At 34.8% G+C, this 72,089-nt stretch overlaps 2 protein-coding genes, 1 long non-coding RNA gene and 1 pseudogene across 3 annotated transcripts; 1 reads left to right on the forward strand and 3 right to left on the reverse strand.

Moving 5' to 3' along the window:
• Positions 1-4,784: 4,784 nt before the first annotated feature.
• Positions 4,785-6,022, reverse strand: LOC120163695 (transcription factor MYB14-like). The gene is made up of 3 exons (XM_039173557.1): positions 5,820-6,022; positions 5,453-5,707; positions 4,785-5,185 (listed from the first exon to the last, which is right to left on the reverse strand). Exons 1-3 carry the CDS (start codon positions 5,950-5,952, stop codon positions 4,839-4,841), a joined length of 735 nt encoding a protein of 244 aa, XP_039029488.1. The 5' UTR covers positions 5,953-6,022; the 3' UTR covers positions 4,785-4,838.
• A 3,989-nt stretch (positions 6,023-10,011) lies between these two features.
• Positions 10,012-28,970, reverse strand: LOC120163698. Its single transcript, XR_005519674.1, has 3 exons — positions 28,843-28,970; positions 15,944-15,955; positions 10,012-10,022 (listed from the first exon to the last, which is right to left on the reverse strand). It is a non-coding gene; the product is annotated as an uncharacterized LOC120163698 (long non-coding RNA).
• LOC120163697 (equilibrative nucleotide transporter 3-like) lies at positions 27,308-30,381 on the forward strand. Its single transcript, XM_039173558.1, has 10 exons — positions 27,308-27,348; positions 27,668-27,744; positions 27,830-27,934; positions 28,575-28,730; positions 28,876-29,019; positions 29,125-29,230; positions 29,393-29,565; positions 29,652-29,812; positions 29,901-30,159; positions 30,243-30,381. The coding sequence occupies exons 2-10, from the start codon at positions 27,709-27,711 to the stop codon at positions 30,348-30,350; spliced, it is 1,248 nt and encodes a 415-aa protein (XP_039029489.1). The 5' UTR covers positions 27,308-27,348; positions 27,668-27,708; the 3' UTR covers positions 30,351-30,381.
• A 1,485-nt stretch (positions 30,382-31,866) lies between these two features.
• LOC120163694 lies at positions 31,867-33,002 on the reverse strand (annotated as a pseudogene).
• Between the last annotated feature and the right edge of the window lie 39,087 nt (positions 33,003-72,089).

The following is a 72,089-nucleotide window of genomic DNA, read 5'->3' on the forward strand; positions in this document are numbered from 1 at the left end:
AAACTCGTCCTGATATAGCTTTCGCAATTCACAAGGTTTCTCAATATAGGCAACAATTGTGTCAGATACATTGGTTTGCGGTCAAAAGGATACTTTGGTACCTTAAGGGAACGTTAAATTTTGGGTTATGGATTAAGCCACAAGCTGATTCGTTGATACTTTCTGGTTTTAAACATACTGAATGGGGAAGCGATCCTAACGATTGACGTTCTGTTTTAGGATTTTGTGTTTATCTTGGGAACCACTTGGTTACTTGAAGTTTGAAGAAGCAAAAGGCTATCTCTCACTCTACAGCCGAGGCCGAATATCGAAGCCTTGCAGATACTACCTCTGAGCTGCTCTGGGTGAGAGGAGTTCTAGTTGATAAGAACATCAAGCTTCCTCATACACCCACGATCTGGTGTGACAATACTAGTACTGTGGCTATGGCAGCCAATCCAATTCCACATGTGAAAGTGAAACATGTAGATCTGGATGTTCACTTTGTGCGTGAAAAGTTATGAGTCAGCTTCTGAAAGTTAACTATGTTCTAGAACAATTTCATGTTACAGATGTTCTTACCAAGGCTTTACCTTTATTGCGGTTTCAGACGTTGAGGGAGAAACTTAATGTTGTGGTTGTTCAATAGCTTGGGTTTCTTGTCTGGGTTATGTTGGTTGTATTGTTTGGTTGTTGGGTGTGTTGTATTGAAATTGTAAAAGGGAAAAGAAAACAGGGTGAATGTTAAGATGTTAGTTGCAGGTTGGTCGTTGGGTATGCTGGTTGTTTAAGGTTGTTAGCTTCAGGTTGTTTCCATTCTATTTGGGTAACTAATTTCTATTTGGGTTAATCCCGTTGCTTCAAGATGGGTCGAACTTATAGCGTTGACTCAGTGAAGTAAATGGGCAATTTATTGAAGAAGAGTAAGGGGCTTAGGGCAAGCACCTTGTCGCCTACAATTCTTTCTCTTTTTTCTTGAAACCGTATGGTTTCCATTCACCTGTTTTATCCTTTCTTTGTGCTTTACAGCTATAAAACCAATAGTTAATGAGTCTGATTGTGATTGGACTAGTCTTCTTTTTCTGTGTTTTATCTCTCAAGTTTATTCGTTTATTCATCTTCATTTCCTTTAGTTTGTTCATTTATTTCAATCATACCTTATGAGATCTAGCTCTTGTGGTGAGTTTTTTTTTACAATTGTTTCAACAGAATCAAATAGTTTATTTGTCTGTAGTCATGAAATCAAATAATACGAATCAAATAATTTTCTTCAGATATATTCGGCTGCTCATATGATGCTCGAGAACAATGATAAACTGTCTCCCATAATACAATAACGAGATAAAGACTGCAGTATCACAATTGTAACGATCAACAAACTGGAACATTGTATTTTTTAACACCGAAAAGGTTTGAAAATAGAGAAGATATTTGGTGTGTATGTTAATCTTGTAGGTTTACACAATTTAAATAGGAGATTCACACTAAAAAATATTAAAAAAATTTGAATAATAAAGTAACTAATATCCTAGAATCAAGAACCATTAATGCATAATATTCTTATTAATTTACAAATGTATATTATTCTCGTCTTGCGAATTAATGTAACAATTACTTAATATAATGTAACCACTACTTAAAATAATGTTTGAATTAAGGAGCTATTAAATTAAATTTAAACAAAACTTCAAGACAGTCTTTATTGTCAAAAGAAACTTGGTGGTGAGAAGAGATGGAACCATTATTCTGCGTAACCATTACAAAATATGTCCATTAAGAAAAACTAAGGACATAAAACAAAGTTTCTTGGGAGCGAAAAATAGAAGATAAAGAGAATTGCAAATCGGGAGTACGATTCAGAACTTTTAAGAAAAGAGATTACTTGTATGATTGCCTTCCATGAATACCCATTGACCATGGTGGAGCATTATTGGTTTCGTAGAGTTTTGAAAATAGCTTGTCCGAAGTTCAAGGAATATACTCGGAATACAACTAAAAGTGATGTCTTCAAGGTTTATGAGAATGAAAAGAAAAGGATGACCAGTACTCTTCAAAACAATGATAGCAAAATTGCTATCACCACTGATCTGTGGAAGTCAACGCACCAAAAGAAGGGATTTATGACGATAACATCACATTTCATTGACGATTCATGGATTTTACGAAGCCGAATTATCAAGTAACCTTGTAACACCTAACCTGTTCTTGTTGCTTAAATTGGGTAGTTAAATTGTCAAGTGTATTATTTAATAACTAAATTTATTACTTCAATTTTATTTTATTTTTTTATTTGATTTGATTAGATTCATGTATGCTCCATGTCCATCTACAGCTGAAGTCATTTGTGATGTTCTTTCTGAAATCTTGATGGACTGGAATATTAATAATAAGATATCTGCATTGGCTTTGGATAATTGCTCAACAAATGATAAAATGATGACACCTAACAATCTCTGGTTGGTTGGACGAAAAATTGTAGCATATACGTTGTTCTGCACATACTTTGAATTTGATAGTTAAGGGTGATTTGGAAATTATTAAAAGCTTTATTGAAGATGTTCGTGATAATGTTACTTTTTGGATTACTACCCCTAAGGGAATTGAAAAGTTTCAAGAAACTGCTTGTCAGTTGATCATTCCTGTGACCACAAGGATAGTATGTTGCTCTTTCATATAAATAAGTTTTCAAGTATTTGAAGAAAAGAGAATCTTTTTTTATCATGTCCATTTGATGAAGAATGGGAAACAGCTCAAATTATTTGTGATAAATTGAAAATAGATAAATTGAAGTTGAGATTTTTTTTCTCATTTAATATACATTGATTTGTTGATATTGAAAATGGTTAAGATTGTTCATATACATTGGGTGTTAGATTAATATTGACGTTTGAAACTTTCATATTATAGATAGAGAACAATTTGAGACAATCTTACAAGTTTTAGGTGTTGCATTGATTTAAAAAATGTTTATTTATTTTTTTGAATGAGAATTAACCGAAACCCACAGGGATCCGTAAGGGATGGGTATGTGGACAAAAACAAAACTCCGAAACATATAATGAGGATTCCCTAAAATCGTACCCACAAGTGTTGGGAATGGAATGGGTAATGCAAGTCCCCGTCCCGTCTCGTTGCCACCCCTACAAACGATATTGTTACCACTACATAACGGTCGTTGTTATGGTTACATACCGTTATTTAAATAATTGTTTTTAATAAAAAAAATATTAAAAAAATTTAAGGGGATCTCCATAATAACAATTATTGAAAAAATGGGTCCCTAATAACAAATATTAAAAAAAAGAGAAAATTTTAAGAGTACGATCATAATAACAATATTGAAAAAATAGACCTTTAATAAAAAAATATTGAAAAAATTGGACTTGTAATAATAAATAAATATTAAAAAAGAAATTGAATTTTAAAAGTATGTCATTAACAACAAATATTGAAAAAAAATGGCTCCTAATAATTATTTAAAAAATTAGGACTTTAATAACAAATGTTAGAAAAATTATCGGAAAAAATTGAAAAAATTATATAAATATTAGAAAAATAGTTTGTAAGAGTAGGTCCCTAATAATAAATATTAAAAAATTGAATTCATAATAATAAATATTGAGAAAAATTAAATACTTAATAAAAAATATTAAAAATCCCTATAACTAATATAAAATCAGTTTTTATAAATATAGTATTTATAAAAATTTGGGACCTGGACAGGTGCCCTCCTATCGAGGCCAGATACAACCTGCAAATCTACTAGTAAGTAGTAATAAATAAGTGATTAGTGCTTTAAACATCCTATCCACACCAAGGGCAATTGATTTGAGTTTCCAACAAAACCACCCACCATTTTTAACAAAATCTTTAATAGCCATCCTGTTTAATTTCAACATTCATAAGAAGTTTTTAACCTTTGGTGGTACCATTAAGCTCCAAATATTATCAAAGTTAAACGCTGAATCTTCTGCCCAAAATTAAATAATAAATCGAATAGACATGAAAAATTCCTACAGTCTCATGAACCCATATGATTTGATCAGGCACCCGTTTTAATCCTTTCTCAGTTGATTTGAACTTATATCCTTGAAAATTTGCTTCTTCAGTCTCCAAGAGATGTCTTTCAAAAATTTCCTCCCAACCAATGCTCTGCCAATATCCTGTGCCATTTTATTTCGGCTAAGTTTGCAACTCAGAACTATAAATGAGTTGAATTCATCTACCCTAATTGTCTTCCTCTGCAGCCACTTTGAGATGATTTTGAAATTGCTATACAAACCAAAGCGTCGAGAAAATATTGTAATCCGTCCACTAACAAGAATATTGAGATGAAATTATAATCCCTTCGTTCACTAAAGCAACGAGATGACGTTGTAATCCCTCTATTAATTAAAGCATCTAGATTTTTTTAGCACAGAAAATACATTATTTGTTAAAATGAAAATTCATATAGAGTGGATATAGAACAATCCCAAAAAGGATACATGCAATATCCACACCTGAATCAAACACTCCAATAATTCTCCTAACAAGATCCGCTATAATCCCAGATCATGTTGAGCTTAAAAATCTCTGTGATAATCAGAGTGCCGAGATGACCTTATGATCCCTCCGCTGATCGCAGCATTGAGATGCCTTCAGGCGGTTTGCACGGAGATGCCCCTGTTGAAGAAGCCATCCTCATGAAAACCTTCGACTCGCACAATGGAGGTAGATAATGGCCACAAATTATGTTAAATACTTTATAAGAGAGTTGACCGAAAGCACAATCACAACTACAATTTGAAATCCCAAGTCCCCGACTAATACACTCAAGGCGCGAGCATCAGCAAAAAATTGAAAAGCAATTTTATGCCCTATACTTGCATCATGTCATAGAGGAAATCATCATAATACACGTCGTCAAAAGGCAATGGCAGCTCAAATCCATAATGTTCAATGGATGATGGATAACCCTCCTGGTTGAAGATATTGTCTGCAACAAAGGGATTATTCCAGAAATCTCCACTGCTTTGAGCTTGGTATGTTTCCGCCGGAGGAAGACAAGTATCTTCAACAAAGGAGGAAAACTCTGTAGTTGAAGATGTCGCTGGAGACAAAGTTGAACTCTCCAAGATCATGTTAGCCGGAGTATCAACAAGGATGCTTTCAACTCCAATTTCACCTTCAGAATTCTGGGTGGCTTCACTTGGACAACTAGAGTCTTCTTTGACGTGATCAGATATTGTCGGATTTCGCTTTCCACGCTTCTTTAGATCGGAGTGATTATTCCAAAAATCTCCACTGCTTTGAGCTTGGTATGTTTCCGCAGGAGGACAAGTATCTTCAACAAAGGAGGACGACTCAGTAGTTAAAGATGTTGCTGGAGACAAAGTTGAACTCTCCAATATCATGTAGGCCGCAGTATCAACAAGGATGCTTTCAGCTCCTCTTTCACCTTCAGATTTCTGGGTGGCTTCACTTGGACAACTAGAGTCATCTTTGACATCAGATGTTGTAGGATTTCGCTTTTCACGCTTCTTTAGATCGGAGTGCCAGTGATTTTTTATTTCGTTGTCCGATCTTCCAGGTAAACATTTAGCCATGGCGGACCAACAGTTTCCAAATTGTTTATGTAATTTGATGATCAGTGCATCTTCTTCTTCAGTGAAGTTACCGTGTTTTATTTCCGACCGTAAGTAATTCATCCATCTTAACCTACAACTCTTTCCGCACCTTTTAAGACCTAAACAAACCACCAAAAAAAGAAAGAAGATCACTCCATGAACATGATCAATAGATTTTTTACATGAATCAGTTAACAATTTCTTAATTTCCATAAAAGAATGAGACTATACCAGCAACTTTAGGAAGTTGACGCCACTTCCTTTGGCCATATATCTCGACAGAAGTCCTTAGTTTATCATCTTCTTCGGGACTCCATTCACCTTTCTTTAACCCATTTTTATCATAGAAGGGAGCTCTCACCATCTTCCTTTCTTTCTATTATAGTAATCTCCTGTCTTCAAAATCAAATACCCTATCGCAGTTATCCAGATCTGATGTGTTACAGATTAAACGCGATGCAAGTAGCCCTTCATTATATACCCATAGCCCTGACTAGAAAATAAAGTGTGTTCAGATTAGTGATATAGACTTGCAGGTTTTAAAATTAATGCTACCAGTAAAATGTATACATATCTATTTATGTCCTAGTGGATATTCTGAGAAGTGTGATCACATGAAATGACAAAGAAGATACATATATTATATTATAACATTATATTGCATTGGCAAAAATATATAAATTATTGAAGGAGAGGGAAGTTTCTACCATGCTAAAATGAATCCTCCAATGACCTTCGCAGCATCCACTCATATGCATTTAAAAATACTTCTGGGATGAGTGCATTTTGTTTCAAGTCTTCGTATTCCTACCTTCTTTGTCACCCTGCAATTTATTGTTCCTATTAATTTGTCACCAAGTTCAAATAATGAGAAGAAATCCGTCTTTGAAGTTGATTCAAAACTTAAAGCTTTATATTATGCTAAAGATGAACTCATTTAACGGCATTAGTAGTAAAAAGAAGTGTTATTATCTTTAGAGACACCCGATTCAAGTAGTTACGTTTTTGGAGTACATTATAATCATCCCAAACTATTTTAAATAAATAAACAACCTTATAAAAAAGATTATAAACAAATACTAACTTATTGAAGATAAGTTTGGCTAGAAATAAAGTTAATTATTTTATTTTTGATACATAGAAATAAAATTAATTATTAAATTTATACTTTCTATATATTTAAATTTGAATTCGAGCTTAAGCTCATTCCATTGTAAAAAATGACCTAATATAAAATGACTTGGCACGTCTTCTTCATCAAATGATAATAATAATAATAATAATCTGATGACTTGTTTAAGAGTAATGACAAACAAACAGAAGATGGCAGACAGATCTGCACGATACTCGTCTAAGGGGCAAGTTCATCTAATCCTATGGGGACGAACTAAGTTAATTCCATTTAGTATTTATTAAGTCAATAATAATTTTTCATTTGACTAATATTGCTAGTTTAATTCTATTATTTTTTTTTTATTTTGATGATGTAACAATATTATATTTTATTGAACAATTTGGAGCGAAGACTGATATACTAAACTAGTTGATTTTTTTTACATTAGTTGTGGAGTAAACTGTGTGGAATGGGTGTACGATAAACAAAGACTGATATACTGTTCCACCAATCAGAAAATAGCGTTTTTCCCGAAAATTATCTTTTTAATTTAATATTCTCGATCAGACACCGATCAAACTATATTTTTTGATCTAACACCATTTGCAGTAAGGCGTACCCCTTGCATCGCGCTATATAGTGATTTGGTACCACGTGGGTTAAGGCGCCCCCCCTAAGGCACGCCTTATGCTGACATATATACACATATGTATGATGCGCGACAGGCCTGTGATTCTGACATGCGTCAGAAAGGCGCGACCCCTGCCCCGCGCTATACCCTTAATTACCAACCTACCCCCTTAATTACCAACCTACCCCCGTCCGTTCACACCCATCCCTCTCTATAAGTACTCTCATTCTCAATCACTTTCATCACATCAAATCCTCTCAAATTCTCTCAAATATTCTTATATTCTCTTATTAAGGTATATTTTATTATATTTATTATTTTTTAGTAATTTATTTAATTATTTTAATTGTTTAATATTTTATTTAATTAATTTTTTTTGCAAATTGTACACATACTGCAATTGTATAGCTGAAATCAACACTGCAACAGCTATATGAAAGCTTGCTTTTACCATGGGCATAATGACTTGACATATCACTTCAGAGTCCAAGTTGGGATGATCTTGGTTGACTCCTCCATCACAACATGTGTGAGGACCGTTGTATATTGTTAGTTCCCATATGTTGTTTTTCCTCTTCCTCTTCAATACGCGAACCATCCAATTGCATCCGTTTTCACGTCGGGCACAATATCATACATATTTTTTGGTCGTATAGCGGTCGACTCTAGACTGAACAGAATTAAGAATATTGTAATTTTTTATAGCCATCATCGCTTCTCCCTTGCTTGAAAACTCCATGCCTAAAGATAACTCACCATTATTTATTGATGAGTAATATCCATAGTCACCGAGATGAGGCATATCCGCAAATTCTAGCCCGTACATTGCATCATAATCAGCTTCATATATGTGTGTTGGAGGGTCAGTTTGTGCCACATTTGCTGGAACTTCTTCTACATCATCATCACCATCAAAGTTGAATTGCGGTGATTCTGGGTGAATGAATAGTCCAGTCTCAGCATCATCCGCACCAGACTCACGAAGCGGTTCTTCTGGTGGAGATGATAGTTCTTCCATGCTCTCCACATTTAGGTCGAAGAACCTACTACTGACACGCCTTCCCCTTGAAATAGAAGGCATATATGGATTGAGATCGAAAAAGCTCGCAGTCGAATGCCTCCCCCTGGAGCTTGAAGCCATCGTGTCAAATGGAAACTGCACAGATTGTTGCGTCGATGGCATCTCCATATTAAGGTCAAAGAAATTTGCAGATGAATGTCTTCCCCTTGAACTGGACACGATGTTGCTATACAGATTGTTCGTAGACCCACCTAGGTACATATCATAAGGAGTTGCAGATGAATGTCTTCCCATTGAAGTTGATGTGTCGGCACCATGATGTGGATTTCCCATTATGTCATTAAAATCATTACACATTACTGTAGTCAGGATGTCAACTTGATCAACTTGTTCAGCCAGCCCATAGTGTGAGCTTAATGGCTGACCTCGAACAGCACGCACTTGAACAAACTTTGCATACATCTCAATATCGCCGTCTGAATAATTACTTTGAGAATCAGTCATCATTTCAACATCATCATTGTTCGATAGTTCGAACGCTGTATAAATTAATGGCAACAATGATGTTGGAAATCTGTACTGCAACGACGACATTCTTCTACTACTTCCAACATGAACCTTCCTCGAAATCTTCGTTATCAGCTCCTCAAGAGTTATGTTTCTCTTGAATGATATTTTAACACGCTCATTTGATACGAAAACAACGACGGTTTCATCTTCTCGAATTTCTTCATCATAATAAACAATAGCTGAAAGTCGCGTCATTCTTAGAGTTTAAAAGTGCAACAATATTATATTTGCAAAAAAACAACTGAAACAAACCTGATTAAATAAATAATATATGACCAAAAATATAACAGAATAAATTTTTTACACATAAACGTAAATAATTTAAATAATATAATTTTATATTATTACATGCACCACAAAAATATTTCGTCGTATGCTCCCACTTTCTAATTCTACAAACACAGAAATTAATTAAAAACAATTAGTATAATAGTTTTTCAAATAATCATATATAACTATAAAATAAATATTATAACAAAATTACCTTATAACGAAAGATCGAGCAAACTTCTGAATCAAATATAAGATGATTGTCGAATGTTATTTACTGATTCAAAGGATTGTTGGTTAGAGAATTTACGGGAGACGGCTATTTATAGCCGAGAGAGGATGCCTTAAAGCCGAGAAGTTTGGGAAAATAATGCAAGGCGCGGTCCTTGCACCGCGCCTTGCATTATGCATGTTTGATAATTGAGATAATTGAATAGCGCGACCCCTGTCCCGCACTATATCTTACGTGGCGTATGGCGCGGCCCCTGTCCCGCGCCATACACACGTATATCCATGTCAGCATAAGGCGCGCCTTAGGGGGCGCGCCTTACCCCACGTGGTGTCAAATCAGCGTATAGCGCGCTGCAGGGGGCGCGACTTACTGCAAAGGGTGTTAGATCGGGAAATATAATCTGACCGATGCCTGATCGAGAATATTAAATTAAAAAGATGATTTTTCGAGAAAAACTCCCCAGAAAAGAAGCCATATCTAGCTAAAATTTGGCAAATGTGACGCCATGAATCAATATCACAAATGCACCCAGAAAGAAATAATCACCGTCACATACACACAAAAGTTTGATAAATACAATCATAGCAAAGTCATATCTTAGATGTTATCTATCTTTCTTATTCACTAATATGTGTTAATTTAGTTGATTGATAAATATCAAATTTTGAATTTTACTGTCGGTGATTACAGTATGTATAAATAATGACTAGATGCAACATTAAATAGAAACCAATATTTTGATTTGAGGGGGAGAAATATAATTAATAATAGAAAAATGAGAGGGACAAAATAAAAAAAACCAAAACTTGAAGTTCAAGGAGTAAAGTATAATTAACAATAAGAAATAAGAGGGTCAAATTAAAATAAACCAAAACTTGAATGAACAAATAGGTAGTTATCCCTATATATTTTTAATGTCCCTGTTTTCGGGGATGAACAATGGTCACCAGTTGTTGGTTCTTGATGGTTATTATTGGCGGTGAATCTAAAAACTTGTAACATAAATTAAGTGTTTAAATCTTAAAAAAATAAATTTCTAAATTAATTATAATTTTTAATAAAAGTATATGATTTAATTATATTTTTAATAGAATTAAAATTAAACTTTAATAAAAAATAATTATCAATAAATCATTAAAAAATTTAGTATTTCTTTAATTAAAATAAATTTTTTGGATAACAAATTATTTGTTTAAACAAATTATTATTTAAATTAATTGTAAACTATTTTTTGAATTAAAAATATTCAATTTTTATATAAATTAGAAAATTTTTTAAAAAAATTGATTAATTCGAACCAAAAATTATTTGAAAATTATTAATTAACCGATTTTTTTCCTTTAACCATTAAGCGAACCAAAATTTATTGAAAATTATTAACCAAACCGAACAAATTTTGGTTAATTTGGTCAATTTTCAAATTAACCAAAAAAAATTAAAATTTTCTAATTTATATAACAATTGAATATTTTTAATTCAAAAAAATAGATTACAATTAATTTAAATAATAATTTGTTTAAACAAATAATTTGTTTAATTTTTTATCATTAACAAACTTTTACAAGTTAAATACAATTTTTTGTAATTTTAAATCATTGGGGACCTTTGGCCCAATTGTTGCTTTACCCCTTGACATTGGTTCGATTTCCCTTAAAAGCAGGTTTGTCCTTTAATTTTCATTTTTATTGGTGGTAACACATGTTACAACCTGATTGGATAGAAAAAGTATTTGACTAAATAATTTAAAATTCATAAATAAAACATTCCAATCATAAATTAACACGTGTCACGTTCTAATTGGATAGTTAAGTTTATTTAATTGAATTAAAATAGTTACTAAATTGATAGAATATGTAAATATTAAGGACCAAATATATAATTATGTCAATTTTATTAACGGACACGTCACCACATCTGTTAAAAATTAACGACTGGTAGTTTGATTGAATCAATTAAATAGTTGAGTGATCTGATTGATTCAATTGAAAGTTCAGTGGTCCCATTGATTTTTGACCATAGTTTAGTGGTCTCTCGTGTAGTTTACCCTTTCATTTATCCAAAGAGCAGTAGAAACTGCTAAAAAAAGTAAGGAGCAAGGCCCCTACCAACAAACTAAAATATCAACAAAGCAAAACTTCCCTACAATTACACCTAGATCTCCCAATAAGGGGCAGATGCACTTAACCCTTATTTTGAGAAAATAATTTAATTTAATTTAATGTGTTAAGAAAAAATAAAAAAATAAAAGTTTTGCATACTCGTTATTTTAAAGAAAGAATTAAAATTTTAGAATCTTAAATTCTTGGATCCGCTGCTACGCCCAACTAGCACAAAGCCTATCATTTATGGAATCATCTCCGTCGATAAGCTTGCCCTACAGACTAATGCCAACCACCCCCTTTAAGAAAGATAATATGCATTAATATATTTCGTTAATAATGTATTTCAGTATGAATAATACATTCTAAACTTTCCCATCTAAACTGACGCAAGGAAAGGCAACGTGTATGACCTAAGCACCTGACATCAGATCTAAGCCTCTTAACACGATAAACATTTTATTTTTTTCTACTATAAGTATGGTTAGATTTAATATTATATTTTAACCAACAACCAATTTATTAAGCGGGATGAGGTACTAGATTCATTAAACAAGAGTAAGATATTCGAATTCTGGTATTTATGAATAATGCAAACTGGATTGGGAGGGTCGCCCTCGCCACTACAATACCCGATCTGAATTAATCGGTCAATAGAACGAATACTAATAATTAATTAAAAAAAATATTATATTCTAATTTCCATATGTACCCAAGGAAAACATTTAATTTGACTGGTCAACTTGATTGGTTTTGTATTTATTTATGTCAGATCAATTACATTATTTTATGCTCGAGTAGAAGTTTTATTTTTCTAGTTTTATGTTATTTTTATGTTGTATTTTGCGTTTTCTTTTATCTTTTATATATTTTAAGTGTCTTATCCAATTTAAAAAATAAAACTTTTATTAATTTATATTAAAAAGCCATCATTTATTATATATATATATATATATAATTAATCTCTAATATTAATTTTGTTACAAATTAATCCCTAAATCATAAAGTAAACTAAACGACTTTCTGATAATCCAGTTAGGGTTAATAAGATCATTGGTATTGTACCGAACAATTAATGTGACATCGCTAATCCAATTAACAATCAAACTAAATTGAGGATGTTTTTCTGAAATGAGAAGTTTTGTATATTATTAATTGGATCACATACAAAACACGACTAAAACAAGGGTCTCATAAAAAATCTCTCTATACTTAAACGGAATAAAAAGAGTGCACCGAGTCAAAGTCACAAGTACATTAACCCTTGCTCATAGCAATTTCAAACCGAACTACCAACCTTTTCTAACAAGGAGCTTTCAAAGCTTAACCACAACCCTTCAAACGAAGTACACACCAGACAGAGGAACCAAATTTATGAATCAAAGCAATCCACAAACTCACTAGACTCATCGCCCCTCATTGAACACCAAACCTGCAACAATAATTATCAATCTAACAACAGCTAACCATGTAAAGCTAACCACTGCTTCAGTTCATCAATCCAACACCGGTAGATTAACAAGGGCGCTAGAAGTACAGCAGCGACACACCAACAAATGAAGTAGGACTAGAAGCAAGGATCGCACTACATTAGACTAGTGTGCAAAATCGAAACACTATTCTAAAATACAATCCCGATTCCATGCTTTGGGGCCCTTCTCTCTTCCACTACTTGAACCTAGAACAAAGCTACAACTATGATCTACACTTGCAACAGCAAATACCTTTAAGGGCTTGGATGTTATATAGCAATCCACGATCATTGATATAAATTGAAACGATAGGCAGCTACAACAGCACATCATCCTCGATCCATATTTAGCAAACACCAAATTAGAGATAATAGAGCTGGAAAAAAAAATAAGACCTATATACTCCCACTCCCTGCATACAACGCATAAACATTTCATACTCCATTCCAAATAAATGAACTGGGATTTTTTATAAACTCTTGCACAAAGGGAACTTCCAAGGGCCATTTGCAGTTTGCTGAACAACCAATCCTTACAAGTTCCTTATCATATATTCTATTAACTGTACTTAGAATCCCATTATATAGAGCATTGTTCCTGCAAATCCACACAGTCCACACGAAACCAAAAAAACTTAAAGACCATAATAGTGTTACCTTCCTCTTAACCTTCTAGTTATTCCATAGTAGCATCAATGCTTTGACATCTTCCAGGAACACAATAGCTACCTTCCAAAGCTTGCACTATCGTTGCCATGCTCTCCAAGTATTCTCACAATGACAGTTTGTGATTTATTGATTCAGCTACTTTCTTGCAAACTACACACAGATTAGAATCTAAACCATGATGTCACGTTTTGATAATTCTACAAGAGACGAGGTTCTCCGAAGGACGGCATTCCAAACAAATGCTTCCACTTTAGGTGGAGCTAAGTTCGCCACACCAATTTCCACACTCTATCCTTGTTCATTACCACAACAGCTTCCATCAGGCAGAATTTTTTTGGAGTAAAAACACCATGATTCGACCCTGACCATAACAAGCGATCCTCCCCTACCATGCTATGTTGAACTCTGTTTAGGACATTTAAAAATTTGTTTCAAATGCTAACTTCCCATTGAAAGAGCGACCTTCTAATCTCAATTTTCTAATAGCATCTTCCGTTTACCAAAGAACCGAAATCTTTTACTTTACCCATTTTACGAGTGGTAATCCTGAAAATTCTTAGAAAAGTTATTCTTAGGGAGGGGGCTTCCGTCCAATGATCGTCCCAGAAGTTAATTCTTCTTCCGTCGCCCAACACACATTTGCATTTTAAGGTGAAATTATCCTCGTCATTAGATAGCAGACGCACGATGGATGTTTCTCCATAAACAAGAATTCTTCTTCCTTCGGTCATTTTTGGGGGTTAACGCTTCTCTATTAAGCTTGTATGTTTCAGTAATCACCTTTTTCCACGAACTTTTGGTTTGTTCCCAAAATGTCATAACCATTTATTGAGGAGCGATCTATTTTTTGTCCTAACATCAACAATCCCCCATGAAACCTTGGTCTGTAGATGTTCTTCCAACTACCCCAATGAATTGCTTTTACCTTCCATTGCACCCCATATGAATTTTGCGATACTTCTCTTGATCTTTTCAGCCACTGCAGTAGGCATAGCAAATGTAGAAAGATAATACACCATAAGATTTAATAGCACCGACTTAACTAATGTTATTCGTCCGCCAATAGATAGATATTTACCTTTTCAGCCTTCTAGACAACCTTGAACTTTCTTAGCAATAGGCTGCCATATCTCCTTCGAATTCCTCTTTTGGCCCAACGAAAGGCCGAGATATAGCGTGGGAAACAAATCCCAACTACATTGTATGTTCTCTGCCAATGTCTGGATGCGATTGATGTCAACATTGACCCCATAAATTTTTGTCTTCTTCGAGTTGAGTTGAAGACAAATAGCTACTTCAAAAATTATAAGAATTATTTTAACGTTTCACACCGACTCTAGCCTAGCCTCAGAGAAGATAAATAGGTCATCCGTAAATTGAATATGCGATACTTGCCAACCACTATTGCCCACTGAAACAACTTTAAAAACATCCAAATTTGAAGCTTTGCTCAACAGGTCACTTAGAGCTTCCCCCACTAGGATAAAAACAGTGGAGAGAGCAGACAACCTTGCCTTAAACCGTTTTTGATATTAAACCCATGGGATGGTGAGCCGTTTACAAGTACCGCAATTAACGAGGTAGAGATACAAAGCTTAATCCAATTCCTCTATTTCCTCCCAAATCTCATGTTTCTTATTACAAAGCTTAAGAACCAATCGAAGAAGTCATATGCCTTTTTTGAAGTCAGCCTTAACGACTATGGCTTTCCTTCTATGTTGCTTCAGGTCATCAATAATTTCATTTGCGTTTAGTGAGCAGTTTGCAATCTGCTTTTCTGCAATAAACGCAAACTGACTCTCCCCCACAACTTTTTTTAATACATCATACTAACCTTTTTGACAGAACTATGGCCAATATTTTGTACAAACTACCCACGAGTGAGATCGGTCTAAAATCCTTAATGACTTCAGCTCTAGCCCTCTTCGAAATAAGTGCGATGAATGACTCGTTGGAAGAAGTATCTCTTATCTTTTCACTAAAAAAATCAGTGAAGAAGGCCATAACCTCCACCTTTATACATGGCCAAAATTTCTTACAAAACTCCATATTAAAACCATCAGGGCCTGGTGCACGCTTCAAGGGGATTTCAAAATAATTGATTGGAACTGTGTTCACTTCATTATATTCGATACGAAAATGCTCTTCGAAGACCTTTAGTAGCTTCTTTTGGCCCTTATCTCTAAGTTATCGGATTCGATCGAAGAGATATGATTAACCTTTTCTCTTGTGGCTGCTGTAATGTGGAAAAATTTAGTGTTTTTCCCCTTCTTTAAACCATTTGAGTCAACTTTTTTGTAACCATTCCCTTTCTTCGCGTCTGTACACACTCCAAAGTTTCGCTTTTAAGGTTTGAATTTTCAACACCACTGCATTGTTATTTCCGCTCGAGATAGCTAATGATTCTAGGGCTTTAATTTTATCCTCTAGGACCTCAACTGATTCTTGATCCTTCTCGCGCATTTCTTTTGCACACTTCTTGGTTGTTAAACGAACCTGCTTTAGCGTATGCATAGCGCCTAATCCCTAGCTAGTTTCACATATTGCTTTTACCATCTTTGCATTGTCCTTACCATCTGCCTAGAGGTTAAACCATTTGAACGGCCTGCACCCCTGTCTCACATTCTCTTCTTTTAATAACACAAGTTTGTGATCCCACAAACTTCTCCGCATGGAGGATTGAACTAAATGAGGGAATTTTTTAAACACCTCCGCTGATATAATAAACATGTCCAATCAACTTGTGGACACGGATGTTCCTCCTCTATACTACGTGAATGGACTCCTCCTCATCAGCACGTCAATAAAATTATCATTCTCGACGAACTCCACAACACTCTTCGTTGAACTTGGTTGCGAGCTGTCACTAATCCTTTCCGATCCAGACTTGAGGGTGTTGAAATCCCCGCCAATAATAACCAAAACCTCTAGCTCAGCAACTAAAACTTCTAGGCTTCTGAAAAACTCTTCCCTATCCCTGGGATCATTTGGGGAATATATATTAATCAAGCCTATTTGTAAGTTAATATGTGAAAAACATCCCACTACAGCCACCACTCTATTATGAATAATCCTCATGTTTACTATACATAGATTGGTGTACCATATCGTAATTAGACCACATGTCGACCCTACTGATGGAGAGTAGACTAAATCACCCAAGTACCTCCCTAGAAGCCTTCTGGATAAACATTGACTCACTCTTCAACTTGGTTTCTTGAATGAGTATTATTCGTGCTTTGCTTGTGCAATGGCCCGACAGATAGCACGGATTTTTTCCCCCTCTACCCATACCTCTTATATTCCATGCCAAAGCTACTAAATTCGTAGTAAGATCAACAACGACACACATGGAGGAGCACGTTAACCTTCACTATCACAACCTCTCAACAACCATAGTTTTTTCGAATCTTTCAATTATTTCACTTTTAGAAGCCTTGAACTTCACCCCAAGAGCAAGAGTAGTCTCTGCTTCGCTAATGATCTCTTTAGCGACTCCACTTTTTAGAAACAACTGCTCTTTAGCAAGTACTGTAGAATTTCTCTCTTTTCTCAGTTCTTTTAACTGACTTTTGCTTCTTTTTCTTATTCCCATTGCCACTCATTCTTGATTTTTTAATCCACTCCTCTCTACCTCGAGGTGATGCTGTAGGCCCCACGAGTTCTTCTACATTGTTACCACTGTAATAGGAACGTTAAGAAGAAAAGACCCTTGCAAAATAGGTTAATGCTTAATATTCGAATCCACCAGTCCAAAACCATCAACGGTTATCCACAAGCGATGGGCTGGACGGCCCAAACCCAGATATAGTTGGGACCTCAAAAAGGTTCACGCCGCTAGATGCTGATTCGATGAGATGGGAAGGATTTTCCAAAATACTTGGGGATTCAAGTGCCTCTTCAAAACCCTTCCATCTAACATCCTAAACCTACTAAACCATCAATCATTATATTTTCCTCGATTCTTTCATAATAGATAAAAGGAATCGAACACGTGTGGGTCCCATCGACCTCAACTAACCTGTCATCTTCCTCGTATTCTTCAACATGTAATTAATCACATAATCGTTGCCTTTAAGAAAGACTATCAATCTCTCATGGATTATAGATTCTTTCCAAACTGCGATCGGAACCCTAGTCTCATCAAATCTATCATGGTTTGATGTTTCTTTGTCAACATTTACCACCCTACCCAACGGTTCAAGAAAAAATTATCGTTCCAAATCTGAAGTGGCACATCCTTAAGGACCACCCATTGTTTGATAGACTTTTTTCCTTCAAAACCTTCTAACATTTCAAGCTCCCCAAACCAGAGATTCATCATTTCAACTCTGCTATTTCAATAATTTATATTATCCTCTTGACTTTTGAATTGTATAATAACTAAAAGTCCAAACCAAGGACTAACATTTGCATCAAAGCTATCAGACTTTAGAGTTGCTTCAACAAGTTACAGATTGTGCAAAACTTTTATTTTTTCGATGAAACACAAATGCCTCCACTCCATCTCCGATGTTGAGATGGATATTCTGGATTGATTCGACCTTTCCGTCTCACTAAGGGATGTTGATATGTCATCCATGATATTCACACCAACTTCCTGATCAATTCTACACCAGCTTGACTATGCATCTCCACTGGTACTTTTCTACAGGGCCATCTCACCTCTCTTCATACCTAACAGAACCTATTTGAATGATCTTGAATCCCTGACAGCTTCAGTTCTTTTATGTTGTTTGTAGGATCGAACTCTATCCTTACGCACATTCCAGATCTCTTTTGCTTCTCCTGCAAGAAACACCCTAATAATGTACCCATCCATTTGTCTTTCATCAGCACGATGTATCACTTCCTTTGCTTCATCAGAGTTACTAAATCTCACAAAAGCAAAAGTCGTCTCCGTCGCCATCTTTTTTGCATCCCTATATGCAATGTACACATCCAGCACCTCCTCATAAATTTGGAATGTTTCTTTCAGAGAAGAGGTATGGATTCTTCTACTAATATTGTCGACGAACACTATGTTGGATATATGAACTGCAAAACTACACCGTTAGCACTGACTGGAAATATAAACAGTAATTAAAAGGAACAAATTCGTATATCGTGTCGTGGCAAAAACCACTGCCTTAGAAACGAATTCGCCCCGATGTGTAATCGCTGCAGTAGACAGACCGTCCCCCGAGGTGAACACGGTCGCTCCGAATCCGTACACCCGAAACTGGAGTGGACTGCTGGTGGTATTGCTCTTCTGATTGGAAAACACTCAGAGAGAACTCACAGAGAGAAATTTAGAAAACAATTTTGTAAGTCAATTGTGAATGTTTGAGAATGAGTTGAGAAGCTGAATATAGCTCTCTATTTATAGGCTAGAAATAGGGTTAATATCGTCCATAAAATTTCAGGATTAAATATCTTCTTTTGTAACAGCTGAAACGTCTAGATGAACCTGACTCAAAAATAGTCCAGGTTCATTGCATCATTTTTCAGCTGTTATAACTCCTGAAATTATATCATGTAACCCCTGGAATTAAATCAAATAACTCATGTAACTCCTGATATTAACAGCTTGTCTCCTCTGTACAAAGCTAGAAATCAATCTAGATACATCTTAACGTTTTTGATTTAATTTAGGAAAAAGTGTTTAATTTCTGATAACTCATAAATCAGCTGTTATCATTTGAAATTTAAACAGTCCTCAACAACCTATAAATATCAGTTGAAATCTTTCACATTTTCCATTTGTTTCTTTCAAAGAGAAATTCCTCAAGAATTTTCTCTAAAAAGATAGTATCCGCGCGGACGTGTCGAAGACACGTATTACCACGACCACGAGCCGAGCCGTGCCAAGACGAGACGGACGGCGGCGGCGGCGGTGCGCGAGAGTCCCCCTTGTTCTCTATCACTCAACAAGGAAGTGGGAAAGCCAAGCCTTAAATACCATTCCCAATAGTGTTTCCAATACTATGTGGGATTGAGCATTACCAATATTCCCTACTAATGCGAAAGAAATCTTTTGAAACTCGAAAACAAACTTTCCAGAAGAGCAATAGCGAGATTAGTTGCTTAAGCACTAGTGAACGTATCTGGAACTAGTACATAGTGATGATGAGCAATCATTCTCTTAGATAAGTGAAACTAGCCTAGAACTTTCTAAGATCAGGGTAAACTCATAGCACACAACTAACCCCTTCATCCACCTGAGTCCTCGATGTGTAAGATATATATACAAAGTATATATTTGGCCATCTTACCTCAGGATTCTAGTAAGTGTGCTAGAAAAATGGCCCAACATTTTTCATAAAAGACGGCTAACCCTTCTCACTTACATAGGTTATTTCATCAAGTTTATCTCAACATAAACCACCCTTTAAAAAGGGATATGAAATAATTAAGAGCTTTTATAATAGTTCAACCTCATAAAGGGTATGGTGACTTTCTTCAAGTTCATTATTAATGAACCACCCAAACTCTGGGCTAAGAAGTCATTAAGAATAAATATTCAACCTCATTTATTGGTAAATTCAATAAGTCCTTCTCACTAGAACCATCCAAATACTTGGATTTGAATTTATTAAGAGTTTAACAAACTCAACCTTTCTGTAGGTAAGTTCATCATTTCCTACCCACTCACTCTGGGTTATGAACTTATTAAGAATAAATATTCAGCAAAAATCGGTAAATTCATCAAGTCTTTCTCACTAAGACCACCCAAAGCCTGAGCTATGAATTTATTAAGAACAATTAAGCTCATCCTGGGCATGCACATTATTCATCATAGGGATAGGCAGTAGGAATGTGCACTATGAGTCTTTCTATGGTTTCATTTGACCACATGGAACTTAGATAACTAAGTTGGGTATCCACCATGAATTCCTCAATCAATGGGCTTTAGACCCATCCCTCTCGACGAATCTAGGACCAGCTTTCGACTTAACCCTTTGGTAAGTGGATCTGTTAGGTTCCTTTCCGACTTCACATACTCTAAAGAGAGCACTCCATTCTTTATTAAGTGTCTCACTGACTCATGTCTTATATGAATGTGTCTTTTCTTACCATTGTAAGCTTTGTTCTTAGCCACACATATCGCAGATTGTGAATCACACAATAATGAAAATGGAGGAGTCGGTCTTCCCCACAACGGAATATCTGCTAACAAACTTCTGAGCCACTCGGCTTCTTGCTCAGCTAGGTCAAGAGCTATAAACTCTGACTCCATAGTAGAACGAGCAATACAAGTCTGCTTTGATGATTTCCACGAGATTGTTGCTCCACCCAAAGTAAAAACATACCCGCTCGTAGAGCTTACCTCATCATTATCAGAAACCCAGTTGGCATCACAATATCCTTCCAGTACCGCAGGAAAGCCAACAAACTCAAGTTTCCAATCCAAAGTACCCTTAAGATACTTCAGTAAGCGTTTAAGAGCAATCCAGTGCTCACCACTCAAATTATGAGTATATCTACTCAGTCTACTCACAGCATAAGCAATATCAGGCCGAGTATAGTTCATTAAGAACATTAAGCTTCCGATTAACTTAGCATATTCAGTTTGGGAAACACTACTTCCTTTATTCTTAACTATATGTATGCTAGGGTTATAAGGAATTCGAACAGGGACGACATCAAAAATTTCAAATTTCTTTAGCACTTTCTCTATATAATGTGCTTGACATAAAGAAAATCCCTTCTCAGTTTTGGTAACTTTGACTCCTAAGATTACATCTACTTCTCCTAAATCTGTCATCTCAAACTTAGTGGACAAGAAATTTTTAACTTTGTTAATGAACTCAATGTTAGAACTAAAAATCAACATGTCATCAACATAAAGACTTATGATAACACATTCAGTGTCAAACATCTTCGAATACACACAAGCATCCGAACCATTCACAACAAAACCAAAACTAAGAATAGTTTTATGAAATTTCTCATACCACTGTTTAGGAGCCTGCTTAAGTTCATATAGTGACTTTTTGAGTCTACAGACTTTGCCTTCTATACCAGGTGCTTCAAAACCTAGTAGCTGCTCCATGTAAATCTCCTCATCTAGATCTCCATTCAAGAAAGCAGTCTTAACATCCATTTAATGTACCTGTAACTTATGAATAGAGGCTAGTACAAATAATGCACGAATCGTTGAGATTTTTGTAACGGGAGAATATGTATCAAAGTAGTCTAAACCAAACCTTTGAGTGAACCCTTTGACGACTAACCTTGCCTTGTACCGCTGAATCGAACCATCTGGCCTTAGTTTCTTTCGGAAGACCCATTTGTTGGAGATTGTTTTGAATCCCTTAGGCAAGTCAACTAATTCCCAAGTATGATTAGACATTATCGATTCTAGTTCATCACTAACAACGCTTTTCCAAAAACTAGCATCGATAGATCTTATAGATTCTTCAAAAGTTTTAGGATCATCATCTAACAGAAAAATTTGATCTATAGGATCTGAAATGGAGTCTAAATCATTTATCTCAGAAATAAAGGAAGTAATAAAGTCTGGTCCAAAAGAGGTTTCAACTCTTTGCCTTTTACTTCTTCTAGGCTCGAAATCAATTTGTTCAGAAGACCTAGCAGGATTACTAGAAGAAGTAGATGAAATATATTCTATTTGTGTTTCAATATTCATTCTTGGTTCCTTTAAAGGAAAATTATTTTCAAAGAAAACAGCATCCCTTGACTCACAAATAGAATAATCTTGTAAAAACATGAATCTGTATGCAGCATTATTCGTAGGATACCCTATAAACACTGCATCAACAGTTTTAGGTCCGATGGTGGACTTCTTAAAGTCTGGCAAACCCACTTTGGCCAGACACCCCCACACTTTTAGGTATTGTAAATTAGGAGCGTATCCTTTCCACAATTCATATGGGGGTAGAATCTAATTTCTTATGAGGAACTCGGTTCAAGATATGAGTTGCCGATATAATGGCTTCCCCCACATGTTATCAGATAACCCTGAACTTTTTAGTAAATAATTCATCTCTTTTAAAGTTCTATTTTTCCTTTCGGCTATACCATTCTGTTGAGGAAAATAGGGGGCTGAAGTTTCATGAATTATGCAATTCTTTTCACAAATATCTTTTAAGAAATTAGATCCATATTTACCACCACTATCAGATCTAACCCGTTGATTCTCCTATCTAACTGATTTTCTACTTCTGCCTTATAAATAAGAAAGATGTTTTCAGCTTCATCTTTAGTTCTTAGGAGATAAACTTTTGTATATCTTGAATAATCATCTACAAAAGTTATGTAGTAGTGTTTTCCTCCTTTACTTTCAGTGTTTCTAAAATCTGCTAGATCAGTATGAATGAGTTCTAACAGTTCAGTCTTTCTAATAGAAACAGTCTTAAAGTGAGGTCTAGTATGCTTAGCTTCTACACAAATCTCACATTTGTTAAAGCTAGTTGTGTCTAGTTTAGGCAGAACATTCATATTCATTATTTTCTTTAAAGCATGAATATTCACATGTCCTAATCTAGCATGCCACATATAAATGGATTCAACAATATAAGTAGAAGTGGTAGCTTTATTTTCATTAAATTGAGTTTCTATGATAAATAAACCATTGCTTAAAAACTCTTTCCCCACATAATCACCATTTCGGGAAAGTACAAGTTTATCTGCCTCAAAAACTAACTTAATGTCTGCCTTATTCAGAAGCCCACCACTTATCAAATTTCTACGCAAGGCAGGTACATACAGAACATTATTTAAAGCCAGAGTTTTACCAGAAGTTAGCTTGAGTAAAACCTTGCCTTTGCCTAGCACTTCAGAACTGCTAGAGTTCCCCATGTACACACGTTCACCAGTGTTCCCATCCTCGAACTCGGTGAAAAACTCCTTCCTTGCGCAGAAATACTTCAAAGCACCAGTGTCAACGACCCATTCTGAACTATTCTCCACCAGATTAACTTCTGAGACAACCGCAACAATGATCTCATCATATTCTTTTACAACGTGCATCTGTGGCTTGTTTTCATTCTGGCAGTCTGAGTGGTGTTGGCATTGGTAAGCTTTGTGGCCGGGTAAACCGCAGACATAACACTTGAACGTCTTTTCTTTCGGTTTGGCCTTTCCTGACTTCTTGAAGTTGGTAGCCTTCTGTGGTTTCGTCTTCTTGTCTTGATTCCCACGTTTCATAATCTTCTTAAATTTAGACTCAACCAAGTTAGCTTTAAAAGATAAATTACTCATAGAATTAGTAAGCTTATCTTTTAAACTGTTGGCTTCTTCAATCTTCATATGGCCCACAAGTTCTTCAAGCAAAATGTCTCTCTTCTTATGCTTAAGAGAGTTACGGTAGTAGGACCAGAACTTGGGCAGCTTCTCAATGAGTACATTGGCTTGCAGCACCTCACACATTTGCATCCCTTCAGCGATGATGTCAGCGACTAAGTTCTCATAGTCATGGAGTTGATCCATTATTGGCTTTTCGTCAGTCATCTGGAATTTGAGCCATTCGCCAATAACATACTTCTTGATGCCCGCATCGTCCGCGCCATACTTTTTGTCGAGAGTGTCCCATATTTCCTTGGCACTCTTTTCTCTAAGGAACATATCAAATAGTTTATTTGACATGTGGCTGAGCAGATGTCCTCGCACCGTCTTGTTGTCTTTCTCGTATTTCTCGTAGATAGCGAGAGCAGCGGCGGCAGTTGGTAAGGCATCATCATTGAGGACCACATCCATATCATTACCGGCAGCTGGGGTTGGCTGCATGGTAGGTGGTGGCTTGAGCAGCATGTAGTCAAGATCAAGCTGCTCGAAGAATATCAGGATTCTTTGGGACCACCTTCTATAATTCTTTTCATCAAGTGCATCGAGCTTGGAGAGATCGAGGATTAGTTTGCTCAAAGGTGTTGTCATGATTGTAGTATATGGAATTCGTTTCTAAATTGTTGGATATATGAATTGCAAAACTACACCGTTAGCACTGACTGGAAATATAAACAGTAATTAAAAGGAACAAATTCGTAAACCGTGTTGTGGCAAAAACCACTGCCTTAGAAACGAATTCGCCCCGATGTGTGTAATCGCTGCAGTAGGCAGACCGTCCCCCGAGGTGAACATGGTCGCTCCGAATTCCGTACACCCGAAACCGGAGTGGACTACTGGTGGTATTTCCCTTCTGATTGGAAAACACTCAGAGAGAACTCACAGAGAGAACTTTCGAAAACACTTTTGTAAGTGAATTGTGAATGTTTGAGAATGAGTTGAGAAGCTGAATATAGCTCTCTATTTATAGGCTAGAAATAGGGTTAATATCGTCCATAAAATTTCAGGATTAAATCTCTTCTTTTGTAACAGCTGAAACGTTTAGATGAACCTGACTCAAAAATAGTCCATGTTCATTGCATCATTATTCAGCTGTTATAACTCCTGAAATTATATCATGTAACCCCTGGAATTAAATCAAATAACTCCTGATATTAACAGCTTGTCTCCTCTATACAAAGCTGGAAATCAGTCCAGATACATCTTAACGTTTTTGATTTAATTTAGGAAAAAGCTGTTTAATTTCTGATAACTCATAAATTAGCTGTTATCATTTGAAATTTAAACAGTCCTCAACAGCCCATAAATATCAGTTGAAATCTTTCACATTTTCCATTTGTTTCTTTCAAAGAGAAATTCCTCAAGAATTTTCTCTAAAAAGATAGTATCCGCACGGACGTGTCGAAGACACGTATTACCACGACCACAACCACGAGCCGAGACGGGAGACGGCGGCGGCGGTGCGCGAGAGTCCCCTTTGTTCTCTATCACTCAACAAGGAAGTGAGAAAGCCAAGCCTTAAATACCATTCCCAATAGTGTTTCCAATACTATGTGGGATTGAGCATTACCAATACACTACAACTCCCGATCTTCTCCGTTGATCCCCGACACTTCCTCGCATCCGAAGACGATGATCTCTCGTGTTACCTGGTCTCTGATGGTCTCCTGAGCTTCCTCTCATTTTTAAGACAAGTCAAAATGTTGAGGATCCCAAACAAAATGACCCCTTCATACATAAAAAGAAAACACCATAACAAAAACTTTAAAATACTAAATCTTGAATTAAATCCTCGTTTCTTGTAAATCTGAGCGATGAAAAAACTTGGGGAGAATGGGGAGAGACTAAAACCCACATTTCTGAGAATCAAATTAATATTTTAGAATAGGATAAATTACGCATTTAGTATTTAAACTATCAATTTTGATACGTTTTAGTTCCTAAACTTTCATTTTTTTTCAAAAATCATATCTAATTTTTAGTTTTTGTTTTATTTAGTACCCTGTTAATAACTTAACATTAAATTTTGAAAAAAATTGAAAGTTTAGGTACTAAAATAGACCAAAACTAATAGCGTACTTACTAAACACAATAAATTTTTAATGACGATGTAATAAAATGAAACAAAAACTAAACGTTAGGAATGATTTTGAAAAAATTAAAAGTTTATATACTAAAACATATAGTTCAGGTGCTAAACGCATAATTTACCCTTTCGAATATTAATATGTGTTTACTTTAGAGCAATAATATCAGGTTGTAAAAATTAATACTTTAAATATTAATCGATTGAAGATGATATAAATATTATCAAACTAAAAAAATAATGAGATTTATACTAAAAATGTCACTATCGAAAGAAATCACCAATTCTATAACAAGAAATTAATTAAAAAATTTAGAGACCAATTTTGAGCGAAGCAAACGCATGCTCACTAATAATCCTTCTTGCCCGGTTTGTAACTGCCCTTCCAAAACAATTTTACACGTGCTAAGAGATTGTCCATATGCTCGTATGGTATGGGACTGGTTCATCCCATCCTCGGTTCACAACATTCTTTTTAATGGAGACCTTCGCCACTGGATACTCACCAATCTCTATGAAGTCGACCATGCGAATGCTGGTGGGATCTCTCTGTCTTCTTTATTTCCAGCTGCTATTTGGCAAATATGGAAACAGCGAAATGAGTATATCTTTTTTACAAATTGTAATCTATATATTCATTATCTAATTTATATAACTTATATTTTTACAAATTGTGTAATCAAATATTTAAATTTATATTTGAATTTAAAATATAGAATATATTCTTTTAAGAGGATTTAAGTATTGATGATCTAAAATTTGACATGGACTAGGATTCATATATTTAACATACAACTTAAAATTTTGAAATTTAAATATCTAATCAATAATAATAATGAAATTAAATTTAGATAGTATTATTTAAATGATATTAAATAATTTAAAAAATTATAAATATTTAATCGGGTATCATTCCTACTTAATGTGTATTTCAAATTAATTCAATTAATGTTGTAGTCCACATCAATTTAATCATAGAGGAAGAATTAAATATAAATATGTATTGTTTTGGGTGTTTAATAGTATTCGGTCAATGCATATGCAATGCAACAAAAAGTGTCCGAACAAGGTGGTTGAATATAGCAAAAACACTAATCACCTACAACTCTACAGATTCAACGCAGCATATATAATATCTCAACCAAGTGAATTTGTCATCACTTCCACTCAGTAATTAAGAAGAAAAATACTGCTTTTGTTTTTCTCCTTGTGACATAATCAGAAGTTGATATTTTATTCATACCAACAGTTTAACCTGTGAAAAGAATCTCTTCTGACCCTGAAAAGAATCTCCTACAATAAGCAAGTTCAGTCTCTTCATCTTCTGTCTCCGCCTTCTAGTTTTCGTATTCCTTCTCGATTCAATGTTGTTTATGTGTTCTTGCCCTTAATTCTCCATTTTTCCTGCAAAGGTTGGATTTTTCTAAACGTAGCTTTTAGTTATGTATTGTATTCTTCAATTATGAGTGAATTTGATCATGGGTGCTTCTGATTTGAATAATTATATATTTTTGCTTTGTAAAATCCCAGTCTGAGCATTAAATACATTAAAGGCTTGACGTTTTTTTATATATGATTTTGTTGACAGCATTAAATCCTACCACCGTTTGTTGGATAATAAGCTTCTTTGATTCCAAGTCGCTGTACGAGGCATTTAATAGAGAGCAACTATGGTGTTCCCTGATGAGGCTTCTCAAAGGCTTGAGGTTTATCATTCAACTTTCTGATTCCTCCTGAGTTTTTAACTAAGACAATTTGCAGGATGAATATATATTTTTTTCTGTCATGTAGGGGAAGAACATGGCGATAGTTGTGTGTTGGCTGCTTGGGAATGGCTGCCTCTTTTCCTGGAATAGTATGCTGACAATACAAGATTACTATTCTTATTTGTTTCCGGTAATTTCACAATCCAAATTTTTTACATGTTTTTGCTCACTTTTCAAATTATTCCTCATGGTTGTGGTATTGTAACGGTGTCTGATGGTTATTGAAATGCTCACCTAGAACAATTTGCAGCTGATTTTGTTTCAATCTGCAATAAATGAGCTTCTTAAGCCTGTGTCTTGAACAGATTTTGTTGTCAATCTGTGTTCTTTTGTGAAGTAGTCAAATATACAGTTCAACATTCTAGTTCATGAATAAATCATTGACATAGATCATGTTGTTTGAGAACCATGTTGATGAGACAATGTTAATGTCTTCTGGCTTCCATTCAATATATAAATCTGCACCTGGGTCATTTAGAATACATTTGAAATAGAAAGCTAGGAAACTATGTTTTGCTTTCATTAAGCACTGCCACTATGTCAATCTGCTTGCAAAATTTGTTACCAAATTTAGTGCTGCAGCTAACTTTTCGAATTGTGGGATTTCTTCTTTCCTTCTGTCAAATTCTATATTTTTACAAACAATGTTACTTTATCTTTCTGAGTGCTTCCACTCTCCTTAGTTTCTTTCCTTTTTTAGCTTGAAATATGCAATAGTGATAATTATGAATGTTATGGTCATGTAACCGAGTTTCTTTGCTCATATGCAGCATTACCACCCATCTAGGGTCCTTACTCTTGTTTATCAGCCATTTGCACTCGGAACACTTGCAATACTGGCTTACTTCGAGGCGAAAATCAACACTAGAAGAAGGAATTTGTTTGGATATATATTGTTTTTCTTAAGTTCTCTTGCGGTTTTAGTTGTAAGTTCCCTTGTGACTTATTGCTACATGATACTTTTACATTGAGGATTTCAATTGAAGCCTGCTTGTGTTTTCAAAATCTTTCATATGTTCTGGATTTATTAGCTGAAACTTATTATTTCTCTCCTCTATGTTTTATTTATAGTTGGATTTAGCTACCTCTGGTAGAGGAGGACTCGGAACTTTCATAGGAATTTGTGTGATCAGTGGAGCTTTTGGGGTTGCAGATGCTCATGTGCAAGGTGGAATGGTTGGAGATCTGTCCTATATGAAACCTGAATTTCTTCAAGTCAGTACAAACAACATTTTTCCATGTAATTGAACTCTCTTTTGGCTGAATTTTATGATGACTGAACTTTATGTTTCCATTGGTTATATGTCCTTAATTCCTCAGTCATACGTTGCTGGTTTGGCCGCGTCAGGAGCTCTAACCTCTGCTTTGAGGTTAATAACAAAAGCAGCATTCGAGAATTCGCAGGGTGGTTTTCGCAAGGGAGCCAGTAAGTTTTAATCGCCTTGTACTTAATTCCATATCGTAAAAGAAAAGAATCCTTCTTTCTTGTTAATTAGTCTAAAGATCAGAAACTTGAATTAAGCTTCACAATTTTGGTTTATTTGAGTAATAATTTCTTTCTCCCTGTGGCAACTAAACCTCTGTGCAGTACTATTCTTTGCCATCTCTGCGTTTTTTGAGCTTGTATGTGTTCTTCTCTACGCGTATGTATTTCCAAAACTACCCATTGTGAAGTACTATCGCTCGAAGGCAGCCTCTGAAGGATCTAAAACTGTTACAGCCGACCTGGCTGCTGGTGGCATCCAAGCATTGCCTGAAGATGTAAGTCATTCTGCCCAGTGTCATACATAAAAAATGTCCTAGTATTTTTCATGTCTGTATGTAAGAAGAATCAATGTCTTATGCAGGATGAGACAGACACCAAGAAGCTGGAAAGGTTGAGCACTAAGGAGTTACTAATTCAGAATATCGATTATGCACTCGACATGTTCCTGATATATGCGCTGACACTATCCATTTTTCCTGGATTCTTGTCCGAAGATACCGGAAAACACAGTTTAGGCGCCTGGTATGTTCTTGTCTTGAAAAGGCTGTCATTCGTTCTAGGTGTGTGTATGTAGTTATAAGTTACACTGGATTTATCATCAACGTTTCAGGTATGCGCTTGCTCTGATAGCAATGTACAATGTATGGGATCTTATTGGGAGATACATTCCTCTCATAAAACCGTTGAAGCTCCAATCGAGGAAAGCTCTCACGACCGTGATACTTTCTCGTGTATTACTCGTCCCGGCATTTTATTTCACGGCTAAATACGGGGACCAAGGCTGGATGATCATGCTAACGAGCTTCTTAGACTTATCTAATGGTTACCTCACTGTCTGTGTCCTTACCTCTGCACCCAAGGGCTACAAGGTTTGTTACAACACTGTATACTTCAGTTTCTTTAAACCTGTAGCGAAATAAAATAGTAATGATTCTTCTTTTTCATTTTATAGGGACCTGAGCAGAATGCATTGGGGAATTTGCTTGTTCTGTTTCTGGTGGGAGGCATCTTCGCAGGGGTTACTCTGGACTGGTTGTGGCTCATAGGCAAGGGATGGTGAAACTTGCTTCTAAGCTGGTTTTAGGGATTAATCTGATTAAATAGCAGCATATGTTTTTAACGGGCTCATTTTCTGGTTAGGGAGATATACAGATTTAATCTTTTGTTTTTGTTTTACTATTTATATTCGAGATTTATAGTTGATATTCCTTACAACATTTTTAAAGTTGATTTTGAATTCTTTTATTGATCTTACGAGTGTTTAAAATATTATACATTTATCGGCCTTTTGGCTAAGATCAAGTGCAGAATGTGTTGTTTAAATATTTAAAAGTTATTTTTATACTTTATTTAAATATGAACAATTTTATTGTGTATTTAACTTTATTCTTTTGCCGTCGCCTCCTCTTACTCTCATTCCTCTACTGAGAGTATTAATTAATTTCAGTTTGACCATTTTATGTATTAATTGCGGTATGGGAGAATTTTTTTATAACCGTCGGTATCCGATCTATTGATCGATTAATCCGGATCGGATATTATAGAGACAAGTGCGACATTTTCAACACAGTTTACTCCATTCACAATCGTCAAGATTCGAACCCACAATATGGAAGAATTTTAATTAAAAGTTAAATATTTTATTTTGTATCAAAACTTTCTACCTAGAAAACATGATTTTTTAAAATGGGATTGGATATCATATCTTTTTATAACTGTTGCACAAATCAATTTTTTTATGTGGTTAAAGGAGTTAAATGAATTTTTGTTGTTTTTAGTTCAAGCATCAATGACCGCGAGGTGATTGAGTGTTTATTATCAAATAATTAAAAGTACTTAAAATATATACTACTTTATAATCACCTTAGTTAAATAAAAAAAACGTTTCCATAGCTTGACTCAAAGCCGGTTGAGCATATTGAGTTGGATCCACGAGATGTAATGTGCATTCAGTCTAAGGATTAAATGTGCTTATCGAGCAAGTCAATCGTGAGTTGGGGAGTGTTTGACTTGTGCTCGTTAAAAAATTTTGTTGCTCAACTTGACTCGTTGCTCGTTAAAATTGTGCTCAACTCATTAAAAAATTTGCTACTCGACTCGACTCTACTAATTGCTCTTTAAGCTCAACTCATTGCTCATTAATCTTACTAAAAAATTTACTTATTTTTTTAACTAAAAATAAAATTTACTAATACTATATGAGGATACTAGGGTTGGTTTTTTTATTAAAATAATATTATTAATTAATAATATTTTATTATTTATTAAAAAAACAATAGATTAGTTAACTTATTAATTTTTATTATTTTAATAAATTAATAATTATTATTTAGATTTTTTTAATGAAATAATTTTGAAGTAATTACTATAAATATATTTAAAATTATTAACGAGTTGCTCGCGAACTTATCGAGTCAAGTTAGATTTTACTCGGCTCAACTCGTTAAAGTCTTAAGTTGAGTTCGAGTCGAACGTTTACCGAGTTTTAATTGAATGAGTTGATCACGAGCTGTTGAATTCGTTAAGGACCCTAATGAGGATTAAAGCTATAAAACAACAAATGTGTACATTCACATTCACATAAAATCATCGATATTCAAACTCTCTAGAATTTCAAACTTGAGCAAGCTGTTGAAGCTTTCCCTCTCATCATCTGCACTGCTGTTGTTGATAATTGTGGAAGATGAATTCAAAGGAGTTGACCTCACAGAACCAAAGCTACCTTCAACCGATTGGAAGTAGGAGTTTTCAGACACAAGCTAGAGGAATCGTTGGATTTGGTGCACACTGCACATAATTCGTCTGCAAATTTTCTTGGGAATTCGGGTAGCCAAAGTTTGTAAATATCACAAAACTCTTCTCCATTGGCTTGCATGGTTTCCATTTGGCTTAACACGGAACTACTAGGAACAGCAGCAGACGCCGAGACTGTTGAAGCATTTAGGTGGGAGTTATAAAGCTGGTTTTTGTGAATATATTGTGATAATATTTTTGGGTTTTCTTGCTTCAACAATAATAAGATGTTAACTAGGCTTAGCAATTGAGGGTTTAGAATAGATCGGTTGCATAAGGCCGAGTTGAGAATCGAGGAAAGGTCAAGAACATCGAGGCGAGGAGCGTGCGTAACGGGATCGATACCGCTCCTTAGAAGCCTTTTCCTTACGTGAGTGTTCCAGTAATTCTTGATTTCATTGTAGGTCCTCCCCGGCAAGCGAGCGGCAATAGCCGACCATCTGGACATCGAAAACAAAACAAAAGGAAACCCTGTAAGTTCCAAGACCAAGTACACAAAAGCGAAAAGACTGCATGCAATGGAACCTTAGCCCTACTTGTTTCCTAATAGACTGTGTAGTTGAATTATGATTTCTTCTTCTTCAAACGAAAACCTTCCCCTCTTGATATCAGGTCTAAGATAGTTTGTCCATCTCATACGACAACTCTTTCCACATCTCTGGAGCCCTATAAAAAGTTGGAACAAATTCATCATCGGAGCCCGAGAAAACAATTTAAAACCATGAATACATGAGGAATAATAACTTGATACCTGCATTCTTGGGAAGGGTACGCCAGTTTCCAGGGCCATGAATCTGGATATAATTTGTTAGCTTAAGATCTTCCTCGGGAGTCCAGGGACCTTTCTTGAGCCCATTTTTGTCACAGCAAGGAGTTCTTCCCATTGATTATTTGATTTCCCTTGTAAAATTAATATGAGTGGATGAATGGATCGTAATGGAACCATGACCTCCATATATATATATACACACACACACATATAGTTGGAAACAACAGAGTTAGCAACGTTGAAGTCAGTGGGATTCAGTGGCGGCCTCCTCACACGTGCCTTCCTCTCTTTGTATTATTCCCTTATTTGATGTATAAATAATACCAACATGAATATAAAGTAATTATACATATACGGTAGGTAGATCAACAAATATATTAGTATATATGAAAAAACCATTGTATAAAGTATATGCCATGCATGCACCATGGATATCTTACAAGATGACGTTGCCGTGTATATTTACCATGAGTTTTATTTTTAATGGTTCAAGCCAAGTTCCACTGCTTGTAGGACCCTTCTTTGTAAAAACCAGTAAATATTGAGCACGTCGGCGTAGCAGGCAGCAACCACGTGTCCCGTCTACTTCCAACTACAAAGTCAACCATCCCTGTTTCCCTCTTTTTCTTTTTTTAGTGTTTTTTTAGAGTACTACGGCTCCATTATGCTTAATTTGGCAAAACTTTCGAGATAATGTTCTGGAAAAAATTAATTCACGAGATAAAGCATTCCCAAGATTAATTGCTTAAATAAGGTGAAATCCACAGTGTTGGCCGTAGGTCGCCATGCCTTCCGGGCGACCTACTAGGTCGCCATGTCTTCCCGGCGAGCTACAAGAGATAGCATGTGCTATGCACGTCCCAACACGCTGGGCATCCGAGGCCATCCGACCGAGGCTATCCGAGAGCATCTGAGGCCATCCGAGAGCATCTGAGGCCATCCGAACGAGCTATGCGAGGGCAACCGAGCGAGGGTAGGTCACCCGGAGTGCATGGCGACCTACAAGGTCGCCCGGAGTGCATGGCGACCTACAAGGTCGAGGGCATGGCGACCTATGTGTTGGGACGTGCATGTGCCATGCAACACGTTCATTCTCTCTGTTTGAGCAAGGGTAGGTCGCCCGGAGTGCATGGCGATCTACAAGGTCGCCCAGAGTGTATGGCGACCTACAAGGTCGCCCGGAGTGCATGGCGACCTACAAGGCCGCCCGAAGTGCATGGCGACCTACAAGGTCGCCCGGAAGGCATGACGACCTACGGCCAACACTGTGGATTTCACTCTATTTGAGCAATTAATCTTGGGAGTGTATTAGCTCGTGAATTAATTTCTTTCAGAACATTATCTCGAAAGTTTTGCCTGCTTTATTTTGACAAATGTTACTCTAAAAGTAAATTACTAGGGCAAAAGCATAAACTCCACTTTAGGATCAGCACTGAAACTAGGATAAATAAGATGAGGATGTAAATGAGATGAGTCGAATTTGAATATTATTAAACTTGGTTTGACTTGAAAAATGTAAAATTGAGCATGATTAAACTTGATAACTCGTAAAATTAAAATTATTAAACTCTACTTGAACATAAAATCAAAATTAAAGCTCAACTCAAACTTAAAATGGTTGAACTCAAAGCATTCTAATACTTAGCTCAGTTGAAGCTTGAACCTGAACTTTAAGTACATGAAATCCTTATATTGTATTTAAAAAATATATAAATAATATTAATATTAATAATAATTTAAAATTTTAATATATTATTTTTTAAGTTGCTTGCGAGCTTTTCAAATCGAATATCAAATAACTCATTTTGGCTTGTTAACAACTCGAGTCGAGTTTGAGCTTGAGTCGAATGCATTCAAATCAAGTGCTGGCCAAACTTTGATCAAGGCATACTCAAAAAAGTTACTATCTATCTCGTCCTATTTACAACGGTAACTAACATGACCAAAGTATATTAATTCAAACATTACCATTAAGAGGATTTGCTAAAGATCTCAAATCTTATTTAATCGTGGTGCCTTGTTGATCGTCCAGAAACATCTCGATCATTTTCTTTAAAAACAAATACTATAGATAAGCTTAAGAAATTTACGTGTATCATGATGGCATACATGCGTGCATGTTTTCTATCATTTTTAATTTTAAAAAACAGGCTTTGAGACGTCAGATACATTGATCCTCAATTTTTCATACATGTGGATGCAATGTCACCCCAGGGACTTCGTCGGGAAAACTTCATGCAATAGGTCATCATCGCTCGTCAGATCGATTTAATAGATATGCTTACATACTTGATAACAGCAAAGGTAATTACATGTCACAAATGTAAGGTTTGCTTGTGCATGGAAAAGCCCATCCACATCTCCATAGTTGACCATAAAATATTTTACAGATATAATATGTGGTCCGTTATTAATTTTTTTTTCAAAAAATTTAAATTAAAGCATATATTAGGTTAATGATTTGATTAACCCTCCCTTGGTTAGATCGATAATGTCGGTAGTTTGCATTCGAGGACACGTGGTGGCGTTTGATTGGTGCAGCGTAGAGATGGAGAGTGCGTGAGAAATGTACACGTAAAGGATTAATAGGAGTTGTTGAATTAGATGAATGCTGGCGTCAATGCAATATTTTTAGACGCCACCATGATGAAACGTTGAATCGTTGATGTGTATGACATTAATCAATCACAAACATTTAATCCCTTCCTTTGATAAGATCGTTTCCATTCGTTTGATCCGTCTAGGCAACACCATAACAAGACCATTCGTCGGACAACTCCACCAGCCATCTATATTGATGATCAAGTCGTCCTTCGAGGCTTTCAACAAAGTTAAAGATCGCAGCTTTGTATTGAAGAGTAAATCATCCACACTGCACCATTTCTCCTTGAACACCAACTCATTCTTCGCAATCCAAATACTCCACAGTGCTGCTGAAAAAGAGATTAGTCAAATACTTGTAATATTTTCAATAAACCCTATTTCAAAACAAAAGTTAAACAAACCATTGATGTCATCTGAACCAGGCCAAGAGATATTCCACCGGTGACAAAATCTTCTCCAAAAGCTGACAATAAACCTGCAACCAGCGAACAAGTGGTCTGAATTTTCTACATGAGCTTCACACCATCCGCAAGCACACTGTCCTTCCTCGATATCAATCCCTCCAGTTATAAGAAAGTCTTTCATCGCTATTTTATATAATTTCAACATCCACAAGAAACTCCTAACCTTTGAATGAACCTTTACCTTCCATCAATGATCCAAATTGAAATTCGGGTCCTACACATCCACATTCACAATTAAATGAGAGTTTTTTTTTACCGAGAATACCCATTCCTTATCCTGGACCGACCATAATATTTCATGATGTTTACTGTTCCGTTAAGTTCAATTATTCCGTTAAATTCGCATCTACTCTTCACACGAACTCGATCTATATTTATGTATTACATGTCATGAAGTATAGTAGAGTAGATGTGTATCACTAAAATCATAAAACTCAGTGTTCAAATTATTTCCATACGCGGGATAATAGATAGAGTCCATGCCAGAGAAGTACCATCGATGATGATCAGGGCCGTGTCAAGGTTTTCGGGGGTCCTGTACAAATTCTTATAAAGAGGCCATATTTTTTAGATATATTCGATTTTGGGGCAACAATAGTGACGTTTGATTGAAAAAAACGTCGCAATAGGTCCATCTATAGTGGTGTTTATTGGAAAAACACCACTATATATATATATATATTTTGGGATTTTTTGGGGGCCCTATGCAATAATAGTGGCATTTTTCTGAAAAAACGTCGCAATAAATTTATCTATAGTGGTGTTTATTGGAAAAATGTCATTATATATATACTATTTTAGGGCCCCATTTTTTGGGGCCCTGCGCGTTCGCGCCGCCCCAACCACGTCCCTGATGATGATTCCAACATCCTATTCAAAGTAGAATATTCGATTTATTTTAGCAGGTATGTGTATTCGTAGAATATTACTTGTGCGTCAATATAGAATATCATTTTTTAGGTTGAAGAGTAAATCTAATTAAAAATATATAAATATTAAATTAATAAAAATGATTACTATTAGACTGAATTTATCATTATGCCTTAATATTTTAAAGAATGAACTTGACAAGAAAAGGTTTAATAAATTATTTATAATACTAATGGGGCAACATGGGCTGGATCACAATAAAGCTTCTTAAACATAACGTGGCTGCTCAAGATAAATTAAGCCCAATTTAACTTTAATTAGATCAAACCCAAAAATAGAGTTTTGACTAGGACTGAGCAACGAAACCGAGAAAACCGAAAAACCGATACGAATCGAGTAAAATGGTTCGATTCGGTTCGGTTTGGCTTTAAACGGTTCGGTTTTCGGTTATATTTAAAGGCTTTATTTTTTTGATTCGATTCGGTTCGGGTTTTCCATATGGAACCCATTTGTTCCATATTGAACTAAATAGGCAATTTTTGTAAAAAAAATTATAGTTTCAAGTGATTTTTTATTGAAAAACCGATAAACCGAATCGAACCGAACCGAACCGAAAAACCTGAACCGTTAAAAAAACCGAACCGAACCGAAAAAACCAGTTTCGGTTTTTTCGGTTTTTAACTATTCGATTTCGGTTTAAATATTAAAAACCCGTTTATTTCGGTTCGGTTCAATTTTTAATAAAAAACCGAACCAAACCGAACCGAATACACCCCTAATTTTAACCACTAAGAAGAAGCTGCGTCGTACTTGAATTTGTAAGATATTAATCGACTCGACTTGATCCCTTTGCCAAACCCGTCCACTATGTTCTTTATTATTATTTTATTAATATATTGATAATAGATATTATTTTAATTTTAAGTTCCACTCTAAATAATTTTTCTTTTTTAATAAAAGAAATATCATTATTAAAAATTGATATTTTTTATATTATATCAATGAGATATTACGTGATGTTATAAATGGTATTCATTTATCTCAAATAATTTAAAATTTTTAATTCAATTTAACTCAACTCAATTACACGTTTACCCCTAATTGGGACCTCCACTGGGACGAGCTATGTCTCGACTATCGCAACGAATTTAGAATAAATCGCAACGCGAACTTCGACTATCACAACGAACTTGGAATAAATCGCAACGCGAACTTGGACTATCGCAATGCGAATATGTAAATGGCAATGCGATAGTCGAAGTTCGCGTTGCGAATCTGGAAACTGATTTGCGATACCAGAGATCGCGTTGCGAATTATCGATCGTATTGCGATTTAGTTGGTCATTTTGACAAATCCAAAAAAAATTTAGTTAAAATCGTATATTATAAGGCATTTTTGGTCACTGAAGTGATTTTCTCTTACCTTTAAGCCACCCATATTTTCAAAGAGGAAGTCCATCTGCCTCCGGGTGTTTGCAAGCCGAAAATTAAAATTAATGTTTATAATAAATAATGAATGTGTTGAATTGAATAGCAGCCTTTTTAAAAAACATTATTAAATACTAATTTATTAATTAAATGGTGTACTTATTTATAAAATATAAAATTATCTTTTGAGCATTAATCAATTTACATTCGTGGTTTAAAAATGATTGTTATTTTTAGAATTCTTATGTTTGAGCACAAAAGATTACAAGTATTCGAGCACTCTAGATTAAATAAAAAAATTATCTTTGAGAATAATTTTTTTTATCAAAACCATTAGATTTATTAAAAAGATGAAGTATCCATAATTATAATAAAAGTTTACAATCAATAATATAAACTAAACATATTATTAGGATTTTTTTTTGTTATCCTCAAGTTCCAAGACTTTGCCTTGATTAATTTGGACCGACCCGTGTCGCACACCTGGCTCTGGTGTGTGAGTCTCTCAGTGGGGATTTTATGCATACACAAGGACTCAAACCTGAGATCTTGCTTAAGCGATATCAAACTGCTTACCACTTGAACCAACCTCGTTAGTATATTATTAAGATATTTTTCTATAATTATTGGTACACGAAACTAACAACTTTAGATTACACAATGACCATATAAAAAATTAACCAAAAAACTAGAACAAAAGACATATACGAACAAATCTGATCGCATTGATAAATGAATGACAAAGCTACTAAAAGACCATTTATAAACCGATGTATATATAAATCCAATCTGAGGGTTCAAAGCAAGGAAGATCAACATGATAACAATAAGTGTCATTTTGATCAGTCGTGATGATATCAAATCTAACTTTGAGAAAAAAAAGATAAATGAAAACAACGACCAAATCACTGAAAACGTGTCAAAAGGTAGAAGAAATATGTCATAGAAACAAAGTTGTTAAAAATTAAAAAGTAAGAAAAAATAAAAATATGAGAACAAAATAAAATAAAAATAATAAATACCGAAAATTGACCATCAATATCAAGAGTGATGCGAGAAAGCAACAATGTAAAGGGGAGAGAAAATTGAGAATAAATTTTTTAAAATAAAATATTACTTAATACATTATTAAAAATATTACATTATCTTACTTTATTTATCTTAAATGTAGAAAATATAATATTATAAAAAATAAATTCTATAAAAATTTTCTTAAAGTGTATTTTCTTTTTAATAATTTAAACTTGTTCATAGTTATATAAAAGTTCTTATAAATATACTTATTGTACTCTATAAATTTAAAAGTATATATTTAACATATAAGTATATTTAATAATATTTAAAAAATTACATTAACAAATATATTGTATTTATTGTTATCAAGTTAATAAGACTTTAAGTTAGTTTTTTAATGATTAAAAATAATTGTTTAAGTTATTAAAGTTTGATTTAGAGTTGAAAACTCACTCTTTGATAATAATTGAGTTTTTTTTGAAGAATGTCATAACAATGTTTAAACTTAAATTTTTAATCAATCTTGTTCATCCTCATTCTAGATAATGTTGATTAGACTTCTAAAAATTGCTGATGTTGTTGATTGGACCTTCTAAAAATTACTACATTAGACCGCATCGTGCCCATGCTTCCAACCACTATTTTAAAAATAAAAAAATACAGAATTCTTCTTCTTTACTGTTGGTTCTGGAAAATCAATGCCTGCATTAAAAATTTACACAACAACACCAAATCAGTGACATCAAATAAATAAAAAGAAATATTTTTTTGAATAAATGATGAAATCCATTATCGAATGAAAACAGGAAACCCAACTACATCTAAATAACCCAAACAAATGACAACCAAAGCCATCCATAAATCAAACAAAAAACAAAACCACCCAAAAGCAGTAGATAACAAACCACACCAAGACCCCACAAATCACCCCACCCAAGGATGCTAATCCAATCCCCACCCCAGGCAGAGCATGGGATTCACATTTCTCACAATTGAAGTCCCTGAGAGCATTAATCGAACATCCTCACGAATCTCCCTTGTCAACTCTTCAGCACCCCTCGTATCACCTCCAAAAGCTATATAAGTCATCTCCATCTACACTTAGTAAACATGAGCACTCTAAGCAAGGAGAAATAAAATTGGTTGAGGAGACCTCTCCTACACTTAGCCAAAGCTCATGACAACTTCATGTTCCAATTCCAAAACGACCTATCCAAACAATAGAATTGCAAAATCCTTCTCCATATCACAATGGAATGCTCACAAGAGAAGAATAAATGCTCCCTATAATCTACCCCACTTGAATAAAGATAACAACCAATACTGAACTCCATACCCCATCTCCCTAGTCGATCATTAGCTGATAATTAATCTTGGACTGTAAACCATACCAGCATCGCAAATCGAGGGACATGAAATGGAAACCAAACCATTCTTGCCCAAGGGACATTCTCATGCTGCAAAACGAGTCACTAGTGCAACCTTATCCAACAATCAAAACTAACATCCACAAATTGGCCAACCATGTCCCTTAGCTTCAGCAGTTTCCTCTAGTGCCAACTACAAACAGTAAAAGGCACAAACTTCATAAAATAACTATCTTTCAACACATAAGCATTAGTTTACCTAACCCAAAAAGAATTAGACTTAACAACTAATTCTCTAATGTGCTAAATTATGCTAGTTCTATTCCACTCATTCCTCAACCTAAGACCACCTTCTAATTTTGACCTAAAAATGCTGCCCCAACGAACACACACAGACCATAACCAGCCGTATCAGATCCCTTCAAAAAGAATTTAGAACAAAATTGAGCTAATCTTCGAATAACCACCTTATGCATCATAAAATATCTGCCCTAAAACCCCTGAATATTATAAAGGACACTGAATAAGTTAGAGATGACCAGCATAAGTGTTGAGAAAATGACCGACTGGAGTACGGTAATACGACCACAAATAAATTTATCGGATATGCGAAGCGGAAAAATAAATAAAGTGAACATAAGAATTTATGTGGTTCGGTGTTAATGCTTACGTCCATGGGCAGAGGTAACAAGAAATTTCACTATAACAGGATGAAGATTACAAGTGTTCTCTCACACGAAACACAACCCGAAATCTCACAACTCTCACCCTGAGAGAAAATCTGACTCTCAACTTGAAACTCTCTCAAATCTCAAACTCTTTCTACTTGAGTTTTGGTGTGTCTTTAACAAGTGAAAAGGGAAGGGGTATTTATAGTTGTGAAAGAGGGACTGAAATGAAAATTTTCCTAACTAAAGGACCTAAAAACTGAAATGACCATTGTTGCAAATTGATAATTTTCAACCCGTTAGCTTGCTGTGCAGCTACCTTTGACAATTGCTTACAATTTTCACCGTTTGTCCCATTGTCTTCATCTAGAAGGAAATAACAAACCCCTTTGAATTCAAGCCACATCTAACAAATCTCCACCTTGGCTTGAGATTCTACCAAGATGAACATTATAGCAAATTTCTTGAACTGGATCGCCTCTTCCAAACGCCTCTGCGGGCGTTCATCAATTACGAATACCGACCAAGTTCAAGCAATGCTTGAACTTGTATGTTGGGATCACCTTTGTCAACATATCTACAGGATTTTCCTCGGTAGCAACCTTATTGATAACAATGTCACCTTGCGTGACAGTTCCTGAACAAAATGATATCTGACATCGATGTGTTTGGTCCGCTCATAAAACATCTGATTTTTTGTCAGATGTATGGCACTCTAGCTATCATAAAATACAACAGTAGAATAATGTTGTAAACCCAAACTGCTTACTAGACCTTTCATCCACAATGCTTCTTTCACTGCTTCTGTCATTGCCATATACTTCGCCTCAGTTGTAGATAAGGCTACAGTAGACTGTAATACAACTTTCTAACTTATGGCCCCTCCAGAATAAGTGAAATCATAACCTGTCAGAGATCTTCTTTTGTCCAAATCTACAACATAATCAGAATCCACATAACCATTGGCACTGCTAGAGCAGTTACTCTGATCATATACCAAGCATAAATCTGCAGTACCTCTCAAATACCTGAGAATCCATTTCACGGCCTGCTAGTGTTCCTTGCCAGGATAACCCATATATCTGCTGACCACACTAACTGCATGCGAAATGTCTGGACGAGTGCAAACTATTGCATACATCACACTTCCAACTGCACTCGAGTATGGAATGTGAGCCATCTGCTTCTTTTCTCCATCAGATTGTGGTGACAATTCTGCATAAAGTTTAAAATGTGCTGCTAATGGAGTACTCACAGGTTTCGCCTTATCCATGTTGAAGTGTTGAAGAACTTTTTCAACATAATTTTTCTGCGAAAAACAAAGCTTGCCCACCTTACGATTTCTGTGAATATCCATGCCTAAGATTTTCTTGGCAGCACCCAGATCCTTCATCTTAAACTCACCACTTAACTGAGGCTTTAACTTGTTGATTTCCAATATGTCTTTAGAAGCAATCAACATGTCATCAACATATAACTGTAAATAAATGTATGAACCATCTGAGAGCTTCCTATGATAGACACAAGCATCATAGCCACATCTTGTGTAACTATGGTGAATCATGAAGCTATCAAACTGCTTGTACCACTGCCTAGGAGATTGTTTCAATCGATTTAAGGACTTCTTTAATAGGTATACATGGTCTTCCTTACTCGGCATTATGAAACCTTCTGGTTGACACATGTAGATTGTTTCCTCAAGCTCACCATACAAGAATGTCGTCTTTACGTCAAGCTGCTCAAGTTCTAGATCGAACTTGGCCACCATGGCAAACAATACACAAATGGAGCTATGCTTCACAAATGGGGAGAAAACTTCATTATAGTCAATCCCCTCTTTCTGACTAAAGCCTTTAGCCACCAACCGTGCCTTGAATCTAGCTGCTTCAACCCCTGGAACGCATTCATTCTTTTTTAAGACACATTTGCAACCAATTATCTTCTGGTTACTTGGCGGTTTAACCAACTCCCAAGTATTGTTCTTGTGAAGAGATTCTATCTCCTCATTCATAGCAATTGTCCACTGTGTTGACTCATCACATGTGACAGCCTCATTATAACTGGAAGGTTCTGTACTAATGGACTCCGCCACACTGAGTGTGTAAGACACTAGATTAGCATCTACATAACGTTGAGGTGGTTTGGGTTCTCTCCTCGTTCTTCCAGTGGAATGCTATATGGTTGTTCCTGAGGTGTCTCATCTTGATAAAAATCTTGCACCTTAACTTGATCACCCTGGACTGAAGTTCCTTCCGTAGAAATAGGAGCGTCCACCTGACACTCCACCTGCTGCCCAACACCGTGATCTCCCATTTTATCTGACCCCTCATTTTCCCGGGATTTCGTGGTGGATCGAAGCATGAATGACTTATCAAAGGTCATATCTCTGCTGATGATGAACTTGGGTGACTCCGGATCAAGACACCACAACCTGTATCCTTTCACCCCTTGGCCGTATCCAAGAAATATACATTTCTTCGCCCTAGGTTTGAGTTTGCCCTCATTGACATGAGCGTAAGCAGGACATCCAAATACTCTTAGACCAGAGTAATCAGCATGAGAACTAGACCATACTTCTTCAGGAGTCTTCAGCTCAATAGTTGTAGATGGAGATCTATTTACCAGATAGCAAGCAGTATTAACAGCTTCATCCCAAAAATCTTCACTGAGCCCAACATTTGATCGCATGCAACGAGCTCGCTTCAAGAGAGTTCTATTCATGCATTCTGTAACTCCATTTTGTTGTGGTGTTTTGCGAACAGTTCGGTGTCTCACTATTCCTTCATTTTTACAGAACTCATTGAATTCACCCGAGTAAAACTCCAAGCCATTATCCGTCCGGAATCGTTTGATCTTATTTCCTGTTTGGTTTTTGATTAAAGCTTTGAATTCCTTGAAGTTAACAAGCACTTGATCCTTGTGCTTCAGGAAATACACCCAAACATTTCTCGAATAATCATCGATAAAGGTCAGTAGATATCTGTAGCCATCTTTTAAAATTATCGGAGAAGGTCCCCAAAGGTCAAAATAGATGTAATCCACCGTACCTTTTGTTCTGTGAATACCAGTGCTAAACTTGACTCTTGTCTTCTTGTCGAAGATGCAGTGCTCACAGAAATTAAGCTTTCCCGTACACTGCCCAGACAACAATCCTCGTTTGCTCAGCACCGTTAAGCCTTTCTCGCTCATATGCCCGAGCCGCATATGTCATAACCTTATGGTGTCATAATCTGGATCTACTGACGATGATATTTCCGTAGTACCTATAACTGTGGAACCATTCAGAAAGTAAAGGCCCCGCTCCAAAAGTCCGCGCATCACAGCCAAATCACCCAAGAATACTCTCAGAACTCCACTTTCAGCAGAGTATAAAAAACCTTTATTGTCCAACATACTCAAAGAAATTAAGTTTTTCTTCTTTTCAGGAATGTGCCAAACATCTGTCAAGGTTCTGAAAATACATTCGAACATCTTTATACGAACTGTGCCAATCCCCACGACTTGACATTCATGGTCATTTCCCATTAGTACTAAATCGGAATGCTTCTCATATGTTGAGAATACATCCTTTAAAGTACTAATGTGAAATGTAGTTGTCGTATCAAGAATCCATCTCCCACTGGCACAAGATTCGGATACAGTTAGAACGATCTCGGTATCACTTGAAGAATCTGCATCAGCCACATTCGCACGATCATTTTGTTGCTCATGTGATTCTGATTTATCATTCCTCTTTGGATAATCTTTCTTCATGTGCCCAAACTTCTTACAGTAATAACACTGTATTCTTTTCTTGGACTATGATCTTGGATGGCTTTTACTTGAATTTCCACCTATTGTATTAGATCTTCCACGAGCAATCAAGCCTTCACCTTTATTATTTTCAACTGCCTTACCAGTGATTTTCTTTCTTAACTCACTAGATCCCAAGGCATTTTTCACCTCCTTGAGAGAAAAGTCATCACGATCGTACATCATTGTGTCAACAAAATTCTCATACGAGTGAGGTAAAGAACACAAAACAATTATTGCTTGATCATCGTCATCGATTTTACTATCGATATTATTCAAATCCATAATAATGGAATTGAATTTATCTAGGTGCTGGGAAACAGGTGTACCTTCCTCCATCTTTAGGGTATAGAGTCTTTGCTTGAGGTAGAGCCGATTTGTTAATGACTTCTTCAAGTACCTGCTCTCTAATCGGAGCCACAAACCAGATGTGGTTGTCTCTTCTGCTACTTCTCGTAGCACTTCATCTCCTAGACATAGCAGAATAGCACTGTGTGCTTTTTCTAGCATGTCATCCTTCTGCTCCTCCGAAAGTGTGTTTGGTTATTTATCTCTACCAGACAACGTCTTTAGTAATCCTTGTTGAACTAGCACGACCCGCATCTTGATGTTCCATAAACTGAAACTATTTTTCCCGATAAATTTCTCGACTTCATATTTGGTCGATGATACACTTGCAACCATAATTTGGAACTTTTGAATGAATGATAAAATTTTCTTCCTGATGTGAAAGATCAGACAAAGCTACAGTCACAGGGCAATTCAAAAAATACTACCACTCTATCAACCAAGCTCTGATACCAATTTGTTGAAAAAATGATCTACTGGAGTACGTTAATACGACATCAAATAAATTTACCGAATATATGAAGCGGAAAAATAAATAAAGTGAACATAAGAATTTACGTGGTTCGGCGTTAATGCTTACGTCTATGGGCAGAGGCAACAAGAAATTTCACTATAACAAGATGAAGATTACAAGTATTCTCTCACTCTAAATACAAACCGAAATCTCACAACTCTCACCCTGGGAGAAAACCCGACTCTCAACTTGAAACTCTCTTAACTCTCAAACTCTTTCTACTTAAGTTTTTGGTGTGTCTTTCAACCCGCCAGCTTGCTGTGCAGCTACCTTTGACAATTGCTTACAATTTGCACCGTTTGTCCCCTTGTCTTCATGTAGAAGGAAACACCAAACCCCTTTGAAATCAAGCCACATCTAACAATAAGAGATGAGCTTATGTGCCCACCCTTTAACATGATCCTCCATCATTCCCAACAGAGAAGCACAATCCTTCACCGTAAACCTTCAACAAACAAGAGGAACCCCCAGATAACGGACATGCAACTGACTAAACTTAAACCCCATGATCTCATGCACTTCAAGCTTATCACCATCACTAACCCTTGAACAAAAAACTCAATCTTTGTGGGATTCAAACAAAGCCTTGAGACCCTATGGATTTCCTCCAAAACACATTTCACTTCCACAATAGAGTTAACACTACCCTTTGCAAAAATCAACAAATCATCTGCAAAACTTAAATGAGTGAGACCCATATTTTTACACTTAGGGTGATATTTAATGACTCCCCAACAGTAGCATCCAACGTCAATGAATGCACACTCATTAATAAAATAAAAAGATAAGAAGATAATGAGTCTCCTTGCATAACCCCTTATTTCCCTAAAAACCCTTTATACCCCCATTAACAGAAATCAAAAACCTCGAATGAGTAACACAACCCCTTATCCAATCAACAAACACCCTAAAAAAATTATAAGCTTCTAAAACATACAACACAAAATCTCAATAAAGAGAATCAAATGTCTTTTGGATATCTACTTTTATAGTACATCGAGAAGACAAAGCCTTCATCGTATAGCCTCTAACAAGCTCTTTCCCCAGGAGAATATTATCATATATGCTCTTTTCTTTAACAAAATTTGACTGGTTACCTGGGGTAATAACATGTATCCACCTAACCATACAGTTCGCCAGAACTTTAGTGATGCACTTATAAACAACTTGACAACATTATATCGGTCCGAACTCCTTCACCCTACTACAGTTCTGAAACTTAGGCTCAAAAGTAATTGATATAACATTGAACCCTTTCAAATGAACATATGAACTAAAGTAGAAAAAAAACCACATTAACTACATCATTACCCACCACATCTCAGGCCCTTTGAAATAAACTCATTGTATAGCCATCAGGTCCAGAGGAGTTCTCCTCATTCATCGAAAACATTGTAACCTTAACTTCATTGCAAGATACAAGCCTGCTCAAGTCTGTTTTAACTACATCATTAAGACCAACCCCAATTATCTTCCTAAGAAACTCCACCAAAAGAACAATCATTGAGCCATCAACTGTCCCTAACTAGCCCTTAAAATAGGACACAATCTCTTCCACAATATCCTCCTAGAATCAAGTCGAGCACCCTCACCTGAGTAAAGCATCTTAATCGAATTGACATTATTCCTAACCTTCATAACCCTATGAAAGAACTTTGAATTCTTATCACCATGCTTTAACCATTGCACCCGAGACTTCTTCTTTAAAAACCCTTCATCAAATGCCAACAGGGCCTTGTACTCAGAAAGAAGCTTATATTTCTTAGCCACACCCTCCAAGCTAGAAATACAACTCAAATTCTTTTTCTGAACAAACTCAAGTTCTATATTCTTTTCTAGGACTCGAATATGAAAATCACTATAATAGGACTTATTCAAATGCTTTAAAGGCCACTTCAACCTTTTAAGCTTCTGAAAAAGTCTAGAAATAGGATCACCACCCACTAAATCTAGAAATCCTAGAGTGCTAGTCCAAAAGTTAAAATACCTAAACGGTTTAAGCCTAGAAGCCTCATACTTAACCAAATCAACAAGCATAAGATAATGATAAAAAACTTCTAGAGCAAGAAATTCCACAAATGAATGAGGAAATCTAAAGTACCAGCTGGAGTTCACCATGATCCTATCCATCTTCCTACTCAAAGGATGATATTGTTGATGATTAAACCAAGAAAACAAAGGGAGGGATCACATATATCAATAGCATTAATACACCCATAAAAATCATGCATATCCCTCGAAGAATTCATATTACCCCCAAATTAAAGCTCTCATGAGCCCCTAAGGTGACATTAAAGTCTCTGTCCCACAACCAATGAACATATCCAATAACTAAACACAAATCTTACAAGTGACTCCAAAGATGCCTCCAACAAATATCATCATACCTCTCATAAACAACATTAAAATACCCTATTATATCTCTACACTTAAATTTACAAGTAATACCATGCCCAGTAGCAGCCACCATATCCAACAACCTCTTTTCCATAAAATCCATATTTTATCGTTACTAACGTGAGTATAATTGTCACAAACGTTCCATCCCATAAATCATTTCCCCTAATAGAAGCATTGATATGCTGTTTGACCCTAGTTTCCAGCAACACAATAAGTACCTCAATATTAACCTAAAAGCTCTGTCAACAATAATCTTTTGCTTAAGGGGACAATTAAATCCCCTCACGTTCCAAACCAAGCACTGCATAGAATAGATCAATTACCTATAGAGACAACTTACACAACCTAATTACTATCATTTCTTCTATCTAATTGGAAATATTTCTCTTGCTTTAACTCTTTAACCAACTCAGCAACACCAGTAATAGATGTCCTCTTCTTTCTAAGATGGGAAAATATAATACTCATAGCCCATATATGTCTTTAAATACGAGCTAAAAGTGTCACATCAACTTTACAAAACATTCACTGAAAATAAATGCTCAAAAATTTTGTTTTAATTTAAAACATCTCTTTATCAACTTTATATTTGTTTCATTAGCTTGCATAGTCATAACATAATAATTTATCATCCCAAACAAAGCTGATTTTATGCAGCAATTTGGCAGTTCCATGTTGTTTCATATCTATATACAACTACCTAATATTGCTTGATTTAAAACCATTTTATAATCATTTATAATATTCATTCATAAATACGATTATAGCTAATATTAACCAAAATTAAAACAGTCCTAAAAGTACTATTACAAACTCTTTCTAAAAATAAATATTATAAAGCAACCCAACAGATATAATGTATATGCCACTAATAAATCAAAGGTAGGAAGTCTTACTGATATTGTCAGTAGTTTTGATTTCCATAAGATGCTGACAAACTCCTTACTTCACGCCCTTTTCTTTATTCAAACTTACGCATGAAAATCATCACGCACTAAGTAAAATTTAGTGAGGCCATAACATAGTTGAAGTGATATAAAACATAAATTTCATATAGTAATATTGCATGAAACTGTAATTTAAATAAAAACATTAATTTTTTTCAAATCGTTATATTCAAACTAATTTCCTTCTAAAAACCTGAAAAATCAACATCTTATGATTTTATCAAAATCATTTAAATTAATATCAAATATCATGGACAACTCATAATCCTTTCATAATGATTCTGAATAATAATATCTGATAAAATACTCATATCATGATTTATCTTGACTAAAATGTCATTCATAACTTTCATATTCATTTTCGTAGCCCAATATTGCATATTTATGAGAACACAAGGTACGTGAGTAAGGTGCGCACTAGGCACATCACGGTGCCACTCATAACTGAACTGAGATATGATGCACTTTAGTGTAATCATAACCTGTGCACCAATGGTGCTGATCACAGGGTACACAAATATACCATAGTTGAACTGATAACTGATAAGTACCTACTTAATGGCATGCCAAATGTACCTGCGACTCTTAATACAATATAAAATGTGCTTTTAGATTATATCTTTTTCATTTCATAATCAATATTTCAACTCATAATCAATTTTCAATCATTATCATAAAAATCATAAATTGGGTAGTTCGTACCCTAAACATTCATAAAACATGTATAAACATGTTGAAAACATTTGTACTTAAGATAGAAAATCATACTTTAAATAATACGAGGTTAACTTATCACAAGTCGTCCTGAATCAAAATAACTAAATAAACAAATTGCATTCACTTTGAAACTTAATTAATAAATCAAAACATAAGCCTCACTATGTTTTAGAATTAATCATTTGTTCTCAAATGCTTCAACTATCCAATTTTATAAAAATTTCATGCTCTGACAGTTTGTACTACCTTCAAAGAAATATTATTATGTGTTAATATACATACTTAAAAATTATTCTGTTAATACCAATAAAAGCTATACTCGAATACAAATCTAACCATATAAGACACTTCTTCTAGTTCAACTTTTACAATTTATAACGAATTTTCAAAGTTGACTGACAGAAGCTGTTTTGAGCAGAATCTGCTGCCCTATTTTTTGATCTATTCTCGATTAAAATTTTATATCTATTCATATACACCTCAAAATCAGTAGCCATTTGTTGTAAATGAAACTAGACTAACATACGTATCCAATGGTATGAGATCATACTCTAATAAATTCTTTATAATTTATAGTAAATTTGTAAACTCACTATTCAAATCAAAATTTCTAGATAACTTTCTTTAATTATCATCCTTAACTCATTCCATAATCCTATAAGCTTAACAAATGAACATATAAAATTGAACCACAATTAACATAACATTAGGAGTTACTTCTTATCGTAGTAACTTCGTCACTGTTGCAAGCCAATGTTTGTGCGATAACATAAATACAAATTAAATGCTCCCACCTTTACCTTACTATTTGAACTTTCTTCACAATAATATTCTCAATCCTGTACTTTTTCTTTCCCTTTCGTGTTACTTGGTTCACTAGATTTATCGTGGTCTAATAACGTCATATAATAACATAAAATATTCAAACTATATGTTAGTATCGAACTAACAAAATCTAAGTTTAAATATAAAATTTGATAGAAATAAAATCGATATTTAAATCGATATAAAACTAAATCTTACTTCTCTATAAAGTTTAAACTTCTCAAAATATTCCTTAAATTCCATAAATATTTGTTTTCATTATCAATCCTTTAACTTTTTCCATTTACACAATCAAGCCACTAATTATGAATTCTTTCTAGAATTCATCTTAACTTTTCCATTAAATTCATAATGATTCTTCACCATTATGATCATATCATTTTAATTTCTAAAATTTCTAACACCTTAATAAAATTCTCAACTAATACTGTAACATTCAAAACCTTTTAACTTCATCCATGAAATTATTCCTTAGTCAAATATGAACAAACTTGACTTTAACTTTCTACTTTGACCATGAAATTTTTGAAAGTTACATTTTAGTCACTACAATTCCACTATTCGACCAAATCTGAAAAATTACACTGATCTAAGATAAATTTCTCTGATCTAAAATATGGAAATAATATTTCTAACCATTTTCTAACATCCTTCAAATTTTTGTGAAGTTCCGACTTGATCATGTTAACCAATTCATATGCCGAACTTTATCGCTTAATAGCTTTTAACACAAATTCTGTACCGAAAATCTGATTCCCACGAAAATTCTCATTTTAGGCCAAACTGTTCATTTACATGCTAAAATACACAACTTTTTAGAATTATATTTTTGGTCCCTAAACTTGTATAAGCTTATACTTTAGCCTCTAAACTTTAAAAACTTAGATTTTAGTCATATGTCAAAATTTGGGATACTACGGAAAAGTCCCTTGCAGATCAAATCCAATAATTTCTGGCTCACCTAAAGCAACAAACCTATTTTTAAAAAACATTCCTTGCAGTCTTATTGGACCTTACATCCTCCCTATTCACCCCAACTTACCCTTAACAACCTTAACCTTATGACTACTAGCCCCACACAAAGGAGAAGTAACCCCATCCAAAAAATCAATAAACCATTCTTTGCCTTTACTAGCCTGAACCTTATGTTTATTATCCTCACGTAGAGGAGAAATACCAGCTAAAGGTTTAACCAACCCTTCCTTACCCTTACCATTGTTCACCACCTTCTCACCAGATACCTCAAGCACCCCCTCCACCACCTTAGTCTCACCCAAAGAAGAAGCACACATAATTAGGTATGAACATTCAATCGAGTTGAGTCGAGTTTCTCTACAAAATTATATTTTTTTCATTAAGCAACGTGCCTCATTAAAACCCTTTCTTATCCAAGTCATGCCGAAGCAAAACCAAAGACAATAGAAGGAGAAAAAAGAGTACCCTAAAATATATTAATAACTAAGTCGAACAATTACATAGTAGAGTTCAAAAAAGTTAATTACAACAAACTACTTTTTGAGTTCTCGAATTAAATTTATGAAAACCTTAGATTTTCTCCTTTTCTTCGTGCAATGTCGTCAACTTTGAAAAATCTTATTCTTTATCGACTACTCTTGATAAATATCAAAAATTAAAAAAAATGTTAGTTAAACTATAAATAAATTTATAATATAAAAGTAAAAAATTAACATTACAAGTTAAAATTAAATATTATCATCTTTCATGTCTTGAAGTTCTACAACATACTCGTCAAGATTGATGGGATCCTTAGATTTTTTTAAGACAATCGTAAGTGCAAATCAAAGATTCAACCTCTAAAACCATCTAGAACACATCCACCTGTGTTGAATGCATTTTCTGAAGCAACTGTCGTGATAGAAATTGAGAAAACATCTTGAGCTATTTGTGCAAGAATAAGGCATCTTGGACTATTCACTTTCCACCATAATAATAAATCAAATGAACTCGAATTGTTTCCATCTTCCTCTTCATCCAAATACTTATCCAAGTCAAATTTTTATTCCAAACCAACTCGATGTTTCTTCAACATATATTGTTGCACGGCCAAACTCGCCTTTGATTGATGTAATTCCATAGGCATGGAAACTTTTGTTGGAATACTTGATTGTCCTTTATGACTCATAGTTTTCTTGGCAATAGAAGAGTATTCATCAAATAAACAATGCAATTCTTTATCAATAATCTTCATAACCTCATTAGCAACATTAGGAAAAACCAAGTATACCCCAAAATTTACAAAGTCCATTTTATGTCTCGGATCTAAGATAATGACTAAGGAAACTATGAAATTTATATTCTTAAGATCACCCAATATTTGGTGTACTTCACCCTCATTTTTGAAGCCATGAAGATTATTTCCAAGTCCTCACAATTTATCTATCCATCAAGTTAACAATGCATGTCTATCAATGTATCCCAAAAGAAATGAGAGGTGACATACAATAACCTATACACCTTCAATATAAGATCATAAAAAGGCTTTAGAGTTTTTGAAATTCTTCAAACATTTTCCCAATTCTTCAAATGTAGGGATTCCATATCCAACTATGAGGTTGAGAAAAAAAGCTATTATCATCACGAGCATAAGAATCAAATTCATGCTCATATTTCTCAGCCACCTTTAACATCATATATGTTGAGTTCCACCTAGTAGGCACATCTAAATACAAATAAGCATTAATATATATCATTTCTTCTTCTACCCGATCATAGATTTTTTTTCATCCTTGATGGTGATGCTCTTATATACCTTATAGCATCTCTAATTCAATCAACAAACAAAGAAACATACTTAACACTTCTTACACAATGAGATTAATAATGTGCGAAACACATCTCATATGCATATATTTTCCACTTATAATACAAGTATTTCGATGGTTCAGTTTCTTTCTCAAATATTCAATACCAACACCATTAACAGATGCATTATCAACTGTAATAGTGAAGTTTCTCTCAATTCCCCATTCTCGAATACATTTTTCAAGGGCTTGACCTATGTTTTCACCTTTATGAGTAAATATTGGACAGAAGTTTATGATTCTCTTTTACAACATCCATTGATCATTATATCCAATGCGTCGTTAGAGCTATATAAGATACCCTTTGCAGTGAAGTCTAAGTGTCAGTTGTCAAACAAATTCTGCTTGCATCTTTTTCAAAAGAATTCTTCATTAACCTCTTCATGGAGTTGAATAAACCTTGGACATATTAGAGAAAGAAATGAATTAAACTCTTATCCCTCTACAATTCAAAAAGGTAACTCATCCACAATTATCATGTGAATCGACACCTTTCTAATAACATCTTCTTCAAATTTCCAAGTTGAAAGTTTTGTCAGTTTACTTTCAAGGTCAGTCCAAAGTATTACTATTTCAGACTGTTTAGAATCTGAAGTATTTCTTCGAGGTTTTTTAAGCATGTCTTCAAATGATTATTCAGATTGGTTGTAGAACCTCCAGTTTCCATACAGTAAGTCATGTCACAATAATTGCATTTTTCCCTATTCTACCCATCTTCAGTTGCATATTTCTTGAAATGGTTCCAACATGTTGCTGTTGGTTTTGTTTCTTTCGAATGCCTTTATTACTCATTGGATCATTGACCTTACAAGTAGGAACTTTGTGAACTTTGAGATGAACTATAACCGCATGGAGTCTCTTGTGATTCACTCATCTGCAATATCAAAATATAATATATTAATATTTCCATTTTTAAACTATAAAGTAAGGCATACTTTAAAGGTATTTATTTGTTTAAACCTTTAAAATTTAACAAAACAGTACTTTTTAAATACACTTACTGCTACTGCAATCAAAATCATAAAAACAAAGAATGTGATATATGCGTGTGTGAGAGAGGGGGGGGGGGAGAGATACACTACGTTAAACATGTAAAAAATTTAAACTTCATGTATTTGTCTCTATCTTAATCATGTAAAAATAAAAAAGAATGCAACCACGGAAAATTTTGAGTATTTCAAGCATCGATGGAATGACAAAATCATAAAAACAAAGATTGTGATGAGTTTACAAAACACCGTAGTAGGGTAAGAAAATCATAGTGTAATTACACCATGCACACACGAACTAGGCAAGGAATTATCAGTGTGCTTGCAAGTGGTCTTGAGGGGGCTCATTTGGTTGTTAAAATTTATAATTCTTTTAAGCTCAACACTAAAATTTGCAGTTCTTTTGAAGGGGCTAAGAGTCGTAAAATTTGCATTGCTTATTATATCCTATAACTTCATTTTTTTCATTTACGGTCGGTTTGGTTTGTGATGTTTATTGGGTACAACTGACGAAGAATGTGCAGATGACGAACTAACAGAGGAAAACATTGTGCAACTGAATAAAAAACAAAGCAAAAAGAACGAACTTGACTTGGATGCTTGAAATCCCTAATTGATTTGGGGATTTTGTTCTGATGCTAACGAACTGTTGCTACTGCCTACCAGACCACCGGTGACTGGAAATCAGTCGTAATAAATGAAAATCAGTGTTAACTAATTTGGGAATCATGAAACAAAACTGGTTCTATTCGATGACGGTTAGGGTTTTGGAATACCCGTGGGAGTGGGTGTTGCTTTGCTGGCCAAAGTGCTCTGCAGGGAAATTAAGAAAATTAGCTCAAGGGATAAATGACTAAACGACATAGTTTTAATATTTTCAAACCTAAATATCAAACAATGTTCATCTACACACATAATCGATTAACTAGACAAGTCCTCTTACTTACTAGAGATCTTCTTAGGGGCGATTTGCTAAACTGACACCTTTTAGCCGAAATTTTCTCTTTCTAACACCCTTTGACTAATATTTCCCGAAATAGCACCCTTTCGGCTGAGGTGGTACAAAGACGCATCCCCGAGGACGTGCTTTACCTGAGTTTTTGCTGACTGAGATGCCACGCGTGTAAGGCGCATCCTCGGGGATGCGCTTTATATGGGATCTGCTGAGTCGGATGCCACGCTGGTATTTTTTTAATAATAAAAAATTTATTTTTATTGTTATTATAAATGATTAATATATTATGTAAAGTGTTTCGGTTATAATTTAAGAATTATGGAATGAGCATCGACATGTTTTTACGAATAAATATGAAGTGATAAGTTGGTTTTAATGTATATGTTTTAATGTGTATGTTTTAATGTATATGTTAAGGATAAAATCGTATGTATGGATAAATTTAATTTCAATTCAAGTACTATGAACTATAATTGGAATATAACTTTTAATTTTGAATACAATTGGAATATTAAGTTTAATTTAATGTTAAATTTCGAATACCATAATTTGTATTTTAATTTTAAACTTCGAGTACTATAATTTGTATATTAAAAACAATTAATGTTAATTTTGAGTAAAAAATAACATTAAAAATATTGTTCTAACAACCATGAAACATTTAAATAACATAAACAAATTACATAAATTTATGAAATATAACTATTTAAATAACATTAAAATATAACTAGATCACCGATGTCGTCTTCTTGAATGAGTTCCACATGGCGGTGGTTGTCTATTTCGCTGAGGATTTCTTTGTGGAACTTGTTCTTCAGTATCCTCATCTTCACTATCATCATCATCCTCGGCATTTTCTTCGGTTGGTGTTGTAGATGACGCTGAAGGGCCGATATAAAATAACGACCCAAGAGGAGTGCTACTAACAATCCCACCGCTCATAGAAAATTGAGAAAAGTGTGAAAACATTGGCATCAATGTCTGTGATCAAGATGGAGATTGAGGTGTCTGTGGAGAAGGACCACCAGTCAAATAAGATGCATATGAACCATATGTTGGATCATTAAACATAGCCATATATGCACCTCCATATGGTGTCATAAAACCCTGCGGGCTAGTCATGTAACCTGACGGGCTAAGAATATAACCCTGAGGGCTAGGAATGTAACCCTGCAGAGATGGCATCTGAACTGGAGGGTCGGGCATCATCATCAGTGGATAGGGATGTTGTGGTGGGACTGATGCAGAACTGGTAGCACATTCTCTCCGTCCACGAGTTGGGGGACGATGATATTAAGACGGTGGACGTCTCTCTCGGCGCCTAGGAATGTTAACCTCTTTCTTGCCTCATCTATCGATGTTATGCATGTCGTCTAAATTCCTAGGTGTTCCAAACCTCTAATGACTCACTCAGGTAGGGTGGGATGCAAGCCTTTACTTCATCGCTCGCATAAGGTATCCATTGAAACTGAAATATAAATATACAATTCAAATAAATATAATATTCTAATTATATCTAACATTTTAAATTAAAATATTCATATTTAAACAAATTTCAAAACATACCTCAGACCCAGTTTTTGCATTAATAAGTAAACAGATTTCCTCTAGTCCAGTAGGTATATCTTTATGGTTCTTTCTTTTCATCGACCACCTATGAAATATAATATAAACTAAATATCATCGTATTTAATTAAAAATATTTAAATCAAAATTTAGTTCAAAAATTACCTCAATAATAAGGGGAATACGTATGGTTCATTGACGATCGGGCATAAGAAAGGCATGCGGAACCACGCCCTTGATTGCAGAAGCAGGAGACATCCACCGATAGCAGTTTTTTATAATTTGTCGCATGACACATTTCTCTAAAGAGAAATGCCAAAACTGCAGCGCCCCAACTATATCTTCCAGCTTCATCAAAATCAATCAGATGCCGCAACCACATACAATGCACCTGGTTGCGAGATTTGTCGGGCATCAATATTCCTCCAATGATTCGTAGAATATAAGCCCAAGCACATGCCTTTACTTCATCATCTGAAGCATTTTCATTCAGAACTTCAAAATTAGCTTTCAACCATGATAAAGCTATTCTACCTCCATTAAATTCTGGCGGAGCAGCTCCAAGATACTCTATGCATATTAACTACCAATCACCATCCGCCATACCACACATAATATTCCCATCGACGGGAAGCCCCAGATGCATAGAGACATCCTTCAATGTAATTGTAGCCTCTCCACATGGAAGATGAAATGTGTGTGTCTCAGGCCTCCACCTCTCAATTAATGCAGAAATTAGGACAGGTTTGAGTTTTCAACCTCCAATAATTGTTGCAATATACCCGAACCCGGCAGAAGACAAATATGGCAAAATACGTTGCGGTGTCGATATAAGTGGGTTTTTAATAAAAGTCTCTAAAATAAGATCAGTTTTCTAAATAATATGCATTATAAAATTTTATAATTAATATAAATTCATTATAAATTTAAATTAAAAATAATAATAAATATTAACATTAATTATAAAAAAATATTACCGTATCAGTAAAATGTCTGGAGATATGGTTTGCATCCAATCGCAGCAACATTTCACTTTCCATTATAACTGTAGACAAAAAATATATAATTAGTACAAAAATAATAATTAATAAATTTAAATAAATAATAATTATATAAATATTATTTTAATAAAAAATAATATTTATATAATTATATTACTATAAAATATAAAAACTATTTAAAAAATAATAACTTAAAAATAAATTTATTACCACTAATAAGAAATTTAAAACTCAAATAGTTGGAGAATATGAGTTATATAAGAGAAAAGAAGATGATTTTGGTGTGAAGAATAAGGGGGGTTGAGGGGGTTTATATAGGGGAGGAGGAGGGGTAGTTGGGGGGGAAAACAGATGGCCATTTATGTCATTTAATGGAAGGCGTGTCCCCGGGGATGCGTCTTAGCCACTTGTCATCTGACTCAGCAGAACCCCGTGAAAGCGTATCCCCTGGGATGCGCCTTACACGCGTGGCATCCCAGTTAGCAAAAACCCAGGTAAAGCGTGTCCCCGGGGATGCGCCTTTGTGCCACCTCAGCCGAAAGGGTGCTGCTTCGGGAAATATTGGTCAAAGGGTGTTAGAAAGGAGCTCTTGTGATCCCTTCATCTCTTCCCTAACGTTTGCTTCACATAATCGTCAGAGACCTCTAAAGAAAATTTCTCCTATACAACAAATAAGTGTGCACCATAAGTATAAATTAGTATTGAATTTCTATAGAGTATGTATTATAATGACATTATTAACTTAGCAAAATCCAATGCTTGATTTTTGTTACTATTAGGCATTTTGCACCATGACTCGTAATTGATCGGTAATTACGTCCAACTATGCCTAAGTAACCTGCTAGAAGACGTGATTCTGGGCCAATAGGTTGACCGACATCGTTTCTTGAAACTTTGATACGATGCCCAGGAGGAAGTTGGTATAATTCCTTCAAAGTTGTACGTCCTCGAGTCTTGCGCATTCCAGTATTTTCAACTATATAAGAAATTATTAAATGCCAGTTTTGAAAATGAACAAAGTAGTAAATAATGTTTCGAAGATTACTTTGAATTTCTACGTCTTCTTCAACTGTTTCCGGAACTTCGGAAGACTCAGGTGCATTTGATTCCTCGTTATTTCTTTCTTCATGGTCTTCAGAAGCTCGAACAACCCGCAAATTAGTTATTTTTCTCCTCGGCATGATATCTATAATAAACAAACACGAGTAATAAAAAAATGAATTAATTAAAGAATATATTGAAAGACAACATGTTAAAGGTTATAATATTATAAATAAATAAATGAAGATATAACATCGTACAAAAGTCTTATATAATGTCAGTTGTCATAAATATCTTCATCAACGTCCTCCCGAACCCATTGAAATTGTGTTGTATTACTGATAGTTTCATCTAAGTTTTGTGGAAGTAGAGGTAAACTTTCTGATCTTGTTTCAATGTCATCTCTACTTCCATTCCCGACGTCTATCAAGTATCTGGGAGTATTTCGAAGCACAACATACCAACTGTCATCCATTAGATCGTGACAATAAAATACTTGTTTCACTTGAGAAGAAAATACATATGGTTCATCCATCAAACGTTGACCCGTGTGAATTAATCGAGAGAAATTCACCATTGTAAACCCGAATTTATCTCTTTTTATACATGTTTTTACATCAACCCAGTCACACCGAAACAACACAACTTTTCGTTTTCCATAATAATCTAACTCAATAATGTCCGTAAGATTTCCATAATAATCGACCTCTCCCTCCTGCGGATTATTATCCCTTATAGTAGCATAACTTGTAGTTGACGAAGTAACTATGACTCCACAATTTTGTGTCATTCTTAATCTTTCACGAGATTTCGTGTGGAACTTGAACCCATTAATGAGGAAGGCATTATATCTTTTAACTATTCTATTTGGACCTTGAGAAAGCCATTTAACTTCTTCACTAACTTCTCTCCCACTTCAAACCTATTACACATGAATGGTGAATTAATTTGCATTGACGTCGATATAAAAAGCAAGACGTATATAATTTATAAGTGTTCCGTAAGATTTAGTTGTTTACCGTCTGGCCTAACCATTCATGAAAAGTTTCTGTGAATAACTTATGTAGCTCTCGCTGATTTAATCTTCGGGAGCATGCTCGAGATCTCAATACTTCTTTAAACTCACTATAAAGAATATTATGTCGTTAAAAATTGATAAATATAAAAGATAAAGAGATTTCATTAGGATTGGGTCCGAAAGACTTACGTGCGAAAGGGATCTATTGAATCATGATGGAAAAGAACATATCGGTGTGCTTGTACCCAAGATGTGTCATCTAAGTGTGCAATTTCAAATTTCCCTAATGGTTGACCATAACTTCCAAAGAAATAATGTTGAGGTAAGTCATCAGTACTTAACACATCATTTCGATTTGGTCTATTCCATCTTGTTTCAACATCTTCCAAATATCTAGAGCAAAATGTCATACATTCCTCTGCCAAATACCCTTCAGCAATTGATCCTTCCGGATAACGCTTATTACGACAATAAGACTTCAACTTGCCCAAGAACCTATACACAAAACAACATACTACGTAAATACATTTGAGTGAGAGGTATAATCAGTAGTAATTTGAAACATGTAATTCAAATAACACCTCTCTATAGGGTACATCCATCGATAGAAAACTGGACCACCAACTCTTGCTTCGTGAGGAAGATGAATTAGCAGATGCACCATAATTGTGAAGAATGAAGGTGTAAATATCTTCTCCAAGTTGCATAAAGTCAAGGCGACTCGATCTTGTAGTTTATTAAGTTCTTCAACCATTAGAACTTTCCCACAGATGGCTTTCATTATATTAGAAAGTTCAATGATACAAGACGTCACCTTACTCGACATGCAACTGCGAACAACTACTGGCAGTAAATCTTGCATTAATATGTGATAATCATGTGACTTTAAACCATAAAGTCTTCGATCTTTAACACTGACACATCGAGAAATGTTTAATGCATACCCATCTGGGACTTTTATATCCTTCAACACCTTGCAAAACACTTCTTTTTCTTTCTTTGAAAGAGAAAAAATATAATGTGGCAAGAAATTTCTTTCATTTGGACGTAATTGCGGATGAAGATCTTGCCGAATTCCCATGTCCACTAAGTCAAGTCGACTCTTAAGATTATCTTTAGATTTTCTGCCATCATTCAAAATGGTCTCGATAATATTCTCACAAACATTCTTCTCAATATGCATTACATCAAGATTATGTCTCAAAATCTGCTTTTTCCAATAAGGCAACTCAAAAAATATACTCCTCTTTTTCCACAAGTCTACCTCGTTTGGATCATCCTCTTCATCAGACTCATCATCAGTTTGTTCGTCAACTTCAACCTCTTCATTGACCTGCTTTGCCTTTTTCTTTGATCGTGCACTACTTGGTTGATTCATCTTTCCATAAGTAAAATTGATATTTTTCAACATTCTGAATATTTGAGAGCCGGTTGTTTGGTCAGGAGCATTTCGAAACTCTTCATCACCATCAAACATATTCTTTTGACTTCTAAATCTATGATTATCAGGTAACCACCGACGATGTCCCATATAAGAGAATTTATTTCCATTAACCAACCACTTCGAACATGTTTCTACAGCACAACAAGGACAAGCATAACGACCTTTGGTACTCCAACCCGATAAATTTGCATACGTAGGAAAATCATTAATTGTCCATAATAAAGTCGCACGTAAATTAAAGTTCTCCTTCGTCAACACATCGTACATTTCGACCCCTTCCCATAACTGTTTCAACTCTGCAATTAGCGGCTACATGTAAATATCACTATCATTTCCGGGGCCTTTCTCGCCGGGATTATCATGGATAAGATGAAAGATGATTGTTTCATGCAAATCCAAGGAGGCAAATTGTATGGAAAAAGTACAATAGTCCAAGTACTATACGAAGTACTCATGATTTTGAATGGATTAAACCCATCAGTTGCAAGACCGAGCCTGACATTTCGAGGATCTCTCGCAAAACTTGGATACTTGTTGTTAAATGACTTCCGAGCTAAAGAATCCGTTGGATGCCGTAATAATCCATCATCGGTTCTGCCATCATGATGCCACCTCATAGACTCAGCAGTCTTGGAGGACATAAACAATCTTTGTAGTCTATGTATGAGAGGAAAATATCGTAGAATCCTAATCAGTTTCTTTCTTGATCGTGCTTGAGCTTCATCCTCAGTAACATTTTTTGCCTCCCTAATCATCCATCGAGGTTTTCCACATACATGGCAAGAGTCCTGATTTTTTTGATCACCCTAATACAACATACAATCATTCGAACAACTATGAATTTTGTCATATCCAAGACCCAAATCTTTTATCATTTTCTTCATATCTTTGTATGATTGAGGGATTTTTGCAAAAGAAAACACTTCTCCTAGTAACTCCAACAATTGCGTAAAGGAGTTACCAGTCCACCCTCCCAGGCATTTTAAGTGGAAAAGACGAATGCAGAAAGAAAGCTTTGAAAACTTTGATCCCTCATAAAGTTGTTCATTCATTTCATTCAATAACTTGTAAAACTTTGCCGCTTCTCCATTTGGCTCTTCAGCACTTCCAATTCTTCTCATCTCAATGAAATCATTAACATCATTCTGACAATAATTTTTTGTAACATATGGCTGATGAGTGTGCATATTAAATGCATCTCGTAACATCCCTTCCATGTCATCTTCTCTAAAAGTTGGATGATGAGAATGAGCAGGATAAGTCGAATAACTCGTGGAAGCAGATCTATCTGATACAAACTCTCAATGAAAGATCCATTTTCTATACCCCCGAACAAATCCAAAAATAACTAGATGCTCGTACACAACTTCACGAATGTGCCAGTTAATGTTAACACAGTTCTTACAAGGGAAAAGAATCACATTCTCTTGGCTTGCATTCAGAAAAGCTAAATTTAGAAATTTTGACTCCATTTCGATATTCGACGCTTACCCTTGAGAAATCCATCCAACTCTTATCCATTTCGTATTTCTAGAGTTTCAAATTCAAATGTTAATTGCTAATATTATAGATAGATTTAAAACCTAAACAGAAGCATTACATTGAATTCTATCACCGTCTCTCTTTGTGGATAATCTGTAAATTCTAGAATAAATTCCAATTAGGTCTTAGATATACCCTGACCCTAAACTGGGATAGTCACCCCTGACCTAAACATTTTTCGATCAAACCTTTCAACCCCGACAATTAGTCACCTTTCCTTTTCCTTTTTTATGTGGTCGAGGCTGGCTTACCGACGGGGCACCTTTGTAGGTCACCGTTGTTATAGTTTGGATTCAATCTTATCAGGCTACATCCTAAAGGCTCGATGTTATAAGATAAAGTTGGAAATAATAATTATATAATAAAAGAGGTATTAAGATTTTACTTAGAAAACTCTAAAATAAAAATATTACGAAAATAAGATAAAAAGTTTTACTAATATCGAGAAAAAAGAATCGTGAATATGCTTGACTTAACCAACTTATTGTATAGCTTTAATCCATGTTATCTTTTTGTAGGTATAATTACTTAATTATAGAGAACACTTTTAATAGAGAACACTTGTGTAGTATGAATTTTACTGCACTTAGGTTTCACACTTTTAATAAAAACCTAATACGATAAGTATAAATGTGTCAAAATAAAAATTTGCGTCAAATTCGAACAAGTTCCTTCTTGACACGATAAGTATAAATGTCTGATATTGAACTTCAAAGTTCAATCTAGTTGGTTTATAAAGTTATTTTTAAAATATGGCATCCATAATTCAAATTCTTTTGTTTTCCTAACTTACACCGTTTTTTCTATATGCAAGAAAAAATTCCAACAATAGGGCGAATACAGACAAAGTTTATGAGAACGGAAGCTCACAACTGTCGAGCAATCACCATATAGAAATGAAGCATGATAAAAACAAGGTTTAAATATTGATATCCACCTACAATTCAAACATCAAAAGAGAATACGGGATCCAATGGCATTAACAACAAAAAATATATAATAATATTTCATCCAATCAAGATGCTAGCTGGAGGTATGGGATAAATAATGCCACCAGAAATTTGACTATGTTGCAATGCAATGCTTAAGCTACGACAAGAATCGGAAATAATAGTTGAGAGAAAGGCTTGAAGTTGTTAGAGAAATCAAATAATGCACAACCGACAGAAAAGGACTATGATGCAATGCAGCATATGGATGTGTGGCAAGCAAAGAGGTTCTGTGTAAATAAAAAGAATGTTCATACAAGTCGGAGAAAAGAATCTGAATTGTATTCTTAAAACATTTTAAATGTAATAAAGAATATGACCTATCATGTTCATACAGAAAAGGGATAGGTCGTTCAAATTCAAACATGTATCTACCTCATTCATATCAACTGGATCTTTATATTACAAAGAGATAAGTTCATAAGAATGCATTTCCAATGAATATATACTCTTTCTCTATAGCACCAATACTATCCCTTGCCTACTGGACTGTAATTCACAACAGAAATCCCCAATAATTTCCATATCTTGATGGCTATAATGAACCCAAGAATTCCTTCAAATGCAAATTAACTTTCCAAACCAACAATTATTCCCCTCCCCAAAAAAATGGAATAAAAATGAATTGAACAAATGACCTAAATAAAATGCAGATACCTATTCCGCTTAGAAATCCTACATCTAAACTCAAACATGATTTTCAACTGGATCACTCCTGATTCCATAATGTTCTGCAAGTTTAGAACAAAAGATGTCTAATTCCTATAAAACTAATGACTGAATTTGTTGAAACGGGTGATGAAACACACACAGTAATAAAGTTACAGAATGCTGAAATGTTGACGAGTTACTGGATACAAAATCATCAATGAATAACAATTCAAGCACCCTTCATTTTTCACTGTATCAATGAACAAAGCAAGGATCCATCAAGGTTACAGGAAACACAGGAAAAAAAACGCAAGATACTGACAAATATTATCTGAACACCAAAAAAGCTTCAATCAAACCTAATTTTCTTTGGGAATTTCAAAAAACGATAGAGAGGGAGGAGTTACCTGCTGATAGGGAAATTCTTGAAGGTATCTAAAGGGAAAGACTTGACATGCTCGATTAATTGTTGGGTAACTCCGAGGAATTCATCCGTTTCTTCTTCTTCGGTGGGGTTGCGGTTGATCTGAGATTTTGTAGTTTTTATTGTTCCCTGAAACACTGCAGAGAAACCTTGATGGCATAACCTTGGAGGTGTAGACGACTTCGAAAATCGACGAGCAACAAGTGATTTAGTACTCTCTATCACCAGATGAAAACGATGTGATGCAGAGATACTGGCTGAAATTTTAGGTTAGGGATTGAGATGCTTGTTAATTTGGGGTTTTAATAGAAATTTGTGGCATTTTAATCCAAACGCCGCTATCGTTATACTCTATCGCAGCGTTTTCATAATAAACGCCATTAATGTCTACTATATTACGGCGTTTTTACTATAAATGCCACTATTGATTAACCCTTCTGTGGCGTTTGGCCTAAAACGCCGCTAAATGTCTACTATATTATGGCGTTTGTAATTATAAACGCAACTAATTTTAAAAACATATGCGGCGTTTCTTGCCAAAACGCCACTAATGTACGAATAATTTGCGGCGTTTGTTACTAAAACGTCGCTATATGTGAACCATATTGCGACGTTTTTGTCAAAATGCCGGTAAAGTACTAATTTGTTACGGCGTTTATTAAAGAACGCCCCTATATGTCTAAAGATAATGACGTTTAAATAAAAAACATCTATGGCATTTTTTGTCAAAACGCCACTAATGATTTGAATAATTTGCGGCGTTTGTTACCAAAACGCCACTATATGTGAACCCTCTTATGGCATTTTTGTCAAAACACCGCTGTAGTACTAATTTGTTGTGGCGTTTATTAAAAAGCGTTGCTATATGTCTAAAGTTAATGGCGTTTAAATAAAAAACATTTGCGGCATTTTTTGACAAAACGCCACAAAAATACTAATTATTTGTGGCGTTTGTGTCAAAAACGCCGCTATATGTCTAAATTTAGTGGCGTTTGAGGTATAAACGCCACTAATTACCTTTATTTAGATAAAAAAATGATTTTACATATTTAATTTCTACTTTACATCAGCTAAATTTACTGATATATGTAGCTTTATCTATTTAACAACAATCATACATTTTAATTAACCCACAAGTTATGCAGAATAAAACCTAAAGACAACATAAATTAAAATTGATAAACATTAAATTAAATGTATGGTTGAACCTATTACGGCGTTTGTTGTAAAAAAACACAAATATATATGAACCTATAGATGCGTTTCTTGATACAAACGCTGCTAAATATATTGATTTATATAAGATTAACATTTTTTAAATATTTAATTTATGCTCTACATAACATAAATTTATTATCTTGTAGTTTAACCTAATTACCAACATCCATACATTTCAATTAAGCCATAAGTTATGCATAAATATACTTAACAACAAAATACATTAAAATTTAGAAACATTAAAGTTACGCATAATCAGTCTTCATCATATTGTTCACTAGAATATATTTAGTTCTGCTCCTTCGTGGGGAAAGGACGTAGGAAAGTTATTTTCCTTGTTTGACGACGCATCGTTAAGTTTTTCCTCCCTGTAAACTCTATATGGAGAAATTGTTCATCCATTTCACCAAATAAATCCCCTACCTCCGGTTCACCAAGAAGACTCTTTGCGCGCTTCAGTGCTTCACTTGAAACAGATGACGAACTTCTACCTACACTATGAAACTTGTTTGGAGGTGGCTTGGGAAATGAATCAAACATTAAAATAAATTTAAGTAGATGATATAAATGTTTACTTTGAGTAACAGTAGAGGCAACATCGTCTTCATTGAGGATAGATACTGCTTTTGCAATTGAAGATTCTTTCAACGCCACAGAGTTACCAAATTCGGTTCTAAACATCGAGTATTTATCCACTCCTCTATCATCGTTCTCAATAAGCTTCGAAGATCCTACATGCGTACTATCTATGAAATTTTAGTGACCATAAAAAACAGTATATAACGACTTAAAGATTTATATATTATTACCTTCAAGTAGGAGATCGGCCATGGAAGGGTATGGAGCAATAGAATTTCCTTTCGGGTCATCATCTAGTTTCGACGGCGAGATTGGATTGATAGCCTCCCAACGATAATTTGATCCATCGTCAGAGCAAAGAAGCCACGTAGACATTCCTACGATAATTTCACCTACTCAAGGCAATACTTGCTCCTTTTTTCTCCAATACGTTAGCTTTCAGAGTTTTCCCCATTTTTAGAATACCCAGAAAAACAAAAATGAAAAATATCATTAATGATAAAAGGGATCAAACCGTGCAATTATGTTATAGTTAGTCGATCAGAGGGTCAATTTGGTCGCCGGGACATTTAAAAGACAACGTCGCTTGGAATCGTGCTCAACTTGTTGTACCAGAGAAGAAAGTTTGAGGGAAGAAGAGTTAAAATGATTTTAGGGTTCAAGTAGGAGAAAAGTGAGGACCATATATTTAACATTTTACGACGTTTAAAAAAATGCCACTAAATCACATACTTTTGCAACGTTTATAAAAATAAACGCCACTATTGATTAACACTATTGATTAACACTATTATGGCGTTTGTCTAAAAATGAAGTGAAAGTATTAATAATTGCGGCGTTTGAGGTATAAACGCCGCTACATTACCGTTATATTATGGCGAATTCCGTAAAACGCCGCAAACTTTCTTATCTATTGCGGCGTTTTTTGTTAAAACGCCACTATATGTCCACTATATTGCAGCGTTTGTACATAAAACGCCACTAAAAATAACCATATTGCAGCGTTTTTAAAAAAATGCCGCTCCATTAATACTAAATAGCGGCGTTTGTATAAAAACGACACTAAATGGCTACTCTTTTGCGGCTTTTTTTTGATAAAACGCCACTAAAAATAACTCTATACCGGCGTTTGTGATATAAACGCCGCTAAATTACCACTCTATTGCGGCATTTTTTGTAAAAACGCCGCCATATTATCATTTGGCGGCGTTTGGATTATAAACGCCGCTATATTTCAAAATATTGTGGCATTTACTCCAAACGCCGCTACAGAACACTTTTGCTGTAGTGAGTGTATTTTTTTTTTAATATTTTAATATTTAATTAAAAATATTTATATAAAAATTCATATAATTATATTTATTGTAGTCTCTAAATTTAAATAATATATATTTAATATATAGTTATATTAAATAATTTTAAACAATTTATATTAACAAATATATTGTATTTATTGTTATCAAGTTTATAGTAGGACTTTAATTTGGTTATTTAATGATTAAAAATAATTGTTTATGTTTTTAAAAGTTTGATTTAAAATTGAAAGTTCACTCTTTGATGTCATAGCAATGTTTGTTTCAACTCATGAAGAACATAAAAGTAAGTTAATTTTAGAGTTTTAATACACTCGTTATCGAACAAAATTCAACTGAATTTGAGTAAGTTGGGACAATTTCATTGTCATAAGCTTGTAAGTCAAATAAAAAAATAAAGCTTAAACATATTTACATTATCTTAATCAAATTTACATTATAAACTAGATATTTAGATAATATATTTTTAAAAAATAATATTAAAGACGTTATAGCTATAATATTAATAAAAAATATTAAATGTTAAAGCACTTTTTAAATATATAAAATAATTTAAATATAAAATAAATATAAAATAAAAAAATTTAATAAAAAATGTAACAGACAAATTGATATGAAGAAAAAATATTAATTCATAGATATAAGTAGATGTTCGCAATCATTAAAGATAAATCGTAATTGAGTTATAATAATTTTAATTTATGATTGAGTTATGATAATATCAATTTGTGATTGAGTTATCATTGTTATATGTAAATTTATATTTGTGTTATGATACTTTTTCGTTGTCGATTATTAAGCTATAATATTTACCTATAAAGCAGGGCATAAAATCTGTTAAGAGAGGTTGTTTTAGGTGGGTCCATGAATGGGGCAGAGTGGTTATTAGTTGAGCTACAACTATTGGTGTGTCTTGTTTGAATGGGTTCGTTAGTAGCGTGTGAGTTTGGGAAACCTATTACGTATATATATTGTAGGTTTGGGAGGTGTTTTAAATGTAGCCTTTTCACAATAAGAAAGAGTATTTTATTCACAAAACTCACATGGTATCATTCAGGTCCGTTTCTTCATGGCGATCTTTTTCTTTTGCTTCGTCCCCGAAGATGCCTATCTCTTATCATGACGGCAACTTGTTTACTAAGAAACAGGTCAGCGTGATGTTTGATGAGTCCAACTATATGTTGTGGAAGCTGTAGCTTCTGCTTACGGTGAGGAGCCATCGCCTAAAAAAGTTGTTGAATGGCACTATTCGTCCTCCAAGTGCTATGGCAGTGACAGATGATGGTGGTGTTGTTGACAATGATGAGTACGAGATCTTCGTCGTACATGATAGTGCTCTAGTCTCCTAACTCTTGTCGATTATTGGTCCGACCATCCTTCCTCATCTTATTGGTGCTGAATCGACGACGGAGATATGGGTGAAAGTAACGACGTTTTGTGCGAGTAAATCACTAACTAGCATCGCGAGCCTTTACTACAAGATCAAACTGTTGAATAAGGGAGATCTTAATATGCGTGCATATCTTGCTCAGGTCAAGGAGGTTTGTGACGCGTTGTCGGCGTGTGGAGCTCCGATGTCGGAGTACGAGCAAATTGTGATGATGTTGAATGGACCTTTGTCGGAATACCGACCATTTGTGGTCGTTATTACCACTAATGACCAGTTGTCTCTTGAACTTGTTTCAGCGATGCTTGTGGATGCTAAGGTGCAACTGTAAACTTTTGACCCTAATGCAGATGAGAGGCAAAGAAGACTCAAAGATATAAGAGGATCAGATGGCTCTTCTAAGTTGCAAGTTGCTATACTAATATCTGAGTAAACCCTAGAGAAGAGTGATCAAGAGGAAGAAGTATTGGTTCTCCACTTTGGAATCAAAGGAAAATTGAATCAATATTTGTGCATGCATGAGAACATCATTTGCATAAAAGAAAATGAATTACATTGCATTCTCATTTCAAGCATAAACATATTGTTTTTACAAATCTTCCAATAAAAATAGAAGATTCATGATATCAAAATCACATAAGTAGAAGCTAGAATTCAAACCTCAAATGTAGAGAATCAGGTTTAGGGAGGCAGACTCCTATATTCGGTGGTTGTGAGACAAGTTTCCACAAGAAAAATCGATTTTCAAAGATTATCTTGAAATCCAAATCTTCAAATATGATTTTTCAAATTTTCAAACATATACTAACAAGTGGTAATGTTTAATTTTCAGATTTGATATTCTCGAAGACAAGAGAAGTAAATCGAACTCGTTTCAATCTTCCTTGAAGAACAGTGGAATGAATCAATGTCCCCATATATGATTTTCCCTCAGAAAGAAGCAGAATAGATCATTCTCTTTCAAGATTTGATATTCCTTGAGTAACAGTGGAACAAGTCTACCTCGATTCAATCTTCCCTGAGTGACAGTAGAATGAATCAACATCTCCATATCTGATTTTCCCTCAAGAAGAAGCATAATAGACCCCTCTCTTTCAAGATTTGATATCCCCTGAGTAATATTGGAACAAGTCTGCCTCAATTCAATCTTCCCTTAGAGACAATGGAATGAATCAACATCCCCATATCTGATTTTCCCTCAAGAAGAAACGAAATAGATCTATCTTTTTCAAGATTTGATATTCCCTGAGTAACAGTGAAACAAGTCTGCCTCGATTCAATCTTCCCTGAAGAATAGTGGAATGAGTCAACATTTCTCGATCTGATCTACCCTGAAGGAACAGTAAAGCAGATCCCTTATCAGATTTCAGAGCATGGAGTTGACCTGACGAAAACTCATTGTCTCTTCGTCTTTGCCATATTCTTGTGTCAACTATTCTTGTGCTGACACAAGAATAGGCAAAGAGGGGCAACTGTCGACACTCGTTTTCGTCTCGTTTTTAATATTATTATCATTATTATTTATATTATTATTATTATTTAATATTTTTATTTTTTTACAGATCCAATAAGGGCCCAAAAAAATACAGGCCCAAGTCTAGCCCATTGTTGTAGCCCACGTGTGGAAACCTATTAGGGTTTATACTGAGAGTCTCCAACGTCGCGTGGTCTCAACCGTTTGATCGGGTTGAAGATCAACGGTTCATATTGCCCAAAAAATTAGGGTTTTTACCCTAACATGTATTAAGCTATCGCTGCCACTCATCTCAGCCATCCAATCTGGACCCATCCAATGGTCCAAATTACACCAAGGGTCATCTCAACTGCCCCCAATTTCACCCACTCCTCGGCTATTATTACTGCCACCAACCCAAGCACTTGCAATATCAGATTACCCAAATCAATACTCAATCCAAATCCACACTCAAACCCCTATTTTTGCAATCATTTCATAGAAAAAAATAGACAAAAATTTGTAAAGATGGGTTATAAAAACCCCAAACCTAAGTTGTAAACACTCTCGACTTTTCGATTAAAAAGAAGGAAAAAAAAGCAAAAAAGTTTGAAACTTTGAAAGGTATTTTTTTGTTTTATTTTCTAGCTTCGAAGTAAAAAAAGGAAAAACATTATTTTGCATGTAAGATAAACCGAGAGATCGAGTAGTACCGAGTCGTGGATGGGTCTTCGTGACGGCCGGAGCTCGTGGTAACTGAAAAGGTCGGGGTCTTCTTTGGTTTGTTTAGGAGTCTTTTTTAGGTATTTTTAGGCTTAGATGAATGTCTAAGAGTGTAGATCTAGGCTTGGGGAACATTTTGGGTTAATTTGGGAACTCCGACCCCC

Source organism: Hibiscus syriacus, unplaced genomic scaffold (assembly GCF_006381635.1).
Source record: "Hibiscus syriacus cultivar Baekdansim isolate YM2019G1 unplaced genomic scaffold, ASM638163v2 tig00111493_pilon, whole genome shotgun sequence".
Lineage (NCBI taxonomy): Eukaryota > Viridiplantae > Streptophyta > Magnoliopsida > Malvales > Malvaceae > Hibiscus > Hibiscus syriacus.

Coding starts and splice junctions, on each gene's coding strand:
- LOC120163695 (XM_039173557.1), bottom strand. CDS start 5,952: ATGGTGAGAGCTCCCTTCTATGATAAAAATGGGTTAAAGAAAGGTGAA. Junction 5,708..5,819: donor TCAACTTCCTAAAGTTGCTG/GTATAGTCTCAT, acceptor TGGTTTGTTTAG/GTCTTAAAAGGTGCGGAAAG. Junction 5,186..5,452: donor TGATGTCAAAGATGACTCTA/GTTGTCCAAGTG, acceptor ACGTCAAAGAAG/ACTCTAGTTGTCCAAGTGAA.
- LOC120163697 (XM_039173558.1), top strand. CDS start 27,709: ATGGTGTTCCCTGATGAGGCTTCTCAAAGGCTTGAG. Junction 27,935..28,574: donor ACTATTCTTATTTGTTTCCG/GTAATTTCACAA, acceptor GCTCATATGCAG/CATTACCACCCATCTAGGGT. Junction 29,813..29,900: donor AAACACAGTTTAGGCGCCTG/GTATGTTCTTGT, acceptor TCAACGTTTCAG/GTATGCGCTTGCTCTGATAG.